General features: G+C 44.0%; 2 protein-coding genes and 3 long non-coding RNA genes across 26 annotated transcripts; 3 read left to right on the top strand and 2 right to left on the bottom strand.

The window, feature by feature from the left end:
• Window positions 1-24431: 24431 nt before the first annotated feature.
• Window positions 24432-36034, top strand: LOC136517007 (uncharacterized). 19 transcript variants are annotated; one of them, XR_010774173.1, is made up of 9 exons: window positions 24432-25278; window positions 25378-25479; window positions 25571-25660; window positions 26040-28489; window positions 28599-28635; window positions 28797-30911; window positions 31414-31712; window positions 31856-31911; window positions 32096-32440. It is a non-coding gene; the product is annotated as an uncharacterized lncRNA (long non-coding RNA). The 19 variants fall into 19 exon arrangements; XR_010774186.1 differs by having other exon boundaries at window positions 26040-28841; window positions 29365-29402; window positions 30846-30911; window positions 32096-32438; XR_010774160.1 differs by adding an exon at window positions 35374-36034 and having other exon boundaries at window positions 26040-30911; window positions 32096-33541.
• LOC136516990 (uncharacterized) lies at window positions 33425-36557 on the bottom strand. Of its 3 annotated transcripts, none has more exons than XM_066510508.1 (4): window positions 36419-36551; window positions 34373-34564; window positions 34215-34277; window positions 33425-33563 (listed from the first exon to the last, which is right to left on the bottom strand). In XM_066510508.1, exons 1-4 carry the CDS (start codon window positions 36477-36479, stop codon window positions 33466-33468), a joined length of 414 nt encoding a protein of 137 aa, XP_066366605.1. In that variant the 5' UTR covers window positions 36480-36551; the 3' UTR covers window positions 33425-33465. The 3 variants fall into 3 exon arrangements, 1 of the variants encoding a protein (XP_066366605.1); XR_010774159.1 differs by having other exon boundaries at window positions 33451-33563; window positions 34011-34277; window positions 36419-36557; XR_010774158.1 differs by having other exon boundaries at window positions 33535-33939; window positions 34011-34277; window positions 36419-36557.
• Window positions 36558-36711: 154 nt separating this feature from the next.
• LOC136517064 (uncharacterized) lies at window positions 36712-42089 on the top strand. Of its 2 annotated transcripts, XR_010774203.1 has the most exons (4): window positions 36849-36989; window positions 39072-39569; window positions 39637-39766; window positions 41824-42089. It is a non-coding gene; the product is annotated as an uncharacterized lncRNA (long non-coding RNA). The 2 variants fall into 2 exon arrangements; XR_010774202.1 differs by lacking the exon at window positions 41824-42089 and having other exon boundaries at window positions 36712-36989; window positions 39637-41263.
• A 6030-nt stretch (window positions 42090-48119) lies between these two features.
• On the bottom strand, window positions 48120-50789 carry LOC136537934 (ATP-citrate synthase alpha chain protein 3-like). The gene is made up of 4 exons (XM_066529911.1): window positions 50608-50789; window positions 49022-49198; window positions 48569-48893; window positions 48120-48452 (listed from the first exon to the last, which is right to left on the bottom strand). The coding sequence occupies exons 2-4, from the start codon at window positions 49139-49141 to the stop codon at window positions 48373-48375; spliced, it is 525 nt and encodes a 174-aa protein (XP_066386008.1). The 5' UTR covers window positions 49142-49198; window positions 50608-50789; the 3' UTR covers window positions 48120-48372.
• A 5735-nt stretch (window positions 50790-56524) lies between these two features.
• Window positions 56525-57227, top strand: LOC136537933 (uncharacterized). The gene is made up of 3 exons (XR_010779162.1): window positions 56525-56735; window positions 56808-57005; window positions 57085-57227. It is a non-coding gene; the product is annotated as an uncharacterized lncRNA (long non-coding RNA).
• Window positions 57228-57561: the final 334 nt, after the last annotated feature.

Genomic DNA, 57561 nt, shown 5'->3' with positions numbered 1-57561 from the left:
CAATTACTGCTAATTCTTTCTGAGAAAAATTAAAAAGTTTCAAAAGCCAACATCTGTTATTTGGATTTCAACAAGCAAAACATCAGAACAATAATCTATATATAGTACACCGGGCTCCACAACTCAGCTTTCCTCTGTCTAGATATACATACATCTCGTGTTGATCCTTTTTGGGTTGTAATATATATCACACATGTGCCTGATCAAAACTTCACATCTTACATGATAATATAAGAAAGTGCTGTATTTGGTCAAGGGAATTGCAGAACAATTTTGTAATGGAAGGCATCAGGATAACTTTCATAAGATAGGTGCGAGTGCCTTCCCACTCGGTGCCGGACGTGGAACAGGATCTGGCAGGCGGCCACCGATCCAGGCATCCAGCTTGGTGCGAGTGCCAGATGCGGACCAGGAAGGCGGCCACCGATCCAGCTCCAGCCCAGTCCCAGACGCGGCACAGTTTCAAGCGGGCGATCACCGTTCAGGCGACTACCATGTCAAGACGCAGAAGGGTGTGGCGGACTCCAGCCCGATGCCGAACGCGGTACAGTTTCAGGCTGGAGAGCATCATTCAGGCGACTCGTGTCGTGTTCTTCACATCAAGGTTCTCCTGTTAGTTTTTTATTTCTAATCTGCAGGTCGATCTTAGTTTGTAGGAGGATTTTCGTTGAACCACAGCGTGTACGGATCTTCCAACAACGTCTTCATTTCAGTTTCAGTTCGGCGAGGAGCTACAGTTTGGCTTGTCTGCCGAGAATTCTCCAAATTTCATCAAAGGAAGTCATCATGCATCTCTTGTTTACCCATCGCTTGGCCTTTCATCTGCAGTGTCAGATGGTGTACAGTTAACATCGTTTGAAGACACTGGTGGTGCAAGTCCGGCTGTTGAGACCGATCAACAGTTTGAGATTGAGCATCAGCAGTCCTCACCTTTTGTTTCTATGCCGAACGAAAATGTTTAGAGGAAAAGGCGTCTCGCTCTAGCTTTTAGGCCTTCTGATGATACTGCAAGTTTGGCACCTGAAAGGGCCAACTTGTGTCAAGGGTCTTGTAATAGACCGACAGAGGCCATCTTCTCAGGATCCACTTCGATGAGTGCTAATCAGGTCTCGTCTTCACCGATCAGTACAGGGAAAATTTCCTCAACCTCATTGAATGTTTATTGTGTTCTCCAATGTCTGAAAACCACTGCAAGTTGTTAGTGCTGTGATGCTTTGTTCTCCTAATTTGCGCTTGTAGCGCCTGGGATAGGTAGGGTTGAAACTTGGGTGGCTATATTTATTTAGTGCAGGCTTTTTACTGTGGTGAATTCAATATGTGCACGGTTGAATAACTCCCCACTAATTTCAGTCTGCTCTCCGCCTGGCCACATAAAACAGGCATTATTCTGGTGTTGCGGGTATTTTCTGTGTGTTTAATCTATGCCTATGTAAGGTTTTCAGGCCTGGTTTCCCTTATAAACTAGGTCAATTCTATTAATTGAAAGACAGAGCTCCTGTCATTACTTAAAAAAAAACAGGCATTCTTATTTCTCACCAATATCTCACCTACACGGAGTACCATCTTTCCCGTAGTCTGCATCCTTATATATGTTGGAGCACAAACATGAGGTTGAATCATTCTCTTCTTTTCTTCCCTTGAACTTTTCTTACACTGCTAGGCTCAAGATTGGCAGTTCTGCAAGATTGGCAATGAGGTACTCCTATTAACAATGGTTAAAAAGGAAATGTTATAGGTTGAGAATGGAGGGCATTGGGAGAACCAACCCTGTTGGGCATTGGGAAAACCAAACCCCATAGCCTGTAGGTAGGAGCACTACGTCCAGAGGTAGAGTCGCTGTTCTGGCTCACTGCGATTCACACCCGCCGTCAGCTGTTCAGCGACACAGAGGAGAAAGGTTGGTGCACACGAATTTTGGACAACAATCAGTGGCAGACAAGGCATGCCCGGGGCTCTCTTGACTGTAATTCTCTGAAAATGTAATTCTCTGAAAATGCTAGTTCGTCTGTCTCCCTTCCCTTTTTTCCCCACATCAGAATCTGCCCTGGTTCACGATGCCAATCCTGTACGAGATAAAACCGATGGTGTAAGCTACATCAGGCTATGTGTAATGTGGTACAAGAAGGCACAATTCTATGTCATTTTTACTGATTATGTTCTCTGGTGATGAAAAATGATCAGAAGTTACATGCACGCACGGAAACATTTTTTATGTCAGTTTTTGCAAGAAGACTACGCGCCATTTGAACAGTTATGTGGATGTACATCATTGTTTTTTTTTATAATGATGTAAATAATTGTTGATTCCTGTGATGTATGACTACAAGCAACTGCACTGATTTTTTATTGTCATTTTGCTCGCTCAATTTGGTCTATCATAAAGAGGGCCTCACGGATGTATGTTTCAACCTCACAGCATATCATACATGTTAGCATTTAGTTATGGGGAATGAAAAAAGACCTCAAACTGCTAGTCCTGTTAGCATTAGTTGTCACACCACCTTAGATTTCAACCGGTGCCTTCACTACAATTGCAACGATTTCTGTTTTTGTCCATAGATTAGATACCCTGCTTCACTATTTTTTCCCTTCTGGCCTGTAGTTTACTCTCGTATCGGCTTGAGTCGGCAACACACTTTGTAGTCTTGCACAATAAGAGCGATGGAAACGAAAGAAGCGAAGAGGACCAACACGTTTAGCAGGAGCACAACGGTGCATAATCAGCAATAGATACATAGTCGAGTTGCAAAAGGGAACGACAATGACAATGATCTGTTATTCTTGTGTTGAGCACGAAAAATCATATTAAAATCCCTAACAATTATGATGAAGTTTAGCCTTAATAGGATTCTGTGACTGATTGGCTCCGTAACCTCTCTGTTTTATTTCCTTCCTCGTGCTTTTGAAATAACAACCATCAAGGAGCATCCATGAACCCATGATCCAGCCACCTTTATTGCTCTCTGCAAGTTCAATCCTTTTCGTTAAGAAAGATGTGTTGTAGTGAGAATTCATGAAAATTGGTGGAGGTGCAGTAAATGGGCCCAGGAACACAAAAAACAAGATGTACATTCAGATCACAGTTACAACTCATTTTATTCATAAAATACTTTCAGCCATCCAGAAATTAACTCATGCATTCAGCAATGTTGTGAGTAATTTTCATATTAAGATCAAACCACATTTTGGAGTACCAAATACTCCGAGACACAAGTTCCCATGTACACCGAAAGATATTTATTTTAGGAGTTTGTTTGAGATCAATTACTGCTAAATGTTTCTGAGAAAGATTAAAAAAAATAAAAAGCCACCATTTGTTATTTGGATTTTGACAAGCAAAACATCAGAACAGTAAGTTCTTACAATTTATTTTTCTATATAACACAACAGACATGTAAATGAAATGAACTTTGGAAAAATTAACAACTAAATATGAGCAACACTGGGCTCCATTATTTATCATGTGTTCTTCGGAGTGACACAGGTCATCAACAAACACTGACTCCCACTCCCAACATACCTCTACAAAATGAACTGACCTGGACAAAACAATCTATATATAGTACACCGGTCTCCACAACTTCCTACAGACCGTAGTGCCTTGGTACTCTTCTTATTTTATAGTGTATCATTTAATAATGTACTCAGCTTTCCTTTGTCTATATATACATACATCTCGTCTTGCTCCTTTTTGGGTTGTAATATATGCCACAGTGCCACATATGCGCCAAACCAAAACTACACATCTTACATGATAAGGAAATGATGTGCTCAAGGGATATGCAAAACAATTTTGTAATGGAAGGCATCAGGATAACTTTCGTGAGATAGGTAATCTATGTATGCACCATGCAGTGACTAAATTCACACTACTTAGTGTGAACTTACAAAATCAGGTGGAGCCAACGACAATGGGGCTGAAGTGCAAAAGAAAAAAAGATTGTATGAGAAAAATTGATATGCAAAAATTGGAGTTGCATAGAAAAGCAAATGGGAGACACAATAGTATAGCACCAGTCTTCACGTGCTGCCACCGATTTGCATATGGGTCTAAACCCTAATTAGCATCTACATTTTGCAGGATCAGCATCATGGTTGCAGAACAACGGAGGGATGGACTTACTCTTTGAAGCCATGGTAAGGATCCTGTTCAGAACAGGGAATTCTAAGATGGTCTTGATCGGATAATGGCTCTCAAGGTGTGTCTGCGCTTCGTTTTGGTGAACACGGAAGCTGAAAAGCACTACCTGACGCTATGCATCAGATATGTCCAAGGACGACCCCAAGGCATTCTCAGCTTCCAGGTTCGTCATTAACATTTGAAGCCTACAAAACCTTCCAACCCATTAAGATCTTGTTGTCGGCAGCAGATTCCATAGTGGAAGGCTGTCCTTCTTAGCCAACGCACACAGCAAACAGTGGCAATGAAAGATATAAAATCTATGGTCATATTCGTTCTTACCACACGATCATCTTATATGTTTCTCATTGTGTCTAAACAAGCGTTCTAGTGTCCAAACTCTGGAGTCTTTGCCTTTTTCATCTATCATCTATGTACAACATAAACATTCCATCCCTCCCCACATGTGGACACGATCATAGTGTCATGGACGTGGAGAACTCGAAAAGGAGACGGTCCGTTGCTTCATCAGCCGTAGAACAGATTTCACATTTGGTGCTGTCGACACTCGACAATGGTTTTCTTCACCAAGTTTGCTATGCACTGTGGTGCACGATTTTTCGCAACCACATGTCACTGCACACATAGCTGAAAGGCAGTTTCCTCCCTGGCAAAAACTTAAGCAGATCGTTTTATGAAGATTTATGTCACAACCAACAGGCAACAGGTATATTGTATTTTTGATCAGATCGACAGCCCAGTGCATGACTCTCTGTATGCTTAACCACGGCGTTAGGCGGTGTTTGGTTCCCACCTCCTAAAGTTTAGTTCGCGTCACATCGGATGTTTGACATTAATTTGAAGTATTAAACATATACTAATTACAAAATTAATTGCACAGATTGAGACGAATCTATTAAGCCAATTAGTTCATGATTTGACAACGTGGTGCTACAGTAGACATGTGCTAATGGTGGATTAATTAGGCTTAATAGATTCGTCTCATGAATTAGTCATGACTTCTGTAATTAGTTTTATTATTAATATATGAACACTCAATGTGACATCTAACGTGACACCTCATAAACTTTAGTCCTTAGAGCAATGTGACGCACCCAGCACAGAATCAGGTGCATAATAAGTCATGGAATGTAACTCATTCGCGCATTAACTAGTAGTGCTCATAATTTTTCACGTAAAGCAGGGGAGTCACATGTTGTCCTTGCTTAATTCATTTGCTACTATTGCATCCCTGACTCTAGTCTAGACCTCTCCCCGTAGTTAACATAGAAACAGTTTCTCTGACCGCTATCAATGTGAATGATCCATCATGACTCAGTTACTCCTTTACTTGTTAGTAGCTCTTTTTTTTTAGCAGTTACTTGTTACTTTGCTAGCAGCTCGATAAGCTGGATTGGTGACGACTCTGTATCTATATATGCATGATCTCTTCTTGCTCCTTCTGATGTTCTATATTACACGTACGTACGGTAGTGCAGGCATGCGAGTGAGAGATGGGGAAAAGGATCAAGAAGAGATCAGCAGGGATTAATATCAGTGCAAGGGGGTGCTCATGTTCTGACACAGATGAAAAAGGCAAAGACACCAGGCATCTGGCAGACTGCTACTACTTGTCCTTGCGCAGCAGCCGGCGACTCCATAGGGTGCATCTACCGTGCACACCATTTGCATTCTTGGGAGTTGGGAGGGAAGGCCCCAAGGATTCGATGATGATATCGTTGTGGACTTGTGTTGCTTCCAAATGTTGCAGCAATAGGGGAGAATAAAACAGAAGTGTTATGCTAGGATCTTCCCTGGACAGGGATCGACGCAAGGGACACAACAGAGAAGCTGTTGAGTCGTCAATGCCAAAGAAGTTCAGAACGCGGCATGTTGTCTTGGTCAGCCAAAAAGCATAAAAAGCACATGAAATATGAATCAACCAAAAAGACCTCAAATATCTCAACTCAAGCTTCAAAAAAAAAATCTCAACTCTTTATGTCAATCATTCGTCAAACCTGTAAACAGGCGCCGAACGCGGCATGTTGTCTTGGTCAGCTACGGGGCAGGATGCTCTTAATCCTTCTCGTCAGTAAGTGTCACACATTGCAGGATCTCTTGAAGCTTGGTGTGTTCGTCCTGCGCTGCATGGCTTAGTTGTTTGGTTGTTTTATTGAACATTTATGTCACAACCAATAGCTACATTGTATTTTTCATCAAATTGAGAACCCAGCGCATTACCAGTCACCTCTATCTCTGTGAGCTTTGCCAACCACAACATTAGTTGGTTAGCAATGCGACATGACGCGCCCAGCACGGAGCCGATCAGGCGCGTGCGACAGCGACCTGAAGGGGGCACGGGCACGTGTACGGCTGACGCGCTAGGCAGGGCAGCCTGAGTCATGGAGTGGAACTCAACTCATTCATTCTCCCATTAAGTACCTCTCACTATTTTTCTTGTAAATTAGGGGATTCATGTCGTCCTTGCTTAATTTATTTGCTACTATTGCATTTCGTCCGTGACTCTAGCCCTCCACATACCCATAGTTAACACGGAACCAATTTTTTTGATGTAACATGCCTACATATATCAGTGTGAGAAATTCGTCGTGACTCAATGCTAGAACATTTGAATTCTCTGCTACTCCCTCTGTATTGGTATTTCAAATCGTTTTGAACAGCAACATGTTCTCCAAAGCATAACTTTGACTTTTTATTTTTATAAAAATATTTATTAGAAAAGTGATATATGTATATTTTTATGAAAGTACTTTTCAAGACAAATCTATTTATATGAGTTTCACATTTTCAAACTCAATAACTTAAAAGTTATTAATGATTTATATTCTTAATATTTGACCTAAACCTTATCCAAAATGACTTGAATTGAGGGAGTACTTGGTCATGAATGAAAAGGAGAGACGGGGAAAAGGAGAGGCCGGGCCAGAAATATGTTTTTTTTTTGTTATTGATGCAGACCTAATAAGTATAAAATTTATCAAAATTTGGTTAAATTTTAAAAATTCTCAGTAAAAATTATAATGACTTTGGGGGTGGGCTGGGGGTTTTATTTAGGCCCTCGTTGGCCCCCTCCCACAGCCCCGTGGAAAATGATCCACTACTACCATCAGTATTTGTAGGGGCGGTTTCCCCAGCCGCTCCTAAGCTGTCGTGTCTACAAATAATTGATTTGTAGGGGCGGTTCTCAAGCTGCCCCTATAAATTAATTTGTAGAGACAGCTTATGTCACCGGCCGTCTCTACAATTGTATTTGTAGGAGCGGTTGATAACACCAGCCGTCTCTACAAAAATAATTTGTAGGAGCGGTTGTAACATCAGCCGCTTCAATAATTCCCATTTGTAGGAGCGGTTCACTCTAGAACCACCCCTATGGTACATTTTCGTATCAAAAAGATTGAAATTTGAAAATTCAAATCTGACCAGAACATATATACATATATGTATATAATATATAATTCATAAGGACATTATATCAACAACTAATTGACAAGAAGATATATATATTACAAACCGATTCATTACAAACATATAATAATTTAAATTTGTTCATTACAAATCATAATGATTTAGATCAGTTCATTATTACAATGAACGATAATTTAATTTCGTAGAACTTCCCAACGTCGTACCACGTACTCGGAGAAGTGCCGATCATTCATTTTATATGCCAAAATATCAGTGATGTAGCGCAATGTATTTACTAGTGCACTCTCCCTTGCTTCACAAGACTGTTCACAAGGTCTACTGACAACGTTCAACATTGGTCGAGAACCTTCCCTCCTAGTCACAAGAATTTTTTTCCTAGATTTTCTCTGAAGTGAGAACAGGGCCATCATATTCCCATTTATAACGATCCAAGTGATACATGGCCTGGTTTAAAATAGCTTTAAAGCTACAACTTACGTATGTTACGTCATTCTCCTGAACCTGCAAGTGTTGAAAAAAATGTGGTTATCAGAACCATACATATATATAGACATAACAATTAATCTGGATATAAGTTATGAGGCTGACCACATCATTCATATTATCCTCAGCAAGCTGTGCACAAAACAGTCCAATATCTTGGTGGAGGCCCACATTCAAAGCAGCAATCCTCATGGAGGAGTATGCAGGAATATTGTACCTAATATTTTGAAGCACCCTTAAACATGCTTGCACAACATATTTTTGCGCACTAATATCATGAGGTTAACCGCTGCTCGTCCTATCGATGTATAAAACCATACCTTGGTGGTTACCCGTCTTAGCGAGAATAGAAAAACCAATTTGACATTTCTTGAGTCCATCATCTATAGGGAATGTACCAACATTGAGGAAATCAACCCCGAAATTTGAGAGTGTCTCTCTGAACCATGGTATAAGACGAATTGTCTATATTTAAGAATTATATATATCTGAACAAAATATCTATAGAGGTGGAGGGAAGCATCACTAATTTTTCAGAATATGGCTTTGTGTTGGTGCTTGTTCCTACTCAGATGATGCTAAGTAATGACTATGGGTTTTTTGTGATGATGTTCTTGGAGCGCTATGATTCTGACACACGAAGAGTGCACTACAAGACGGTAATCTCTTAACACTGTCTTGTACATCTAATTAACTTCTAATTCGTTATTTTAGGATCCATGTTTAATATTATGTTTTATGTATTTCTCTGAAAAATGCAGGAAAACAGTGATATTTTAAGGGCAAAGGTTCTGCATTATTTGATGTTTCACAAGATCAATCAAGCGAAAAGGCCATTCCCTGAAGTGATCGAGCAGCTACGCATCGGTGCTGAAGATGAAACACAGTAGATAATACTTTCTTGGAGGACAATGAGATCTTGTGATTAATTGTAGCATGAAGATGTACTCAAGCACCTTACTTATCCTTCTCGGTTATCCTTGGGTGCTTATCCTATGAAGTTATCCTTCAGATATATCCTTCTTTTTCAACCTACTTATCCTTCTTGGTTATCGTTGTAATTTATCCTTCTTCGTTATCGTTGTAATTTATCCTTCTTGGTTATCGTTGTAATTTATCCTTCTTGTCCTTGCCTGCATACTTATCCTTCTTGCTTAGCCTATGAATTTATCCTTCTCTCGTTTATCCTTCTTTGTCGACCAAATTATCCTTCTTGGTTATCGTTGTAATTTATTCTTCTTTTCTAGAGTCATCCTAATTATACTTTGGTTTATCCTTGCCTAGAGTTATCCTTCTTACGGGGGAGGGGGAGAAACTAGAGAAAAAAAAGTGGGCAAAAGGTCTAGGGGTGGGATTCGAACCCCATAACCACTAAGATAAGAAGATGTTGGTGTCTTAGTATGGATCGTGCTCTAGTTGAACCGTATTCAACCGGTGGTCTGACGTATTTAATCGAGACCTTTATCCTTCTTACTTCCTTTATCCTTGTTAGTTTATCCTTTCATGGAGTTATCCTTCCGATATCCCAAGTAATTATCCTTCTCACGATATTCATGGAATTATCCTTGTTAGTTTATCCTTTCCTGGAGTTATCCTTGTACGTTTATCCTTCTTAGTTATGCGAAAGAAAGAAATGAGGACCAGGGATTATAAATTTGCCGACATTGGAGTCAATGTAAGGATAAACCATGAAGGATAATTGGGTTAGCAAAAGAAGGATAAACCAGAGTAATCAAATAAGGATAACCCAGAAGGATAATTTAGGTGACAAAGAAGGATAAACGAGAGCAAACGGCGTACAAGGATAACCCAGAAGGATAATTAGCTGGGCAAAGAAGGATAAACTAGAATAAACATATAAGGATAACCAAGAAGGATAATCGAGACTAAAGACATATGGATAATCTAAAAGGATAAATAGGTTGATAAAAAGACATACGGATAACTCTGGTTTATCCTTCTTTTTACCAACCTAATTATCCTTCATGAATTGTAGGGAGGTGCCGGGGCTAAAAATTAGTCCTCTTCTCTTATTTTTCCTCCGTGCATGGGCTCCCTCTCGGCGTCTCCATCACCCATCTCACAAGGTGAGCTCGAGCAGCTGACCGCCATGGTGGAGCTGGACCTCTCACCCCCCTGCGCCGGTGGATCTTCTAGAGCTTTTAAATACAAAGACTTAGCGGCTCAAGGGAACGTGTGGTTAAGAGGTGGCCGGCCTGGCTCATGGAGTCACCGTCTTCCTCTCCCTTTCGGCTAGGTTGGCTTCCACGGTAAGCTCACAACTAATGACTAGCGAAACATCGACTAATCTACTCATCGTGGTCGCTGTCCATCTCCAACACGTTGCCATCCTCATCCTCATTCTCATCTTCCTCCATCTCTGGATGTTCTGCAGCCTCCATGTCATCATCAGCCACTATGACACCAGGCTCCATCTCAGCTACGCTAGGATGAACGAAAGGGTGGAGCTGATTGTGTAGTTGATGCACCTCCTCATGCAAGTTGTCATTGTACTCTTCGGCATTGGCCAACTGCTGCTCAAGCTCAACCTGTCAAGCTCTCAGAACGTCTTCCTCGGACCAGGCTTCATTCCTCTGGTGGAGAACATGGATCAGCATGTGCTCACTGTTCCTGTTGGCTATAGTCATCCTCTGAATCTCCTGCCTAGCCACCTCATCCCTATGGATGGTCTGATCCCTCTGCTCAGTCGCCTGTGCCAGCTCTGTCTGTAGCCTCTCCATCTCACTATCATGGTCATGCTGTAGCTGACGGCGGTCATCACGAGCCTGGCTAAGTGCACTAGACATGCATCTAAGGCTACGCTCCAATCCATCATAGGTCTTCATCACTACAAACATGGTACTCGTCGCCATGTTGTCACTGTTCTGGCACTCACCCGAACCTCTCTCTAGAGCTCTTCCCTCGGCCTGATCCCACACAGCAGTAGCAGGATCACCCCTCGAAAAGACTCCAGCAACTGCTGTAGCTAACTCCTGTGGAAACCTATCCATGATGTCCCTCGGTATAGCAAAAGCAGCTCTGCTAGCGGCTTCCTCAGGAGTCCTACCCCGAGACTCATAGAACCAACCTCCCCAGTTGGGGTCATCTCCTCTGGCGAGAACAACGGCCTCCACTGAGATCAACGTCTCATCACCCAATTGCTCATGGTTCCAATAGTAGCGAGGTTCCTTTCCTTCAGGGTACCCCATAGAATTCAGCACCCTCCACAACAATGTAGGCATGCCAAACCCTCCCAAAAACTTGCTCTTGCGGCGGGGCTCCCTGAGGGCTAACTGGTGGTGGGGAGCTCTACCTCTAGCGGACTTGCGAGCTGTCTGCTTCGTGCGTGCCATCTGTAGCAAGATTATTACTCTCGTGAAAACAGAGATTAAGTTGTAAGGTTTATCAAAATGAGATAATCAATTTATAAGGGGAGGAACCATGCAATGAAATGCTATGACATACAACATGATGCATGCATGTTCCATATGTCTCACAAACTTAGGAAAATAAATAACTTCTAGCGTTATAGACGATGGCATACAGACGGTCTCTCGTATTCGAAGCTAATGCGTACTACACGATTGCGCTGTTAAGTACCTGCAGAAAATTCATTTCAGCCCACATCCCACAAGATGAAAATGCATTGCAGGAATTTAAATCTACACACCCCCACATATGCATATTCCCAATATACATACATGTAGTGCATACTATCCGAATCATCATCCTATTGACGGCATTGCCTCAACGGACGGAACAACCCACACATGGGGCACTATCATATAAACATGTGTGTAACATGTAAATAATCAAGCACCATATAAGCACTTCCCTAGACCGGCTGTGTGTCTGGTCATGCTCTCACAACTCACACTTACCAAGGTATAGAGGTAAATTGATCCATCCATTACCATTCAAGCGAATGGCACCCATACAATAGAACGTTGTATGAGCAACGAAATAGGAATATGATGCAAGAATCCCCAAGTCAGTACTTAAATAAGCCACCTAGAGTCCTTAACTGGGCATAAAGGATATGACCACTGGCACACTATTAAGTTTTAAATCAGAGATTTAAACACCTGTATACAACTATAAGTTGGCAATTGCTTTTTGTAAACAAAAATCCTTTTGTTTGAAATACACTTGTGAACAATAACCTGCTAAACGTTGCTCCGATACCAGTTGTGGCAGAACCGACCAATTTATACGGGATTAAGTAAGAAAATCACCGGCCAGAGCAGATAAATTAACGTACTTGAGTCCATACAAACCCGGTAGTCCGTGAAATCCCAAAGGATTTCAAACCATCCAACATACATGCCAAGATCGTACAAGTTTAGCAGCCACAGTCACATATTACATAAAGTTCGCAACATCATTTTGAATACATTGGAGTTTAGAATATAAAGTTATTACAAACCAAGTTCTCAAATAAAGTAGCGGAAGCAATTAGTTTCGAAACCACACACACACTTAGTTCAGATATAGTGCCATATAATGATCAAGTCCCACAAAAGCAGTAGATGAGACATATGGAATGACCACGCCCTTGGTCCTAGTTGTCGTCCATCGCTGGGTAGAGACAGTTGATGCAGTAACCATAGTACATCTGACCATCTACAACAACAATGGGAACAAAGCCCTGAGTACGAGAATGTACTCAGCCAGACTTACCCGCCTTAAACAGAAATAAAGTGACACCAAGGAGCATGCAAAGCTTTCTTTTAGTGGACTAGCTGACTCATTTGCAAAAAGCATAAGTTATCATAAATAAACTATTTTAAGTACTTTTGCATCATCTTTATTATAACATGTTAATCTAGATAAGCACCTATGCTAAGCAATCACTTGATTAACCCTTAACATCAAAGTTACCATCTCAGGTTTAGCATTTCCAACGTAATCCACATAACCATCCTGTTGATGCGGGACCCACGGGATACCTTGCAAGGAAGAGAGAAGATCTAGTCTAACTAGGATTCCTCCCATATAATCCTAGTAGTAATACTACCCTATAATCCTACTAGGACTCTACATTATAAACCGACTAGGACTCTGGCCTCCTGACTATATAAAGGAGGGCAGGGTTCCTTAGATCGGGAGAAGAGAAGTCTAGGTCTAACAACAACAACCATTGGACATAGACCAATCAATCCAACGCAAAGGCTAACGCCGACTGGACGTAGGGTTGTTACTCGATCATGGTCGAAGGCCCAAACCAGTATTAATCGAATGTCTCTTGCGTTAACCGTTGACTCCAGCATACATCGAAGCCCGAACAACTGTCCTGGGTACCCTCGTGGTAGGCTATCGGTGGTAAAACATCAACAGCTGGCGCACCAGATAGGGGCTTTCGGTGGATTTGCACCCGAGAGCTCGATGGACCTCGACAACATGATATTCCCGATGGGATCAATCTTCATCTTCGGATCATGGATCTGTGAGGCAAACGACAACGGCAAGCTCCAAGGCCATCTCCTCGAAGATTCAGATCGCCATGAAGACTTTGCTATTTCAATGACTACAACAGACCAACTCGTCGGAAGACTCGCGTGACTCGTGACGTCTGATCCGACTCGGATTTCACGGCCAACCGCATCTGACTCAAACTCAGGCTCCGCATCTGAGATGGAGTCTTACCCGAGTTCTTTCCATGATGGTCCGAGTTCTTTTCCGTTATGACTCCACAACATGCCCTCGGTCTATCAAGAATTCAACTCGGAGTACATTCAGAGTTCTTTCAAGAAGTCGGGTCCTTTTTTGTTTGGACTCCACAATGTGGCAACATCTTATCAGGCATGGCTCGAAGGATCTACCAGTCTGGTGCATAGATTACCACTAAAAGGAGCCTAGGAAGGCCTCGTACTAACTATAACATCTCAAGACTGCATCGTCCACTGGCCAGACTTTGTTCCTGAGGATGACAGTACCCGCCTAGTCGACATGACAACGACAATGGTTCTACCATACCAAGAAGGAGACTCAATCTACGACCCTAAAGCCTCTACTAAAGTTCTTAATAACTCTAATAGCGTGGAAGCCGACGTCAATAACAGAACACTTCACGCACGAGAAGTATTCATGGTTCGTCATCCCCGATCTCCGTTGGCCCCTCCAGAAGCACCCGACATCAGGTCATCGGATGAATCTGAATCCAACATATCACCCTTTACCTAGAGGCACGATGGTTAAACTGAGAGCTAGAAACAAGCCAGAGAAAGAAGAAACAAATTGAAACAAGGACGCCAACGCCGTGCCAGTCAGCGCAAAGAAGCTTGGATCAGATATGAGTCAGATCTAGCCGAGTACAATAGAAGAAAATCAGAGCAAGAAGCCAAAGAAAGACGCGCGACAAATATACCCTACATAGGATCCGAGAAGCACTAGAAGAACTCGGAGCAATCTCACATCCCAATGAAAAACAAGAACAGCTCCGGGATATTCTCCGATCAATGGCCTTAAGAACACACGACGGAAGGACCCGCTCGAGGCTACCCGCCAGGTCAGTATCTCACAGATAAGAAAATCTAAGTCAAATAAAGTCCGCTTTCGAAAGACTAGGCCCAAGCGGAAGCCACAACAGAGGAGATAGAAGGGACCATAGTCAAAGCTACCGAGTTGAACAACCAAGGGAAATCAGAAGCAGAGTACCCATCCAGACAGCCCCACGGAACTACTCTCACCAGAACGATAGTTGGCTGGAAGGAGGGGCTGAATCAGAATATAAAGAAGCCAGAACGCATGATAGATTCCTCTGTTTTGCAAACCGACTTGCTTCGATATGACTACCTCACAAGTTCAAGCCGTCCAACCATTCTAAGTATGACGGCAAAACCAAACCGAGGCAGTGGCTCAGGATCTACTCGCAATAAATTGAACTAGCCAGAGGAAACGACAATATCAAGACCTTGTTCTTTCCCATGGCTGTAGAAACCATGCCCCTCCAATGGTTCGAGAAATTGAACTTGGGGTCAATCAGAGGCTGGGAGGACTTGCAAAGAGCTTTCTGTGAAAATTTCGTAGATATCATTACGCACCCAATCACCCACGTAGAATTAAAAAGACTCAAGCAAAAAGGGGGCGAAAGCAAAGCCTGAGAGATTACTATCGATGATTTGGCGAACTACGTCCTCAAGTACATGACATCACCGAACAAGAAGTAATCGAAGCTTTCTCTCACAGAATCATGGTCAGGTGGCAATTTCAGGACTTTTGCAAAGAAAACCCGAGAAACAATGAAGAATTCAGACGCCCAGTAAAGAAGTTGATCACTGCAGAGGAGAAAACACGAGAAAGGTTCCTAGATAGAAACAACCCGGACAGACAAAATCATCAAAACATCAGGCATCAGGAAAGAAAACGTGGACCCGACAACACCGTTGCGGTGGCTGACAAATCAAAGAAATCTTCCAAACCCGGAAGGCACGAAGACATTGAAAACATGCATTGCATCTGGCACCCTAAAGGAAATCACACCATCGAAGATTGCTACACCTTCATTAATCGATACACAAGAAAAGATAATAAGGGGAACAACAAATAAAACAATCAAAAAAAAGATGAAGAAAACCATGAAGATAAGGGATTCCAAAAATCCAAGGGGACAGTAGTAGTGATCTTTTTTGAGGTCCCGGGTTCTAGAAGCAAGCATCAAGACAAGCTAGCTCTACGGACCATCATGGCAGCAGAACTGGCTACTCCAAGATACCTCAATTGGTCGCAGTATCCAATCCAGTTTTCAAGGGAAGATCAATGGACTAGCGTAGGGAACACCGGCCACTACCCACTAGTTTTAGATCCAACTATCGCTAGTATGACTATCACAAAAGTGCTAATCGATAGGGGAGCCAGACTCAACATCATTTTTTCAGAAACGCTAAGGAAGATGGGACTACAAGTCATCGGGATGATTACTCCAACAAGTATCCCTTTCTATGGGATAGTACCCAGCAAGGCAGCCATGCCACTTGGACAAATCACTCTACCTGTTACTTTTGGGACTCCCTCAAGCTACCGTATAGAGTTTATCAAATTTGAAGTTGCAGACTTCGAATCATCATATCACGCCATCCTTGGGCACCCAGGCGCCCAGCACTAGCAAAGTTCATGGCGATACCACATTACCTGTACCTATTGCTTAAGATGCCAGGGCCCAATGGTGTTCTTTCTCTCTAAAGTGATCTGAAGCGTGCCTTCGACTGCGATGTTCAGGCAATCCAAATTGCGGCCAAGGCACAAGCCACCAGCGGAAGGGAAGAAATAGCCTCTACTGCTGTAGAAATGAACCTAGAAGAACTAGAGATCCCGGCTAAGAAGCCCAGCATCTTCGCACCACCAAAAGAAGCCAACGTCAAGCAAGTCGACATGGGCACCGGTGATCCCTCCAAGACGGCAACCATCAGTGCCCACCTCTCGGCAAAATAGGAACTCGAGCTCACCAACTTTCTTCAAGACAACAAAGATATCTTCGCTTGGAAGCCGACCAACATGCCAGGTGTCCCAAGAGAGTTGGCTGAGCACATAATTGATATCAATGAAGGCTCCAAGCCTATGAAGCAATGGCTATGACGATTCTCACTCGATAAGAAGACAGCAATTAAAAAAGAAATTACAAAGTTAATGGTAGTTGGATTCATAAGAGAAATCCTTCATCCATATTGGCTAGCCAACCCAGTCTTAGTACAGAAAAAGAACATGGATGAGTGGCGCATATGCGTCGACTACACAGATCTCAACAAGCATTGCCCGAAAGACCCATTTGGGCTACCTCACATCGATCAGATAGTTGATTCAACAGCAGGATCTACCCTATTATCATTTCTTGATTGCTATTCAGGATATCATCATATCGCATTAAAAGAAGAAGACCAAAGCAAGACATCTTTCATCACTCCATTCGGCGCCTACTGCTACAAAACCATGTCGTTTGGACTCAAGAACGCTGGTGCTACTTACCAAAGAGCTATCCAAACATGCCTTGGTGAGCAGATCGGCAAGAACGCGGAAGCATATGTGGATGACGTGATAGTAAAGACAAAGAACTCGGACACACTAATTGAAGACTTAAAGCAAATGTTCAAAAACTTGAAAAGGTGGAAGTGAAAATTAAACCCAAACAAGTGTGTATTCAGAGTTCCTTCAGGACAACTACTCGGATTCTTGGTCAGTCATCGTGGAATCGAAGCCAGCGCCAAGCAAATTCGAGCTATAACTAAGATGGGCCCTCCTCGATGTGTCAAAGATGTGTAGAAACTGACAGGCTGCATGGCGGCCCTCAGTTGTTTCATATCAAGACTCGGTGAAAAATGGTTACCTTTCTTCAAGCTACTAAAGAAGACAGGCAAGTTTGAATGGATAGAGGAAGCCAAGGAGGCTTTCGAAAGACTTAAGGAGTACCTCACCTCCTCACCCGTCCTCACACCTCCAAAGAAATACAAAGACATGTTACTGTATATTGCGGCAACTCCTACTATGATCAGTGCAGCGATAGTCGTAGAGAGAGAGAGAAGAAGGGCGTGTGTATAAAATACAATGCCCCGTATACTACATCAGCGAAGTACTATCAGAATCAAAGATCCGGTATCCGTATGTGCAAAAACTACTCTACGCCCTCCTAGTCACTTCCTGCAAGCTTCGCCACTATTTTGAAGGCCATAAGATTACTGTGGTGACAGATTTCCTACTCGGAGACATCCTACACAATAGAGACATGACGAGGCGCATATCTAAGTGGGCAGTTGAACTTGGTGCTCTCAATGTTGATTTCACACCACAGAAGGCAATCAAGTCTCAAGCCCTTGCCGATTTTGTTGCCGAGTGGATAGAAATTCAACAACCTATGCCAGAAACCATCCTCGACCATTGGAAGATGTACTTTGATGGATCACTCAAACTAGGCGGAGCTGGCATAGGCGTTCTCTTCATCTCTCCAGACAAAAAACAACTCAAATATGTCCTTCAGATATTATGGCAAGCTACAAACAATGAAGCAGAATACGAAGCCCTCATCCACGGGCTTCGAGTAGCAATCACCCTCTGGATCAAGCGACTACTCGTCTACGGCGATTCGGTAGTAGTCATCAACCAAGTCAACAAAGATTGAGACTGCACCAAAGACAACATGGGCGCTTACTGCGCTAAAATACGAAAACATGAAAAACATTTTCAAGGTTTAGAAATTCTACATATCCTACGTGATTCAAATATTGCAACAGACGTCCTCGCCAAGCTTGGATCGGACAAGGCGAAGGTCCCACCCGGCGTATTCGTAGAGGAGTTATTAGCTCCCTCTATCAAACAACCCGAGAATAAGTTGCCAGTAGACAAAGAAGAAGCTGCCCGAGTTGTTCACAGAAGCAAGAACTATGTCCTAGTAGGAGACAAACCCTACAAAAGAGCCACATCATCAGGAGTACTCCTAAAATATGTCTCATCAGAAAAAGACAAAGAGATCTTAGACGAAATCCACTCAGGTTGCTGTGGAAATCATGCCGCTTCAAGAATACTAGTCGGCAAAGTATTCTGCACCGGATCCTACTGGCCAACCGCTTTGAAAGACGTAGAAGAACTCATCAGAAAATGTAAAGGTTGTCAAATGTTCGCAAGACGAGCTCACGTCCCAGCTCACGATCTCATCTGCATCCCACCCGCTTGGCCTTTCTCCTACTGGGGGCTGGATCAAGTAGGACCTCTCAAGAAAGCAAAGGGCGGTTTCGAGTACATCTTTGTAGCAATTGACAAATTCACCAAGTGACTTGAATACAAACCACTCGTGAAATATAGCGCAGCCAAAGCAGTCGAGTTCATCCAAGACATTATGCACCGCTTCAGCATGCCCAACCGAATCATCACAGATTTAGGTTCTCCCTTCACAGCTACAGAATTCCAAAGTTGGGCACAGGATTGTGGCTTCAGCATAGATTACGCATCGGTCGCACATCTAGAAGCCAACGGACAAGTAGAGAGGGCTAATGGACTCATACTAGCCGGATTAAAACCCAGATTGTATGAAGAACTAGTGGACTATGAATCCAAATGGATTGAAGAATTGCCCAAATTAGTATGGGGGCTACGAACTCAAATAAGCAGAGCCACCGGATACTCTCCTTTTTTCTTAGTTTACGGATCAGAAGCTATACTACCTGCCGACCTGATCTAGACATCACCAAGGATAGAGCAATATGATGAAGGAGAAGCAGAACACACCCGAAGATTGGAACTCGACAATACAGAAGAAATTAGAGTAAACGCTACCCTTTAGTCAGCTCGATACCTCCAAGGTTTAAGACGCCACTACAACAAGAGTACTCAGACTCGATCACTCCAAATCAGAGACCTAGTACTACGAAGAATACAAAAAACTGATGGACGCCATAAATTACTCAGCCCGTGGGAAGGTCCTTTTATTGTCGCAAAAGTCACTAGACCAGGCACATACGAGTTGATGACTGAAGATGGAACAGAAGTCAAGAATACATGGCACATCAGCCAACTAAGAAGATTCTACGCGTGAAAACAACTTAAGGAAGAATTTATATACTAAAGAAGCCACATGAGATCAACGTTCATGATCAATAAAGACGGCGTTCCTCGACAACATTTGTCTTATTATGGCTTGCCCCGAGTTGTTTTCACAATAAAATAAGAGCAAAATGGCTGAAAATATGCCTGAGCCTACCAGACAAGAACAAAAAAGCTGAAAAGATGCTTGAGCCCGCCGATGAGAGTAAGAAAGCTGATAAGCTAACACTCGAACCGGTCCTAAGTTGTTTTCACAACCAGGGCAAGTGCCAGATACTGGCCACATCCCAAGTTGAGCAAAAAAGCTAAAAAGATGCTTGAGCTCACCGGATAAGAGCAAAATGGCTGAAATTATGCCTGAGCCTACCGGACGAGAGCAAAATAGCTGAAAAGATGCTTGAGCCCGCCGATGAGAGTAAGAAAGCTGATAAGCTAACACTCGAACCGGTCCTGAGTTGTTTTCACAACAAGGGCAAGTGCCAGATACTGGCCACATCCCGAGTTGAGCAAAAAAGCTGAAAAGATGCTTGAGCTCACCGGACAAGAGCAAAATGGCTAAAATTATGCCTGAGCCTACCGGACGAGAGCAAAATAGCTAAAAAGATGCTTGAGCCCGCCGATGAGAGTAAGAAAGCTGATAAGCTAACACTCGAACCGGTCCTGAGTTGTTTTCACAACCAGGGCAAGTGCCAGATACTGGCCACATCCTGAGTTGAGCAAAAAAAGCTAAAAAGATGCTTGAGCTCACCGGACAAGAGCAAAATGGCTGAAATTATGCCTGAGCCTACCGGACGAGAGCAAAATAGCTGAAAAGATGCTTGAGCCCGCTGATGAGAGTAAGAAAGCTGATAAGCTAACACTCGAACCGGTCCTGAGTTGTTTTCACAACTAGGGCAAGTGCCAGATACTAGCCACATCCCGAGTTGAGCAAAAAAGCTGAAAAGATGCTTGAGCTCACCGGACAAGAGCAAAATGGCTGAAATTATGCCTGAGCCTACCGGATGAGAGCAAAATAGCTAAAAAGATGCTTGAGCCCACCGATGAGAGTAAGAAAGCTGATAAGCTAACACTCGAACTGGTCCTGAGTTGTTTTCACAACCAGGGCAAGTGCCAGATGCTGGCCACATCCCGAGTTGAGCAAAAAAGCTGAAAAGATGCTTGAGCTCACCAGACAAGAGCAAAAAAGCTGAAGATGCTTGAGCTCACCGGATGAGAGCGAAATAGCTGAAAAGATGCTTGAGCCTGCTGGTCCTAAGTCTTTTCAGTACTGATGAGACTAAGAAGGCTGTCAAGACAACGATCGACACCAAGGGACTCTGTCAAGCCAACGACCGACATACCCGAGTTGTTTACACGGCGTAGATAAGAGCCAGACAAGCACTCGACCTATCAAGAAACTTTGTCAAGCCAATGAAGCGCTTGACCTATCAAGGAGTTATCCTACAATGGATGAAAGAACACGACCACTCTAAGCTGCGGATGCGTGCCACGCCCAAGAAGATACTACTCGGAAAAAATTCTAATCGCTTGGACAACTCGCCTAAAGAATAAAAAGGCAAAGACATCCATATAAAAGATCAATACATTTCATACAGGCAACGAAAGGTGTTATCTTTACAAAAGACACCCAGAAAGAAAGTTCTTTACACAAAAATAAAAAAAACATCATCTGAAGGAGGGAGTTTTATATCCAACTGCTTAGAAATAAGTCCAGCCAAGGCATCAACTTCAGGCTCCGCCCTCTCGACACCCTCCAGGTACTCTTGACTTTCGGCCTCTTCAGCAAGCTTCTCCAGAGGAGTTGACGGCGCAAGTACCCAGACATGGGCCAGGACGTTCTTGATACAGACGTGGGCAGCCCTTTTAACGAAGCCTTGAAGACAAATAGGGATCAAAGGGATAAATTGACCCCATGTTTGCCCGTTATCTTCTTAAGTCCGAAGGAGATTGGCCACCGTCCAAAAAGACTGCCACAAGCTGGCCCAGTTCTTTTCAGCCGTGGACAGTTTAGCAGTCAAGTCTTCTATGGATTTCTTAGCCTGCACAAGATCTTGGTCAGCCCCATGCCTAATCAACTTGGCAGAAGCAAGCTCTCCCTCAGCACGTTCAATTACCTCTTCAGCTCTGTTGTGCTCAGACCGAACTGTCACCTTCATGACCTCAATGTCATCCAGAAGCTGCCTGTTACTCCTTCGAAGACCTGACCACATAAGATGCACGAGTCCAAAAATTGGAAAGGCAAATAAATAAGGAGAAAAGATGAAAAATGAAAAGATCTCGAATACCTTCACAGTCCTTCTTGAAGCCCTCAAACTTCTCGGATGCCTCCTGCAAAGCAGCCAGGGCGTCATTCTTCCTCCGCTCCGATTCACCAATTTGGGCGCGGAGAGCTCCTTCGGTGACTTGGCGCCCCTGATGCTCCGCCTCAAGCTCGGCCTGCCTACTAGCCAACTTGGCCTTCAAGAGATTCACCTCGGAGGCCAATTTCTTTTCAGCTTCGCCAGAGCCAGAGAAGCTTGAGTAATTTCGAGAGAAGGCCTTAGACGAAGAAAGGAGAAGATAAGAAGAAGGCAAAAGAAGTGAACATCAAACCAAAAAGAAAGAGACAACAAAAGACAAAGACTACTCACATGTAACTTCTCTCCAAAAGAGGACGCCCCCTCCATCAAACTAACCCATGAAGAAGACAACTCGAAAAGATGGAAGGCAGGGTCGAACCCCCTCAACACCTCATCCTCCAGACGTTGATCACCCACAAAGCAAACGGCATCAAGAGAAGATGGCAAGGGAGCCGACGCCACGACCAGGGTCGTGCCATAAACAGCAGCAACTCTAGCCTCGGATGCAACCGGGTTCTGCGCCACGGTCACATCCTCCTCAACCCGGGCGGACTTCGCTTGATCGACGGAATGCTGCTCGACCGTGGTGGTCACCTCCTCCGCCACAACAACACCGAGAGTACGCCCTGAGTCCCAGGACGCAGCAGGCAGAGAAGAGGCAACCATCGGCACAGCTTCAACTCGGATAGAGGAGGAAGTTGACTGAGAGCCGGAAGGCGACGAAAGAGAAGCAAAATGAAATCAATGATAAGCTCACCTAAGAGCATGCTACCTGTGATCTGCGCACCCAAGGAACGAAGCCTCTTTGGAGTAGACGCACCAATAGAAGAACTATCCATCAGCGCCCTCTTCACTGCGGTTCAGGCAGCATGGGGCACAAGTCCGGGAACATAGTCCATGTACAGCAAACCGGGTTCAGCCAAAGAAGCCCCCGGCAAGCTGACCGGACCAGCATCCGAATGCACAACAACCGGGCTGTCCTCCAGAGGCAATGGGGGCATGTCATCAAAATTCCGCCCAAACTCCTGCAACAAGTAGACTCACATCAAGATACTATGCAAAGAAGATGGAAAAGCGATGAATTTAAAGAGGAGAACACTTACAGCAGGAGGCGGACTGGTGGCAGAGTACTCATCAACCCTATGCGGGACGACGCTTACACCCTTCAGAATCTTTTGAAGGCGCTCCAAGACTTCAGCCTCCGTTAGCTCCCTCATCGGAACCATCCGGGACAGGTCCTCGGCCCCGGCATACTCAAAGCCGTAGGTCTCCCTCGCCTTCAAAGGCTGAACTCGGCGGCGAAGGTAGCTAGCCATGATTCCGAACCAAGTCAAGCCTTGTTGTTTCAAGGTCTTGATTCTATCAAGGAACGGCTTGATTTTCTGATGCTCTTCAGTCGTCAATGGAGTTTTCTCCCACCGGTCATTAATGACTGGACCAGCATCCGAATGCACAGCAAGGGGAGGATCCATATTTCTGACGTAAAACCACTCGGTCCTCCAGTCCTTCACCGAATCAACTAATCCTCACTCAACAATCGATGAGTTATCCTTCGCTGAGTTACCCTTCACTGAGTTACCCGTCACTGGATAACCAATGCTGTGAATTCCCTTGCATTAAATGGTCAATGATCGAAATTCTTTTAGTGAAACTTGTTCATACTGTCTGTTCCCATCTTCTAGGTGAACTATTTCCATTCTATCAAAGTTTGTTATTACTATGCAAATGATTATTGCAGATCCAATTGTGGATTCCATATGCTGATGTACATGGAAGGATTTGATAGAATGAAAATAGATGACATCGATGAGGTTAGTGTAACGCCTTTTATTCAACTATTCAACTAACAGTTTTGGCTACTTTTAAAAGTCCTAGGCAATTCATAACTCAATGTTTGTTCTTTTTTATGCCTAAAAAATGCAGAATGATGTAAACATGTATCGCAAAAAACTTGTGAAGGACCTCTATGAGAACCCAGACAACAATCCCCAGGATCTAAGTGACGAGGTCATAGCTTCAGGTGAATATGACACTCTGAACATTGACAACAGTGTCCTCATAAGACATGACCATGAGTCTGAGGTCAAAATTTCTTCTTTCTGCCTATGATGCAAAACAAAAAGAGTTGAGGCAAGGTTAGGGTAGAAAACATGACTCAAATGCCTATTCTTGTTTTTCGCTTAAGATAACCCCTGGGGACAAAACATAATTACAGAAGGATAATTAGCTGGGCAAAGAAGGATAAACTAGAGTTTACCTATACAAGCCCGCGGTGGTTTCCCGAAGGAACCACCGTCCACGTCGCTCCAAATGTTCCTGGCCGTCCGATCTTCAGTCCAACGTCCCAGATTGCTCGAAGTGGATTCTCGACGACAACCGACGACAACCGATTCTCGTGCTTCTTGTTGGCTTCTCTCGCTTCTGCTCTTCTTCTCTCGCTTCTCATCTGAATCTGAACAGTCAAATATATACAACAGCTTCAGCTTCTCCTTCCCGATTCTTCTTCTCATTCCGTCCTCTCTCTCTCTCTCTCCTCGCTCTCTCTCCCGGCCTCTTCCTCCAGACGCGGAAACGGCCGCGAGCGTCGCACGGCGGCGCCGGCCGCCCTCCTCCTCCTCCGTCTCCTCCTCGTGCTTTTACAAAGGGGGATGGAGGGCTGGAGGCCATAGCCCGCGACGCCGGCAGTCGCCCCGCCTCGTCCTTTTCCACCGCCGCCGGCAATCATCAGGATCTGGTGGGTTCATCAACGAGATCTCCCTTTCCCCGATCCATCTACCAGGCTCTTCTGTCGACCTCTCCGTCAATCCCAGCCAACTTCGTTCCTCGCACCGCCGGGTAAGCCTGTTCGTTCCATTCCGCCTTCGCCGTGAATCGTCGCCTTCTAGGGTACACCTGGCTGTTCCTTTCCTTCGTCCGCCGGCGCATCTGCTCGCTTTAGCTGCTCTGTGTTCCTGTTGGGTTCTCAGTTCGGTTGATTTTACGGCGCCAGTACACTAGATGGTCCGTGCTCTATGCTGCCGGGTTACGCTGGATTGCTTTATTCTGCAGTGGGGTTTGCCTATTCGCTCTTTATACTTAAGCAAGAACGCTGGACGCTCTATGTAGTGTTCTTGCTTTTTTTTTGGGTTTGGATTTTTTTATTGTCGTTCCTTTCATCGTGGACCTAAAGGGTTTGCTGGCCGTGGAAATACTGATGACTGACCTGTGGATTTGTTGTGTCCAGTTGCCAATAAGGATTGTGCTTCTTTCCATTTTTATTTCGCGTTCTCTGATGTTTCATTCCCCCCTTTTGTGCATGTTGTGCGAATGTGCGTGCCACCTATGGTGGGGAATATGTTGGACCTGGAACTGAGGTGTCTTCTGGTTCGGCTCTCGGCGCTATGATACCTGTGTTTGTTTTCTAAGTGTCACTTTCTGGGTTCTATTAACATTTGTTTCCATTATCCTGGCTGCTCTTTTCAGGTTCTTCCGGATACTAGATTATATGGTTCCAGCTCTAGAAACATTTAGTGGTTCTTGAGCATGTGGAAAATGTCAGAACTGATGCAAATCACAGGAAAGCTGGTCAGTTTATTTGTAGTGTTTTCTTTTGGAAAAAGTGTTATGCATTTCGTATCTCATCCAGTAATATGTTTCTTCTCGCATGTGTTGACAGAACAGTTATTTCACATGTGTTCTTGGACCGGCCAGACATGCAGAAATAGATGTTGCTACAGCTCATGTCGATCCTAAATCTCTCTCACAGGTAGTTCTCAACTTCTCATTAAAGGAAATAGTCCTGTGTCGCATCTTCGAGTCTAAACGTCATTGTAGTACCGCTGTTGGTATGGCTGCACACAGCAGCATGGGGAAACAAATGCAGCTATTGTATCTGTCTTCAATAGCCCCAATTGCCTTTCAAATAGAGCCTTATTGAGAATCAATTTCTCTTAATACGAAGCTACAGCACATGATGTTCTGTACTATGAAATTTTCAGTGATATGTCGTATCAGCTTAAGCTTCTATAGTTATTCTCATGTATATTCAGTTTCTTGCACTATCAGCTAAATATGTTTTTATTTTTTATTTACCACAATACAACTCTGCTACATATTGGTGTCCTGACAGACTGCTGCTATTGCAGGTTACAAGGCTTCACCCCTTAGCACAAAGCTACATAATGTATTATAATCTATATCCTTCTAATGTGTTACACTTCGTTCTATACTACATGGTAGATCTTAAAAATGTTAACTCTTTTGCTCAGTTTACTTCTCATCAGTGTTATACGTCCTTCTGTTCTCTATATACGTATTTCATTGGTTGCTTTGATGATTGATTGGTTGGTTCTATGCTACAACCATGTTTCTATGCTCAGCTCTCATCCCTATTTTACTTTGCAAAAGAACTCTATATTCTTTGTTCATTTGTTCTACAGTAAGTCATCCTTACCTCTAGCTAGGTCTCCTTAAGTACTGTTTGTGAATTATGAGTCCAAATTTTGATGCAACCTACAATAGGACTGTTACAGCTCAAACAAATTCCAACATCCTATTTCCTATTCAAACATGTAATTCTAGACCATATACTATTTTGCATTGGCCAAGTTATCCAGATCTTTTTCCTTCAAAAGGAAGAAGCAACTGAATAAGTCACCATGCTGAAATGCAGATCCCATTCTATCGCTCTAATCTTCTACATAAATTGATATAGGATGAATATAGGTAGCATGTTTGGCTACAAAAAAAAGGATTACACGATGAATTTTGCCTACTACAGAGAACAATTCCTATTTCTGTACTTAGTATCATTTATCGACCGGAGTTCTTTATTGATAAGTTTAGTACAGTTTGGTGTAGTGGTTTTATTTGGTTTGTTCGCAGCATTTTTTCCTGCCATGACACTTGCCCGAAAAACACACGAACCTTCCTGGAACCGGGGTCGACTGTACATATTTCTTCTCCTTGCCTTTCCATGTTTAGTCTATTTTACCTTTAATTTAACTGCTGGCCTTATTCAAGCTATTTCTTTAATTAACCTCCAACATTGCCTCATTAGTCATTAGGTATTCTGTAGTGTGTCACTTTAGGTGTACATTGTATTTTACAATAGAGGATTCACAATTTCTATTGCAGCCTGAATATTGAGATTCATATTCAGTATTGCTTTACTTCTGAAGCCAGTAGTGCCTTATAGGTTACCATTTAGTTATATGCTCATGTTTTCACAGCAGAAGACTACATATGCCTTTTGTGGATAATAAATGTGTACTTAGGCTGAGAGATGATATCCCTAAATGTTAATATAAATGGTATCTTATGTCACTGCAGCGTTACAAAGCGATGCTGCACAAGAAACTAACTTTTGTGTTCATATATGCAGAGGTCTCCTACCATCAGATAAGTGAAAAACAGTAGAGATTACTCCAACCTGAATTGTTTAGCATCGTGCAGAGTGTTGAGTTCTTTTCATCCCATGTTATCTCCTTACCAATCTACCCTTTTTAGGATATAATGTGCTACCTGATTAGGCGATTCACAATGTCTATATGGAGAACCTCTTTGTTCAAGATAGCTATTTCACTGTATAGGATCTTATTACTGTACACTTGATATGCTCCTTGCACCAGATGAGGAAAGCATTTTACTGGCTACACCTAATAGGATTCCCTTTAGTTTTCATGTATCAACTAATGGCTGCCTCTGAGTGGTTAGAGAAGAAAGGGTTGTTAAAAGTTTTTCATTTTTAGTTTAAAAATAGTCATCCGTATGTAATGACCGTTTTCTTCTTTCCTATGGCCGGGTTAGAAATTCATTTAGATCTGCATCACATTTTCAATGCTGTCCCATGGTAACATATTTCTATGGATGCATTTGCCAAGTTATGTTACATGTTGCTCTCTTCTCATAAGCTCTACCATGCATCGTTTAGTTTGCTTCCAAAAATGTTTTGAGTTAGTTTCAACCTCATTGGTCACTGCAATGAGTACAGTTGTCTTGCTCTGAAGTTTTGAATTCAGGTCAAGGCGGTGTCATATGTATTACGTATATATGCTGCAAAATGGTATAAAGGTAGTACCAATTAGTCAATTAATCAATCTAACACTTCAATATAGAGCCACGGCAAAAACAAACAGCACACAAGCCACTAAGTGCTTTGAACAGCACACATCGGTGCCATCCAATCCACCATAGTTTTAACATTTCTAATCACCGCTTCTTCACCGCAATCACAGGCTGCGAACCAGAGCAGGCGCAATGGTCATGGAAACATTTTCTTACTGTAGTACTCACCTTCAGGCATTATTTACTGGGACAGTGGTCATGGAAATATTTTAAATGAGTGCCAGATTTCGGTCCACTTCCAATGTGACCTGACATGCAACAACATGGAAGCTATTTCCTTACCTTTATATGATGACATTTTGATGTCCTTATTGCTCGACATCTATATGCAATTATTCTATGAGCACATTTTGTTAGCTTGCCATTGTGTACTATGATTTGGAAAATGCAGATTATTTCTGTCCGGGCGGTAAATCAAACGTACAACAGCTCCACCAGATGAAAAAATGAATACTTCCAACAGTCCAGAGTAAGTTATTTAGTGCTCCCTGACCTATGGATTGCAAGCTACTTGAGTCACTAAGCGGTTCCATATGTAATATACGTCTATTCCGGCAATAGTTAATGTACATTTTCAGATTAAGAGGATGGTTCTCTCCTTCCTTTCTGCTCTAGGTAATAGCTCCGAAACCTGTTTCCTTTGCCCAGGTTGTTGGGGTCAGTGTACACATGTTTTTTCTTTTCTTCTATTGCCCTCTGCTTTCCCAAATTGAACTGCAAATCTTTGCCCTGCACATTTGTGAGCTAATAATGATTTCTACAAATTCATCGAACAGGTGTGGTCCAGTTGCAGCCTGCAGTGTGCCTGCTGGGGGTTCAATGTACGCATTCTTTTGACTTCTCTGTTCTTTTGTGCTCTTATGAGGTTTTGAGATTAAGAGGATACCCTTCCACGTGTCGATGTTTCACAGCTCCGACTGGACATCTATATGTATCTAGAGTTCTTTGATATTCAATCAGTACAAATTACTTCTGTGGTATATTTTGCTTCCTTATCTTATACTGCCATTTTTGCATGCCTTTGTTATGTTAAATAAAAAGAATGGCTACTCTTTTTTTGCATACTCCCATGCCATTTTTTCATACTCCCATGTTCTTTCCAATTCAGGTGGTCAACACCTCTCACATCTCTGTTCTTTGCTACTCTTTTATATAAGACCATGGGAGCTGCAAGACCGTAGTTTGTCGATTTATGAGGCAGCAACTATGCATGCTCAATTATTTCTCATGTTCAATTACTACCTGCGATCACATAGACATCGCTTTGAAAATAATGGAACACTATTTATTCCTATTTTCTATGGTATTCTTGCCCCGCGCAATGCGATGTGAGATTTTGAGCAGGCTAATCGTGGTGAAAGGAGGCAAAAGAACAAGGCAAGGTCAGTTTCACCCTAGATCTATTGTTGCCCCCTTTTCTCTTACCCATCTACATGGTCACTATAATTTTTTTCGGGTGTGGCCTGCTTAGTGTGGCTTGATCTTCACAACAGCCAATTATTGTGCCCTTTCATCTAGCAGACATGTAAATGTAGTCCACAATAGCTTCACAGTTACTTCTCACGTCATTTTTTTCGTCATAGATTACTCCATGAGGTACCTGTAGTGTTGTATTGCAAATCTAGATGGGTTAATTTGTGTTTGTCTATTTTTAGATAAAAATTGTTGCAGGTCTCTTCCATCTAGCAGACATCTAAGATGTAGTCCAGAATAGCTTCACAGTTATTGCTTACATGATTTTTTTGTGGTCAGAGATTCGTCCATGAACTGCCTCGAATGTTGTATTGCAAATCTAGATGAGTTAATTTGTGTTTGGCGATTTTTAAATAAAAATGATTCTAGGTTTATACCAGAAAACTGGATAGCTCATTTATATTTGCGCACCCAAAGTGATTTGATGTTTAGCGAAATGAAATTTGGGGGTGGTTGCTGGAGGTTCGGCTCGCACTTTTTTTTTTGCCTATTGGCTATACCATCTGCTACATGCAGGCCTTCTTTTTCAAAAGTCCCATTTCCAACCTTATTTCTATATGGTCAGGTCTGTGCTCTTTTATAATCATTTGCTTATTTTTGGATGATAAACCATAATTTATGCATTCGAAATAAAGCATAAAACGGTAACTGTTTCCCTATTGATTGGTGCCAATTTCAACATAATCTCAATTTCAACAATGTTTTAGGCTTCTAAAAGAGGTCATATCTGTGGATTGATTTATATCTTTCCCCATTATCCTTTTATGTTTGGCCATTATCTGTCAATTGAAGGGATTTCTGGTGTCATTGGTTACAGCAGCGTTGAGGGTGAGGCATGGCAATGGAGGCATGCTCATGATGCTAAACTAATTTTATGGTTCCCCATAACTGTCCTTATTTTTTTGCAATTTGCGTCTAGGGATTCCAGCGTTTAGCTACTAACGAGTGTTTCTTCGATTGTACGTCTTTTATGACCAGTAGGGTGACATGGGGATATATTTTAGTCCCTTTGAACCGACAAAAGTTCTGTTTATAAATTAAAGGTAAATGTTTTGGGTTCCCTGTTTCCTTTTTTGCATTTCCTACTCTTTGCAATAATGGAAAATTGTAGTAATATATTTGCTTATGCACATAATATGCTCCTGGCATGTACCCCTACTATTAATTGGTTCTTATTTGGAAAGCACTTCACATATTTTTCTCTTCTGCCACGGATCAGATATTCCATCTCTTGTGCAATGGCTGGCCCTTTATGTGACTTCCTTCCCTGTGCTTTGCAAGCATTAGATGTCATTTCGCTATATTTTTTTTTTAAAGATCCATGCTCATTTTGATCCTACCCTTATATGCAGCAACGTATTATGATACATTTTTATTTCCATACAAAGATGTGTGAGATCAAGACTGAGTATGTTCAGGTACGCCGTCTTTGTCATTATAGTCTGACACTGCCTGCAATTCTGAAATTATTTTTCCCGGGTTCAATCTGCTATAGTACAGGCATTTGTAAACCTCATTTGCCTTCCTGATTATTTAGTGGATGTGTTTGGTTTTTTTCCCAGCCTGTATAATATGGAAATCACTATGGTAATACACTTGGTAAACTGCGTTGTTATGATCTATCCTTTTCCTTCAGCTCAGTACAGGGACGTATTTGGTTTCCCTTCTGATTTTTTTTGTTCTCATTGCCATTGTGATTCGCCCGTTTATACATGGAATTATTCAGTTCAAGGGACATGGTTGCTTCAATCCTCGCCTCATTCCGGTTTACATAAAGCCTTAACTATACCTATAGTAATATCTGTAATTTTGTCTTCTCATATTATGTGCGCTTCCTCATTCATTAGACCTCCACCTGGTAACTTATGCATGGTTGTCTCAGTGACCATAGAAATTTATACATTATTTTGCCTTATGCAGGTGACAGGTGTTTCGTTGCAGCGAGTAGGGGCAAGTAAGCCGGGCCAATGGCGCGAGCGGCGCTAAACTTTCAAAGGTAAATAAGAAAAAAAGATTGGTCCTAGCATTAAATTTCCAGTGTGTACCTTCATGACGGCTCAGCAACAGGCTTACCATGACAATTGTGTTACCTTTGGGTCGATGCAAGTGCCAACTGTCTGATTGCAGCAAGTAGGGACAAGGCAGCCAGGGCAATGGGGCAAGCGGTACTGCCTGCAGTGGTCTGCAGAGTGGTAAAGCCGTTTGGGCTTCCTAGCAAGGTAATTTATTACTTGATAGCACTGCAAAATGAGGGTATTTCTATTTTTTTCTTTAGATTTCTGAACTGAAGCTATGCAAGGTAATTTTAAAAGGTTTCCTTTTCTGCTCTTCTTTTCCTATGATCTGGGTCCTTCTAATCAAGTTGGCGCTGCCTAAATCTGTGTTGGGTTTGCTAACTCCGCAAGGGGCTCTTCAAAAGTAAGTTACTAACTGTTTTATACTATTTGTTTTCCTCACTTCACCTTTGAATCAGTTTGGCGTCGCCTACATCTGTATTGGGTTCTTTCTCTAGGGAATATTGAGCCTCCAGTTTTTATTATGAATTTTTGTCATCTAATTTTGCAGACATATGCTTGCGTCCTTATACTATGATTTTATACAGGTATGGATTCACAGAACCAAACAACTGAGTCCACCTCGACATGTCAAACCTATGCATCTATATATAACGCCGCCTCGAGGACAGAAAATGACAACATGTTTATGGACTTTTACAACTTCTTTGTACTGTGTATACTACATGCTTATCTGCGCGCTTCCAAATACTGCTCAAATCCTGCCTATTTTCTCTTTTTATCAGAAAATTAAGTACAGATCTTTCCACTCAAATATTGCTTCAATCCGTTGTGCTCTGTGTTACTATTTATCGTGTAATGGCGATGATAACCATGACCTCAAAACATACAGGACCACCTTACTTCGCCTCGTTTACATTCGGTCGCAATTCCAAAAACAGATACAGTAGTACCTTCTTTCTGTGTAGTTATTACACACTGTAATTCTGAATGGAAATTAGACCATGCTACTTATGGAAACCTACAGCTGTTTATTACAGTCTATATACTCCATATTCTAGATCTTCTCTACGCCTGTCTACGCGCGCAATGGCGCGCGCCTTCCACTAGTAAACATATAAGGATAACCAAGAAGGATAAACCACGAAGGACCACGAAGGATAATTAGGTTGGCAAAGAAGGATAAATCAGAGTAATCAAATAAGGATAACCCAGAAGGATATTTAGCTGGGCAAAGAAGGATAAACGAGACTAAAGACATACCGATAACGTAGAAGGATAATTAGGTTGGCAAAAGAAGGATAAACCATGAAGGATAATTAGCTTTGCAAAAGAAGGATAAACGAGACTAAACATTTAAGGATAATTTAGGTGACAAAGAAGGATAAACGAGAGCAAACGACGTAAAGGATAACCCAGAAGGATAATTAGCTGGGCAAAGAAGGATAAACCAGAGGAAACATATAAGGATAACCAAGAAGGATAATTAATCTGGTGAAGAAGGATACGAGACTAAAGACATACGGATAACCTAAAAGGATAAATAGGTTGATAAAAAGACATACGGATAACTCTGGCTTATCCTTCTTTTTATCAATTTAATTATCCTTCGTGAATTATAGAGAAAATTCTTGTTTTCCTAGAAGGATTCTTGTTTTTCGCTTAAGATAACCCCCGGGGACAAAACATAATTACAAGTCATTTCAGAAAAAGAAAGATCATGACAAATGAAAGTCACAGGGAGCACTAAACATCAGTACAGTCTTAAGCTCACAACACAAGCAGTCTTAAGCTCACAACACAAGCTAAGCACAACATATTAAATTCACAACTTAGACTTTACGGGAAATCTCCAAATCAACGGTCCCTTGATACACATCAGCAGGAAGAGCAGGAAGATGCACCAGCAGGAAGACATCACTGCTCCCCTGGAGACAACAAGCTCCCTTGATACACATCAGCAGGAAGAGCAGGAAGACATCACTGCAACCCTGGAGGTGCGTTCCCCAATGCAGGTGCTTTCACCAATGCAGGTGCGCTCACCATTCCTTTTTCCTACAAAGATGAGAAAATATTCATATCAAGGGAAATTATAGGCTCCATAAATACTATATTTCCCAAACAGCCATTTTTTGCTTTCCCACAACTCAGTGAGGTATCTTTTCCTTTCTTCATAGCTCCGCAAAGCACAAAACCCAACCAGAACAGTTTTGTCCACTAGTGCAGCTGTATATTTATAATAATCAACCCAGCTGCAACCATGTTCTTTCATATACTTAAGTGCAGTTTCTACGTCTATGGGTTTCGTGAATGTCTTTTTCTTTTCCTGCTTCGACACACTCAGTGCACCACTCACTGGACCTGAACTTGTGGCTTTACTATCACTGAATAAGTCTTCATGACCAGAGAGAGGGGCGCCCGAGGATGTAAACTGGGATGCAAAATTTAAGTTCAAGTTAACAAACAAAACAAACAGTGAACGAGCAGGAGTGGGGCAAATACCATCTCTGTAGCTGAAGAGCCTTGTGCTAACCATGATTTTTTATATTGTTGAATTTTTTACTTAACCTTGAAGGCAGTCAAAGTAACATATTGGAAATTTAGCGGTTTCCAATTTGAATTCATCATTTCTGCAAGACGACTATAGAAGTGGCTTTTGTTGGTCTGAAACGATTGAAACTTAGAAATTTCGACAGCTATTTTCACCAGATACTGTTCTTCCTCTGGGGACCATATATGAATGCTTCCCTCCATATTTGCTAGACGACTCTATATATCAAAACCAGAGTCAATATTAGAGGCAATGCATACAGTTTGTTTTCTTTTTGGCAGAAAAAACAGTAAAGTTGAAAAAAGGAACAAACCTCGCAGTTCTTCCTCAGCTGACCGGGGCCACTGGAAGAACAGGATGCGCTGCCGCTCAAATTCCTTTGCTGAAACCTGGTCCTGGGTTCGAGTCGCGGTCTCCTCGCATTGCACAGGCGAGGGTAAGGCTTGCCACTGACACCCTTCCCCAGACCCCGCACAGAGCGGGAGCTCTCTGCACTGGGTACGCCCTTTAATAAAAAAAGTTAGTGATCCAAGCATGATTGATTGGGCAAAGGCCAAGTGTGCACTAAAGAACTTAAGGACAAAGCAAGTATGCTAATGACAAAGCAAATTTAACCGTTTCTTCCCCATGCTCCTACAGGGAGACAACATATTATATGAATTACAAAAATGAAGTGATGTGATTAGCATACTTGCTGACTTGCTTGTTTTCATGGACAAAGCTTGAATTAGAAATTTGCTGGCTTGCCATATATGAACTATGTGCAACTAATGCAATAAGGACTTGTGTCCAGGCTTGTGCAGTGTAGGCTCTTATGCAAGCTTGGACAGTGCTCACTGCTCAAAGCTGGACCAATGCAGCATTAGCTAGTATACTAGATTTGGTCGTGTTAGGCAAGCTGATGGGCCACACAAAAGTGAAATATTCTCACCTCCTCCACCCCTACTAGAACATAAGACCTCAATTAGAATATGGACGTGACTACATACTACCAAACACAATCTTACCAAATGCAACCTGCTTATGCAAGACAAAACAAACACCAAGACATTGCATACATTTATACTGGCTTGGGTTATGATGCATAAAATCTAATGTAGGCTAAGACTAATTCAAGCAACCAATCACACCCTAATTGACTTAGTTCATACGGATGAGTCTTCAGCATTTATATCTCAGTATATGAAATCATGAAGGGTTATAACTGCTGTTAGACAATTTGAGAAACTATATCTTTGTACATCTCATTAATGAAACAATGTGTGGCATGATATGGAAGGAGCTGATTTCAATGGAAATTGTTTTTGTATGCAGCTGGAAAGATTGAAAATGAGAATTTGTCTCCGCTTCTTCCCCTAGACGTTAATCTAACTGACCCATCACTCAGTGGTTTGGAAAGGACATTATCACAACTTGATATGGTATGAGTCCTATCTGTATAGTAAACGTGAACCTGTACTATGATACAAGCAAAGAAGAAAACAGACATCGTTTTCCTGAGGTAACTAGTACATTCATTGAACACTGTTATTTCTTTTCATGCCTGATAATCTATTGAAGCCAGTGTTTTTTCCTTACCTAGAGAACTTTATAAATGATGAACATTGAGCCATCGCGGTATGAGCGTAAATAATGTTTTTGCCATTTAACTAGTACATTCATTGAACACTGTTATTTCTTTTCATGCCTGATAATCTATTGAAGCCAGTGTTTTTTTTCCTTACCTAGAGAACTTTATAAATGATGAACATTGAGCCATCGCGGTATGAGCGTAAATAATGCTTTTGCCATTCTGAATCTATATCAATTTCTTTGAAGAAATACTAGAGTTGCTTCTGCAATGAAACTAACTAGAACAAATGTAGCACCCACAAATTTAGATTTGTAGACTATAGCTAACTCCCATACCAATAAGTTTGGCATTCAAATTAACAAAATAGAATCTGGGGACGGCTGACACATTCAGCTGCTAAGTTTCTGAAGCTAACAGTTGCAGCAGTCCCACCCCCCCCCCCCCCCCCCCCCCCCCCAACCCCCAACACCCACCCAGGAAAACTGCATTTCATTTCATTAAATTGAGAAGGAAAAAAAACAGAGCAGCTAGCCCCTCTCCCTCACGTCGCACCGCCGGCGGCGCTAATCCTAGGCGGCGGCGGCAAGCACAGGGGCAGCCGCCGAGCAAGGCAGCACCGCCACCGCAGTCCGCACTCCGCACCCCGCAGCCAGCCAACGCGGCAGCAGCAGAGCAGCTAGCGGCCAGGGCTCCGCCGCTCCGGGCGGTTCATGCACATCTGCTACATGTCTAGTGCCCAGCACAATCCCGAACCACTGATGTATGCTCGGAAAGATTGAAACAAACCTGTTGCTTGATCCCGGATTTCGAAGCGAGCCTGCCGCTCCGGTTGCTTCTGAGTCTTCATTTGCGAGAAGGTAGTAGTATTACAATATAACTCGGGCGAGTAGCAGCAATGGCGATTTGACAAGCACCGGGAGCCGCTGACTGAGAGAGGAGAAGCAGAGCGCCGGCGCCGGCGGGTGGTTGGAGTTCAATTACTGCGAGCCGGCCACAGTTGGAACCCTCACCGCTTGGATGTAGAAAGACAGTTGTACCCTCACCGCTTGGATGTAGCCATGTAGGCCACGCGGCGGACAGAAGGAGCGGGTCCCGGCGGTCAGCCAAACAGAGAGAGGAGAGAGGCTCCACGCGTGGGCTTCCAAGCTGGGCTCGGCCTGCCGCAGTGGGCCGCGAGTCTCTGTAGGGTTCACGCCGAGTGAAGGCAGTGCCCTCGGGGCCGGAGCGTGCGTCGCCGTCACCCGTGCGCCCCCGACGCCGCCGCCGGCCACTCGCCTCCCCTCCCCGCCGGGCGATTGGTCGCGGTTCCCCTGCTCCCACTGGCCGATCCCCTCCTGCCGAGCAGGTGCTCCTGCAGGTAAGCACTTGGATCTGTCCTCTCCTGCCCTCCTCTGCTCGCTGCTCCTTTGCTCACTGCCTCCTCCCTCCCTGGAATCTCCTGCTGGCTGCTGTATTAATGTATTAGCTCGGCTGCTGTATTAGCCTGCCTCCTCTGCTCACTGAAATCTGAGATTCGAATGTCTGCTGAATGCTGATTGCCTGCTTAGCTGATTGCCTGAATGCCTGCTGTAATGGTAATATTGCTGTCACTTGGTATATGGTCGTCAACATGGTCAACATGTATAAGAGACCAAATGTGTTGGTATATGTTTTTTAGGATCAATATGTCATGCATCATATGCAAACTACCTAAATTTACATTTTCCGATGAAAAATCTTTTTTTTTTGTAATTCTAAATGTGAAGCAAGTCTCCGTATCTTATTGGTGAAACTGAATACTTGAAATTCAAAAGAACCCCTGTTTTCTTGTTTTTCTTCTTTAACCTGCAGTCCTCTCCATCCTGTCCTATTTAACTCACCTGATCGACAATGCTCATTTACATATACAGCTTTCATCTAGTCATCGGCCCAGCTCCTCTTACGCATGTGACTATACCATTGTAGTCCACAAACCCAGATTGGTGATTTGAGAATGGAGGGCACCAGGATAAACTTTGACATGCACAGCCAGTTTACTCGTTATAACCGAGCGAGTATTATGAATGTTTTGTTAACCTGCGCAGAAGAGACCTCCTCAGTTATATGCACTTGTCATTTCGGCTGTTTGGGATGAGGTTTGGTTCACAGAGACAACGCTTTGCTGGTTCGGGATCCAGCACGGACGGTGAACGGCATGCAGGATAAAAGATTGGCCATTGCCAGTTTCATTTGTGTACCAGCAGCATGTGTGTGAGGAGGTTTCAGGCGTGCAAGCTGAAGGCTGGTAATAAGAGCCGACGTCTAATGGGTTCCCTTATTCGAGGTGATTTAGCCATGCCCGAGAATTGGCTCCTGCAAATGTTCAGTTAGCATTCAAAAATTTCAGATATGTTTAGAGTTAACATTCAGAAACTTCAGAGGAGTTGAAACACTTTGATGTATCTTCAAACTAATCTATCTATATCTATACTATAAAGGAGCGAAGGAATTAGAAATCCATTGAATTAGAAATCCATTGTTACCGTGAAAATTTCCTACCCACCGTAGATTGACTCTTAGACCCACAGGAGAAGGACGGCAGGAACATACGAAACACTTGCTTGTTTCACGTTGGGACTAACTGTTCCTTCGTGTTTTTTTATCCTTACCCGCCCGCCGTACCCGCATCCCCGTAGCCTTTTCCTTCCTTGCGCTGCCCCTCCCTCCAACCGTTCCGTCCCGGCCGAACAGTCGTCAATCTATCCCAATCCGCGCCGCCGCCCCGACCCAGGCCCCCGCGACAAAAGGTATCACGCGCTGGCGCCGGTGTTGGCAACAGCGTTGGTGAATGGTGACCCGACGCCGCCCCGGTCGCGGGCCGCTTCTCCTTCGGGCTCGGCAGGTGACCTCGCCCCCGTGTCATCGGCGGCGCGCGCTGGTGACGAGCGTGGCGTTGGGCGCGTGGGAGATGGCGACCGTGGAGAACTGCCGCGACGCCGAACACATGTCGACGACGATCAGGAGGACGAGGAGGTATAGAAGCCTCGTGCTCGTGATTGTTCTCTTCAGGAGGAAAAGATGGTGCCTGCGAGAAAGGCGTCGAAGCATGCAGGCGAGGCGCTATGCGCGTTGGCTTTTTCCGACCCTATCTCCACCGCCTCCGCCTCCCTACATGCTCCGTACGCCCGTACAACGTCTTGTAAAAGATGGCATATTCCCTGCTTGTGCTGCGGCTGGGATTAAGTAAAGAAGAGACCGGGCGATCTCCTCCCACTCGAGCAGGTGAAGTGATCACATCATAGCGAAGTGGTTTCAGTTTAGTTTTTGTCCTCCCGTGCTTGGCCTGATGGCCTACCTACGAATTTGCATGTCATGTGTTTGACGAAATACGAGTTGTATTACAAATTATTGGCTCTTTTGGTCTTAATGGAGCAAATGCAGGTGTTGCCTCTAATGCATCTATTTCTCTCACGCATTGCAGGCTGACCCCGAGGGGGCAGAGCAGGCAAGTTTCCTGAAAGTAAGCCTTCAAGAAGATGTCAGAACAGCAGGGTTCTACACTGTATCATTTAGCTTCCCCTATTAAGGCTATCCGCACTCGTCCACCTCTATTTCCATCTCTTAAAAAGAATATTCTATCCTAGTCATCGAGATTCTCTACTCTATACCTATTTCTCCTGCACCCGTGTTATCTCTATCGCATACTCTATATCCACTATTCTATATTTTATTCCCCTTCCTCCCCCTTTCTCTCTCTCCCCAACTCTCTCTCTCTCCCCCCTGGGATGCACAGTCGCGGGTAGCGCACGGCACGCAGCTCCTCCAGGAATAGCGGTCCATCGACCGGCCGGTACCGTAGCGCACGCTTTGCAGGCGAGCGGTGCGGCCGGTACCGTAGCGCACGCTTTGCAGGTCCGCGGTGCGGACAGCCTAAGGATGGCATGAGTTACAGAGACATTTGCAGCAGTCTATTCTGCAGGTAAAGAGTACTCTATATGTAATAATCTCAATGCAAGCAGTTCCTCATTTCCTGTGTATATTTGCAGACCTCTCCAACAGCTACCTGAGTCGGTTCCCAAAAGCTAATCAAGGACGGGACACCTAGGATACATCTTTTGTCGTCTGTATTTCCTCACTGTTAATCTGTTATGATGTCAGCTAAGGAAGAGGAACAAGGTAGCATCCTGCTCAACAACTAACTTTGATAGTAGAAGCTCTTGCACAATCAAAAAACTATATTTTGCTTTGCATCAAAACTAGGATATAAGCTATATATTTGGCTGCATATATTGCTTATCTCGTAACTTGAATCTTTGCCTTTACAATACCAAATCTTTGATTCTCATATTGATATAAGGTAACTTAAACCATACAATACTGCTTTGCTGTTTCTGAAAACTTGCACGGTCATATTTGAGAGCAATGGATTTGATCCAATCCACCCCGCCGACCATACATAAGTGCCAAATCTTATTAAAAGCATCAATAATACAGTAATGGACTACTAACTATATTTGCAAAGCACAAATCACAAAAATTACATGTCCTGCTCTACGGATGGCCTATTGGCATGTTGTGTGCAGCAAAGCCATGGTTCTCAAGGAGAACATAAATGTGATTTGGTGTGCATGTCAGCAAATACCTTTGTTCTTAATTTTTTGTGTTGAGCAATCTTTGACTCCATTGAAACATGATGATTACCCAAAGTTCCTTAGGGCATGATTGGTTGCCCCGCTCACGCCGTCGAAGGGCCATCCGGTATCACTCGGTGCACTTGCTCCATGTTTGGTTCCATCCCCTGCTCGTACCTTTCGCCTGCTTCCTCTCATTCATCTGCCCTCCCCCATCCCGCACGGTTCCGTCTTCTCAATTTCCACTTCGCTCTCGATGCAAGACGGTTTGATTCACGCATGGTGTAGGGGCCCATGTGTCAGACATCAAAACTTTGGTGCATGCATTTAACCAAACACGACCTCGTCTCATACTAGACCAACAATAAAGACAACCAAACATGACCGTCTGCACGAGCTCAACTTAGCTCCTTCGGTCTTGCACAGCCTGACCATCCTGGCAGTGCTGGGTTTGGCAGAGCTAAAGTTCAAATAAAGTAAAAAAGCCAAGTAAGAGCCAAAGCTACGAGTCCTAATAAAGTACTAGAAGTCTCTCGAAAGAAGTCTCTGTTTAATATTAGGTATGTGCGGTACCGCATGTGCCATTAAAAAAGATGATTCGACAAACTTTACTGATATTTATTTATGAATATATTTTTTTCAACAATATCATGATCAGCCTTTGTTGATCATTAGCTTGAATACATCCACTGTTTACATGCAGACCATTATAGTTTTGATGGCTTATTAGCCGTGAAGAAAACCATGACAAGATCATTTATAATTACTAGACATTTCAATAGAGATAAACAAGTTATAAGAGACTAAGAGCCATTAGACTTTCTGATTTAAAATGAGTCTCAAAATTTTCTTTTTAATTCTGTACTGTAAAAGAGATTTTTTTTTTTTTTTTGCTATAGACACGTGCGTGCCGCACGTGAGTATGAACCACAATATGGATTTTGCTCCTTTGGTCATGGTCCCTGTAGTAGTCAATAATGAAAGGAAAACTCTACTAGAAGCATTAAAGTATTTATATATGTGTAATCTTGAGTAAATGTATGTTTTTTGTGTTTGTAAAATGTATTAGTCATGAACTCAGCAATTCTCCTATCAAAGAGAACTTTTTTTTAGACACGTGCATGTAGCACATGCATTTCCACTAGTAAAACGAAAAAAGATCGAAACGATAATAGTGTAAGGACCCGATCGGATGAAATACTGGAGATCAACTACATGTTGGCAATGGGGATGGACTATTATTTCTTAGCAATGGAGCGGGTCTAAATTACAGAAGACGATGGGCGATGGACTACTAGTATGTTAATAACAACATAGAAATGAACCAGTACCGAAGTTGATGAGGATCATCTACCAAAGGACGATGATGGGATAGACTGTGAACCCGAAGGATCCACTAGAGAAGACTACTTACTCATCGTGCAATTCATCTGTAGCCTCCCCCGGCTCACCAACTCTTGTCTCGTGCAGCATTTAATTTGGCCCTGCCTGCATGCCTTTGTATCTACACACTTTACCTGGTCTCATTTTGCACCATCGTCATTTGTTTTTTTTTTATGAAACCCATCGTCATTTGTTTGAGTCGCCACTGCTTGACGGCAGGCTATATAGCTAGCATATATAGAGGGGTCGCTTGAAATGCTGAGAGACAGACTGTGCGCGTGCGTGTGTTCTGGGATCGGAAGGAAGAATGGTGTATGCATGCCTAGTCACACTTGCCATGGTTGGTTGAGGCACTGAGAGACAACGGGTGCGGGATGCAGGCTGGCGCAGCCCCACTCATGATCGTCATCTCTCAGCTGAGGCAAGTGTTCACTCTCCCCGACATAGGCAGCAGACCTCGATCACGTATCTCGAGTAGAAATGTGTATTTGGCGTTGGCCTCGTTTAGATTAAGGTTATGAATCAGTATTTGACATTGTAGCACTTTCGTTTGTATTTGACAATTATTGTCCAATTATGGTCTAACTAGGCTCAAAAGATTTGTCTCGTAATTTACAATCAAACTGTGTAATTAGTTATTTTTTTATCTACATTTAATACTCCATGCATGTGTCCAAAGATTTCATATGATGGAGAGAGAGTGAAAAAAACTTGCAATCTAAACAAGGCCCTTGTTTAGATTGGGGTTAGGAATCAGTATTTAGCACTGTAGCACTTTCGTTTGTATTTGACAATTATTATCCAATCATGGCCTAACTAGGCTCAAAAGATTCGTCTCATAATTTACAATTAAACTGTGTAATTAGTTATTTTTTTATCTATATTTAATACTCCATACATGTGTCTAAAGATTTGATGTGATGAAGAGAGAGTAAAAAAACTTACAATCTAAACAAGGCCTTTGTTACCAGAACTGCTCCAATACTCCCTTTTCTAAAAATAGTGCCGATCTCAGCAGACATGCTAGATAATTATTTTTTATTAGTTATTATATTTCTCTTGGGTCCTGCTTGGGCCTGCCTGTCCAAGCCTGTAGCCCATCATCTCTTCTAGACCCCTTTGTTGCTAGAGTTTTGTTTCGTCGTCGACTAAGACGAGCGTGGACACTGCCATTGTGGGAGTCTAGATGCTGTCTGGTCGTGATGCGTTCCAACGATGCAAAGCAAGACCACAGGAGTGGCACCTCGCGGCAGCGTTACACTAGTTTGACAAGAGGACCGGGATTAGATTGAGAATTACTACTTTAGGTTTCTCTCTCGATCGTACTCACATCCTGAGTCCTTGCTTCGATCCACTGAAGGGGATGGTTCGTGGTCGCCGACTAGTGACTCTGCTGCCCCAGGACCTGGTGATGGTTATATTGCAGTATACAATGAAGAGAGGGTTGTTGCCAAGCCTATGGCCTGAGCATCTGCGATCGAATGTAATCAGCCCAGGCCTGTTCGCTTGAAGTTATCAGCCGGCTTATCAGCTAGAATCTACAGTATTTACCTCTCACAACAAAACAGCTTCAGCCGGCTTTAATACCAGCCGAACAGAGAAAAATCAGAGAATTACTCCAATAGACACATAGCTAACATAGTACATATTCATTTGCTACCACTTGCTACGAGCATCAAGCAACCGCAGCCTACTCGATCCTGCCCTATTTAACTCACCTGATCAACAATGCTCGTTTACTTATACAGCTTTCATCCACTCATCACCCCAGCTCCTCTTATATATGCTACTATACCACATTGTAGTCCACAAACTCGGATTGGCGATTTGAGAATTAATGGAGGGCACCAGGATAAGTCCTAACACGCACAACCAAAGTAAGTTGCTACATTCGATCGAGTATTATGAAAGTATTGTTGACCTTTGCACAAGAGGTTTGGTTCAAAGAGAATTCACGCTTTGCTGGTAGCACGGGCACTTGATGGTAGCACGGGCGGTGAATGGCGTGTAGGACCAGTACCAGACTACCAGCTGCAGCATGTGTGCAGACATTTGAGGTGTGCGAGATAAACAGCTATCAAGAGCGGACGCCCAACGGGGTTCTCTTACTCGGTAGACACCTCTTTTCAGTGGTATGGCCTCGTGTGCGTTCAAGGGACAAGCAAGTATGCGTCCATTAGAGGTCTAGACATCCCCATCGCGTAAACATGAAGGGATTCAATAAGCTGTAAAGCACATCAGCGATCCTTAAAGTTATTTATGATATCAGATAGGTCTATATTAGCATATATGAGGAGAGAGCGAATCTCAAAGAAAATAGTGTTATGATCGCCTGAAATTCTTGGTGAAATGTATGCAGCTTTTGGTGCCAATTGGAAGGTCGACAATAATAGGACGGTGTATAATCAAATGCAAGTTAATAGTTTCTGGGGGATAATGATATCTCCAAATAAGTGCATTTAATTCTTTAATGTGCTTGTCCATCTAGTCCAGTAGTCTCGAAAACATGTATACATGTGTGTTCATTTATTAAAACAATTGGCAACACAACCCCTCCTCAAATTATAGTTTGCTTTGGTTTTTCCTGAAGTCAAACTTCTTGTAACTTTGATCAAGTTCAAAAAAATATACTAACATATAAATCTTTAGATTAGTTGCATTTTAAAGTTTTCATAAAATATATTTTGATAGTGCATTTATATATCTAAACTCATAGATGCTAGTATACTTTTTTTGTACAAACGACTAAAAGTAGAGAAGTTTGATTTACAAAAAGAATCAAAGTGGACTATATTTTGGAATGCTGGAGTACTTAGTTTGCCTGTTCATGCTTGTGTGTGGATATCACTTCCTCCAGTTCTCAGCCTAGCAACTCTTGTGACTGTTTTGGGGAAAAAAAGGTAGTGTTACAAAAATAAGTAAATTCTTTGAATGCCATTGGAAATAGTCTTGATCCTTTCGAGCTAAGTATATTTGAATGGTACTGTCAACATAATTTGACATTTGAAATTCAAAACAAAGGGGAAAACCGGCATCGATCTCACAGCCAAGAACAAGTGCGTATTTTATATATATGGTACTACCAAGAATTACCAAGACGGCGGAACTACTCAACAGACACATAGCTAACATAGTACATATTCATTTGTTAGCACTAATTACTAGCTGCTGGAATTCTGTGCAGCCCCCCTACTTAACTAGCCTGATCGACCATACTACTCGTTTACATATACACAACTTCCGTCCACTCATGAGCACATCAGCGCTGCAGTTCCTCTTATGCATGTGACAATACCACAACCACAACTGCTGCAGCCAGCCTGCAGTCGACCTATAGCTAGCGGCTGGAATAGTGAGGCGATTTGAGAATGGAGGGCACCGGGACAAATTCTGACACCCAGGACGACCCAAGTACATCGGTTGTATAACCTGTCGTTCCGGCTGTTGCAGAGGAGGTTTGGTTCACCGAGACCGCACTGGTTCAGGACGAACCAGCACCAGGAGCTCGATGAAAGCAGCACGGCCCGTGGAGGAGGAAGGCTAGCCGACGCGCACGGCGAACAATTCCCAACAAATGGCGAGATTCAACCGAAATGTGGCCGAGCACTGCTTGCAGGATGCGGTCCAGGGCTTTAACAGCAGATCGAGACATCGCGCGGCTGCTATATACGGTCTTTCCGTGCGTAGCCTGATGCGAGGGCTCCACGCGGTGGGGTGGATAGGCTGAAGGGACTGAGAGTCCAAAGCCTCTCCGTATACGATGCCTGACTGGGACCGATCGGTCCCAATCTGCTGCTTTCTATGCTGCATGTCTCCTATCCTATCGTACGAACATTTTCAAAAAAAAATTATGAAAAATCAAAGAAGTTGTGGTGCCAGCTGTGATAGGCCAAGGCCTAGACGCCGAACCGCCTGGACCCATATGCAGGACTATGATGATGATCAGAGCAGGCAGGCAGCAGGCCCAACACAAATTAAAAAGAGCCCAACTAACCCAGTGCAGCCACTTCAGAAAAAAGAAGGGTAGTGGGCGAGAAGTGAGAAAGGAAAGCGCAAACGATAATGCTAAGATGCGGGCGTCCGTCCGTCGAGATGCTCCGCGTCGCCAGCCCAATAACCTCCCGCTCCTTCGTTTCTCAAAAAAAAAACTACCCATCCACTCATTCCTATCAACTCGTTCTATCGCTCCTATCCGCTCGTCTGCCGCCTCCGAGCGCATCGCACTGCTCATCCACTCATTCCTATCCACTCGTTCTATCGCTCCTATCCGCTCGTCTGCTACCTCCGAGCGCATCGCACTGCTCATCCACTCCATTCGTTTCCTTGCCCCTAATTTCTCTCTCCCCAATCTGCTCTCTTGTGCACATCCAACACAGAGTAGCGAGCACCGATGGTTTGCGGCATGTCGGTGAGTCGCAACGTGGCGGTGCGGAGGCAAGAAAGCCCCAGCGGCATGCGGTAAGCGCAGAGGCAAGCTCGTGTCGACGCGGAGGCTGGCGAGCCCCGGTGGCAGTCGCTCGTGCACGATGAGGCAAGGCCAGCAAGCCACGCGACGCGACGGCGTGGAGGCAGGAGAGCTCCGAGGGCACGCGTTCCGCACAGAGACGAGCTCGCGGCGGCACAGAGGCAGGTGAGCCCCGACGGCAACCACTCGTGAGCGACGACGCTAGGCCAGCGAGCCGCTTCCAAGGCGCAGCGCTCGACCTACGAGGCACGACGCGCTCGGCAAGTAAATGTTGCGCTATGCTGAAAGCGTATGTTTTAATTGTTTCAAATGTTTCGTACTGGTGGATCCGCCCCTTAGCCATGTCAGCAGCAGCGCACGGTGGCGGGAGCGGCAGCTCCCAGCTCCAGCGCGTCCGCGTGGCGCGCCTCTCTCGTCTCCGGCAATGAGCTGCGTGGCAGTGAAGAGGCTACGGCTCCCGCCGCGGCGCTGAGGCCCGGGCCCCGGTCATGGCGTGGAGGCCTAGAGGGATGCCCCCAGCGCGGGCCATGGCGAATCGGTCCAGGCCCCCGGCGAGGCGTCCCCGGCGAGGCCTCCGAGAGGAAGCAGGCACGGGCGAGCGCGAGGTTCTTCTTCGGCGTGGGCGACGGACTGCTATTTTTTTTTCATAAAAAGTTTCGGAGTTTTGATGTGCGCGAGGATTGGAGTTGGAGATCGATACATAATCTGACCTTCGACGGGGGAGGGAACCGGAGGGAGCACGCGCAAGAGGGAGGGAAGGAACCGGAGGAGCGCGCACACGAAGAGGAGGTTGGACGAAAGCCTTTGATATTCAGAAATGCTATACAACACTCTTGATATTTCCTCCACGTAGTTGGATCGGAGAGGCAGAGCGAAGGGGGCGACGCGCGAAGTCTGCCGGTAGAGTCTCCGTTAGAGATTTTCTAGGTGTAGATAGAGATATCAGCTTCAGTACAGGGTTCGATCGCATATATATAGCAAATCCCAATTATATAGAATCATATGCACAATTATACACTCAAAACTCGCTAGACCAATAAGCTAGCACATGTATACGAGTATATTCTCCTGGCTACGAAGATAGTTTATTAGACATGATAACTAGCGACACCCTTTCTTTCCACGTACGACATAGGCATTTCAATGCAGGGATGCTACTATGCTAGGGAGCTAGATTATATAGCTAGGAGACAGCAGCAGGATCGATCGGAGCTATCAGCTTGCTAATTAATCAGATGCAAAAGTTGCAACTGCCGGCATTGCTTGCGCTTGCGCGATGCATGCATGGAGCTCGGATCGATAGATATCCCAAATGAGCTCAACCTCAACTGACATTGCTGCTCGACTGTTGTGAGTATGTGCTTTTTCCTTTGATGAATAACACAAACAAAGGCAGGAGCTTGCATTGCAAGAGCATCCAGCTACATCTGCATCTGCATATATATATATACACTACTGGAATCGCAGGATTTGCCTAGTGCCGCAGGCACTAGGCAAAGGCCCAGAAACACTAGGCAAACAGTTTGCCTAGTATCACACTAGGCAAACAAGGGTCGGCAGAGGCGGACTAGGTAAAGAGCACTTTGCCGAGTGTCAAACCTCGGACACTCGGCAAAGTGTTTGCCTAGTGTCAAGGACACCACTCGGCAAAAGTATTCCACTGACGGTGGAAATCGTAACGGACGTTTTGCCTAATGTCGGAGGTCTGACACTCGGCAAAGTATGCAAGGTTTGCCTAGTGCCAGGCGTCCGACACTAGGCAAATATGTCAAGCTTTGCCTAGTGTCAGGCCGCCTACACTAGGCAAATATGCCAAGGTTTGCCTAGTGTCAGGCCTTCGACACTAGGCAAACTGCCTACTTTGCCTAGTGTCAGTTTCCTGACACTAGGCAAAGCCTGTTCCCGGGTGCGCCATGTGTGGCCCCTTTGCCTAGTGTCAGACCCCTGACACTAGGCAAAGTAACCAGAAGCTGAATTTTTTTTTTGATTATTCCATTTGCGACACAAATATAAATCATATTCAAACACCACAAATATATCACATGAATCATAAATAAGAACCACATGTTCACATATATCACATGTTCATACCAAAAGTCCAAATGTGCCACAAGTTCACAAGTTCATAAGTGCACAACCAAATTTCTTAACAAAGTTCACAACAAGCTGATCACGACGATTGTCAAGGGTGAAGAGGCCCGTGGTTTGATGCTCCAGGCGACCCTTCCACTTGATTCGGCTCAAGCTGTGGTGCCGGCGACGCTCCAATCTGTGAAGCCGGCGACCCTTCCACTTGATTCGGCTCAAGCTGTGGTGCCGGCGACGCTCCAATCTGTGAAGCCGGTGACCCTCCAATTTGATTCGATGCCACGCCCGATTGATGCTGAAAAAAATGAAAAGGATACCGTCAATAAAAAATTTCGGCAGAACCTCTCCTGCACGGAGAGGTTTCCAAACCCTGCAAGAAAACAAACGGCACGATGACCGTCAAGAACATACATATCAATACACCGCCACCAACACCACCACCACCCGAACACCACAACTGCCACCACCACACCACAACAACAACCGCCGTCACCACCAATGGCAGGGTGGCGATCAATGGAGCACATGCGTCAGGTGTCATTTGCTTCTCTGTGGGAAGAAAGATAGTCTTAACCTTGTCCCAGTTCTCCTCGATCTCAATACCTCCACACTCTGAGAAACTAATGGTGCTGCCAAGCCTTTCTGATCCAATCGAAAGGTAATACTCTTGGTCATGCGGCACAAATGGCTCAACTATGAAGGTTGTAATTGGAGCTTTGCAGCCACCCATCTCGACCTAGATACATGAGCAAATTCAGTCATACAGATTATAAATAGCTTTAACGATCAGGTTTGTTCTGGTAAAAGCATATGGCAAGATGACCTTCAAAAAAAAGCATGGCAAGATGCTAGTCATGACAGTACCTCAACTCCCAACCGCTCCTTGACAAATTGGCGAACTTGGGCAAGATCTAGGTTGAGGGCCACAAGTCCACTCTTCCCACGTTTCCCAAAGAGCATGTCAGGTTTCACAACCAACTTCATAGATGAGAGCCATGGCTCCTGGTTTGCAAGCTCAGTGAAATCCGTTGACTGTGTGACCTGTGATTAAGCATTCTGAAAATTCAATCAACTGGTCTTGAGGAATATGTAAAAAACAGGGATGCTATAGTGAATGAAAGAAGATAACTAATATAGAACATCAGAACCTGAAGAACCTCCCTTGAGAGTAATCAAACTCGATCTGTGTAACTGTATTTCTACAACCAATAAACCCAGCTAATGCAAAACACTAAGCAAGTGCACCTTCAAAGAGAACCCAAGTAAAATGAACCAGTTGTTTCCTATCTGGTGAATGGCAACTAAAAACGAAGACAATCTGTTGGTGTTACCTAGATGATCTACTGGTTTTTGACACAGACCCAGTTTATCAGAGTAAAATTCCCCTAAACCAAACTATATAACTGCTACTTGAAAATTCTGGTTTCTATGGAGGTTGAGATTTCAATGACCACAGCCATAGACCTTGCAAATCCATTCTATGGAGCGAGCTAACTCCGGCAGACCGGCACCCGATCCTGTTCCTACGGTGACCGCGCGCAAGATGGTGGGTGCTGATTATGATTATCCAAGACATGGAGATTCATTTGGATAGAACAGGAAAAGCAGGAGCCGTCACTACCAACCTAATAAAATCAGGACTCGTCACTCTGATCCAGCATTTCAATTTGTGCAGCTTGTGCTTTTGAAAAAGCTTACCCCAAATAACACTAAATAAATCCACATGATGCTCTTTTCACAAAGTCACAGCCAGCCAGCCGACAAACAACTATAGCGTCAATACGAAACTAGCTTAGCTCTGTCCTAGCTTGCGCCATTTGAGCTTCAAGTACTCTACATGTATCAGGTATACCAATAAATCATACTGCAAGAGCAAGCAAAGCGACAAGGTACAAGCATACTAAATTCCCCCTCCAACATTGCATCTCGACTCAACACACAAGGTAGAACTAATCAATCTGAACTATCTTAGAAAACTAAGTACAGTCAGTTCAATTCCCCCCTTTTCATCATCCATGTTTCTGATCTAAAAAATACAATAAAATCATTTCATGTATTTTATGATTTTATCATGGCTGATAGGAACTGAAAAACAAAAATAAGAATTTGGTACTGCACCGAAGGTAGGAGAACTAAGGCTCCTTGTTCAGCACAAACAGATATGCTGCTGGATGGTAAAGCTAGCCCTGACCTGACGACGCTATGCAGTAATGAACTTTTGATTTGACAGTCAAAATTAGCAGGGCCATATGCATCAGCAATTCAACATGCTATTTTAATTCGTTTCGATCCAATCAGCTGATATATGCATCAAACTAACTACATTTTATGCTATCAAAGAACCGCATTAATAAGCAATGCCCTGGTGTTGATATTTATGGTACTAGCTAGCAATCCAACAGGCATTGGAACTCTATAGGGTCCGAGTCCTCAAGCAGAAGGCCACTCACCTTGATGGAGGCGGATGATCCGAAGCTGAAGGCGCTCGCTGCCGTCTTGTAGCCCAGCTCCACGGTCTTGCGTGCTCGCGGTGGAGTCTCGCCGAGTGCTCGAGTCGCCGTCTGCCCGTCTCAGTGGCTTGGCCTCTCTGCTCCTGCCTCCTGCTCCGTCCTGCTGGCTGCTGCTTGCTGCGTTGCGGTGAATGAACTGGCCGCTGGCACGGGCGCGCGGGCGGCGCTGGCGCGGTGGGGCGGGCGGCGCGGCCTGCGGGCGCGGGCGCGGGCGAGCTGGCGCGCGGGTAGCGGCGGCGCTGGCGCGGGCGGCCGGGCGGCGTGGGCGCGGCGCGGGGGCGGGGGCGGGGGCGGGCCGGCGTGGGCGCGGTGGCTGTCTGCGGCTGTCTGCTTGACTGCCCGGCTGGCCGAAAGCGTTTAAGTCCCAACCGCTCCTTTGCCGAGTGCCGGATCGCACTCGGCAAAGATTTGATTTTTTTTTAAAAAAAATTCTTTGCTGAGTGTTCCAGATTTGGCACTCGGCAAAGATTTAAATTTTTTTTAAAAAAAATCTTTGTCGAGTGTCTCAGATCTGGCACTCGACAAAGAAATTTTTTTAAAAAAAATACTTTGCCGAGTGCCCCTGGCACGGCACTCGTCAAAGATTTATTTTTTTTTATAATTTCTTTGCCGAGTGCTCCTGTGGATGTACTCGGTAAAGAGGAAATTTTTAAAAAAAATTTAAAACCATCTTTGCCGAGTGCTTTATGCTTGGCACTCGGTAAAGACAGCCTTTGCCGAGTGCCATGTCCCGGCACTCGGTAAAGTTTTTTTGTTTTTTTTTTGTTTTTGGCCTCTAATTTTTTTGTGCAGCCCTTTTAAAGCACGAGGAACTTCTAGTTACAGTTTGGGGATTTTTTGTGGCTTTTTGATATATTTAGTTACTTTATTTCGTTTACTTGAATTTTTTCGAAAAATAGAAATTTGAACTGCACGTGGTACGAATAATAGAATTTAATGATTCAAAAATTGATAGTCATGTTAGTAAGTGTTGTGAGAGGCCGTATCCAGGAACGGACCGAAAATTTCGGACATCTTGTTCACGAAACATGTCCGCGAAATTGCGTGTGAAGTATTTTTAAATTCTATAAAAAGCAAACGAAGTCCGAAAATCATGAAACTTGTTGAGATGTCGTGATATCATATGTGGAGGCTATGATAAAATTTTTAGAAGATTTCGTGCACGTTGTCACGTACGATGCTTACAAACCAGGACATCTCTGCATATGATCACATGTGGAGATGTTAGGGTTTCTAAGCATCATACGTGACGATGTGCTCGAAATCTTTTTAAATTTTTATCATGGCACCCGCATGCGATATCTTGACTTATCAATAAGTTTCATGAATTTCAGACTCCGTTTTCATTTAATAGAATTTAAAAACTATTTGCTCGCAAGTTCGTGGTCATGTCTCGACGTGAAGATGTGTGAAATTTTTGGTCTGTTTCTGGATACGGCCTCAACTAACACTTACTAACATGAATATCATTTTTACATTCATGAATTGCCATTATTCGTCACACTTGCAGTTCAAATTTGCATTTGTCAAAAAAATTCAAAGAAATTAAATAAACTAAAGAAATATAGCAAAATTTCATAAAATTATGCCAACTTTCAACATGTTGGTCAAGGTATAGTAGGAAAGCTACAGAAAAAAATTGGAAGCTAAAATCAAAAAAGAAAAAATATTTTGCCTAGTGTCTCTGTAAGACACTAGGCAAACTGACCAGTTTGCCTAGTGTCGTCCGGAGACACTAGGCAAAGTTCTAATTTTGCCGAGTGTTAACGGAAGACACTCGGCAAAATGGTAACGGCGGTTGCCCTCCGGCAGTCTTTGTCGAGTGTGATGGTATGCCTAGTATTGACACTAGGCAAAATGGTCATTTACCGAGTGGATTTCTTTGCCTAGTGTCGACACTCGGCAAATCGTTATTTTGCCTAGTGCCTTTATTTTGCCGAGTGCTCCGGGGTCTAATACTCGGCAAACAAGCTCTTTGCCTAGTGTCCGACGATTGGCACTAGGCAAACCATTAAACACTAGGCAAATCTCGGTTTTTCAGTAGTGATATATACGTACGTAATTCATGCAAACACAAACTAACAACGACCATTTCAAGAATAAACAAACACACTAAAAACTAATGTACACCTTAAACTCAAATAAATAATGTTTTGAGCTCTGAAGTTCTTGATCATCAAATGAACGACAATAATTATAAGTATATTAATCAAACGGAGAGAGAGAGAGATGTGGTGGTCATGCTTGGCTCCTCGCACGCCATCCGCAGTAGAGCCAACGTATGAGTCGGCAGCTATGCGAGTGGCATACAGGGAGCCAGGCATATCCCGCCCGCCTTTTTCACCCTACCTCTTTATTTCAGACGACCGACCTGCGCCATAGGCCCATAGCAGCTACTGCCGATGCTGCTGCTGCTGCTTCTTCTTCCTCCAACCGCACGGATCGACGTACGTACACCTACTATCCGTCTCCAAACATCGACGACCACACCGCAATGCCATGCATGCTCTTCGATCATTCCCTGAACTTGCAGTTGCAGGGTTCATATATGCAAGCACAGCTAGCTGGAACAAGCAGGTAGCTACCTACACTACCGGAGACTGTTTAGTTACCGAGTGCCCCGACAATTACCGAGTGTCAAAAGTCGGGGCACTCGGAACATATTATTTACCGAGTGCCAACACTAGGAAAATAAAAACACCCGGTAGTCGACAGCTTTACCGAGTATACACACTCGGTAACTTAAGACACTCGATAAAACTACAAGTTTACCGAAGGGGCGCACTCGGTAAAAACAGCCACTCGGTATTGAGGTGCCACGTCACCTACGATAGCAACCGTGCGCCAAACGGCGTCACGGCATGACATGTTTACCGAGTGTTATGAGCATACACTCGGCAAACATCACGGTAACAGCTCCGCCCGTAAAGCACCCATAGCAAATAAAAAAGACCGAAAAATGACATGTTTACCGAGTGTTATGAGCATACACTCGGCAAACATCACGCTCGGTAGAAGTATTTGCACTCGGTAATAATAAAGTTTTACCGAGTGTAAGTGCACAACACTCGGTAAACACTATCTTTTACCGAGTGTATTGGCGCAACACTCGGTAAAATTCAACCAAATTTCTTGTTTTTTCCCTTCATTCTTTTTCCTCTATCCACATATGATATTTAGTACTCCATTCCAAAATATGGTGTTTATTTCGATTTATTTACTATATTTCACAAAATTTTCATTCTTTATGAAAATTAGGTACATATCGTGTAAATTTAATTGTAATAATTAAAATCGAACTCGATAAATCACGAGATTGGAAGAATTAACATTGAAGCATACATCTATGTTATAGAAAAAATTTCATACCGTTTTGGAAGTATTTTTACATTCGTCGTTGCCGAACCGGTACATCTCCCCAAGAGACGCTAAACATTCACAATGACGAGTAGGATTTCTATTAAGAGTGAAATTCAACAATATGATTTGAACTTGGAATTTTTAGATAGTAAATAGATGACATGAAATAGTTCATGTGAAAGTTTGGTGAATTTTAGGATTAAATTAGCATTTTTTCTTTTTTGTTTTGCATGAAATAATGGATACTTTTACCGAGTGTGACCTGAAACACTCGGTAAAGGTTAGCCACGGCCCACCTCTGCCACAGTGGGCTGCCATGCTTCTGTTTACCGAGTGCCGTAGATCTGGGCACTCGGTAAACATGTACCAGGCTTATGTTTACCGAGTGCCGTAGATCTGGGCACTCGGTAAACATGTACCCCACATGTCATTGGGCTGCGGTACTTGAGTTTACCGAGTGCCGTACATCTAGGCACTCGGTAAACAGAAGCATTCAACACAGCCGTTTCTCCCTCAAATCGTGCACAGACGCACACACACACACCGCACACGCCTCCCCACCGCCGCGGCCGCCTCCTTCCTCCACCACCGCCGCCACCGGGCGGTCCCCCACAGCTGCCGCCACCGGAGAGACGGAGAGAGAGAGAGACGGAGAGAGAGACAGCGGCACCGGCGCACCGGACGACGATCCCCTCCGCCGACGCCGCCCCGTGCTCCCTCCTTCGCTCCCGTTCCCGCGAGGTGGGGTGGGGTGGGCCCCAGCAGCAACGGCGACGGCGAGCACTCTCTCCCCTCCACCACCGCCGCCACCGGGGGAGGGCGGTCATCCGCCGCCACCGCGGGACTGCCGCCGCCGCGGCCGCCTCCTCCCCTCCAAGCTCCGGACCTGCTCATCTGCTGACTGAATTAGGTAACACACCACTGCTCCCATGCATCCACTTGGCATTACAAAACTAGACAGCACAGCTTCATCACATCAAAGGGCTTATTATTATTAGTTCCATCAGAACTTGTCAATTAGTTACTCCAAGATTAGTCACCAGTTTGGTCGATGTGTGAATTTGGTTACCAGTTGCTCGATCTCATCAGTAGTCATCACAGCAGTGGAACAGAAGAAGAGAAACGAAAGAACATTGAGACCTATTGCTTGCTATATGGTACACAGAGAGAGAGAGGCGCCTTAGTAAGGCCTACGTCCCTGGAAGGACGGGGATGGTGGCAGCAGGCCAAGGCAAGGCGAGGTGGCTGACGGCAAGCCTGCTAAGCTTCCAGCATCAGGGAGACAACACGGGACTGCAAGTTCCGTGGCTGAGGGCAAGCCTGCTAAACTTCCAGCTTCAGGGATACAACGCGGGACTGCCGGTTTCGCTTGGCCACCCGCACGAACACAACAGAAAGGCATGATGGCGCCCACCATGGCCTGCGGACTTCCTGCTCTCCTTTCAGGCAGGCAACTGGCGAGAAATAGGACTAGGAGTTAGATGAAACATTCAAGCATGTATTTTAGTTTACACTGTGCAAGTGCAAGACAGAAAATACTATAAAATTATCACCAGATTGCAGGAGAGCCAAATAAATGCTCAGTTGTTTCAGGTTCCAGGAGGAACATATTTGACAAAGATAAGCAAGCATGCAATCCGACTGATAACACTTATCATACTTTTACAGACTAAAACAGATAACTAGCTTCCATGATATCTCCCTTTTTCCTTGGACCCATGATTTTATTTCTCAAAGAAAATGATTTGGTGACTGAATTTTCCATTTTTTACTTCATATACTAGTCTGGGTTACTGTTGGACTGTGCTAAATGTACTGGCCTCAAGCTGCACTCTGAAGATTGGAGCTCTAGAAAATCAAGATAGACCTGTGGGCTGTGGCTGTGGCACTGTAACCGTGCTGCTGAAGTCATAACCGTACAGTGAAATGTCATGGTCATAGGTCATCTTAGATTTCAGGTGATTGGGTCATGCCTAATCAAATCATCTGTGCATGTGCAGGTGCTTGACAAGGAAACCACGTTACCTACTGACATCATTGAGAACAATAGTAAACATTATATAACTAAACCATAAAGTTTGCCAAAGAATAAAAGAAAATGTGTGCCTTGTATTTCTACAATAAAGTGACATTTATATTTATATACTAATTAAGCATTAGTTAAAACGTCACCCAAACCATAACCTGAATTTTCTTTTTGCTAAGTTACCAACATGAGGTCCCAAGTTCTGTAAAAGGAGCTAGTCACTAAGAGCACATAATTCAAGAACACTATAAGCCAGAAAATTAAGCTGCTGCCGGTTGCATTCCAAAAAAAAAAAATTAAGCTGCTAGAACTTTACAGTATTTCATTTGTTAAGATAGGGAAGTATTGCTAGGGGAAAGAACATTTTTCTTCACTGTTTCACACATGTCAAAAGCTATGCAAACTCAAAAGAAAACTGAAGAAAAAAATCTCAAACTCTAATGGGCATCATATAATCGAAATATGCAGGGATTGGGAAATGGTGATCCCAGGGAGTCACTCTCGCCGAGTAAACGGGATCCTGGGTCTTCTGTGCAGGGCAAACTACCCTGGGATGGTGAGGATCGATGGTGTTGTGCAGCCCGCCATGAAGTGGTCCCACTGGCACGCCGCCAGCGATCAGACTGATCGAGCTGGCAGGTGTTATAACAGCAAGGCCGACCGGGTGATGAAAGAGCTGTGGGTACGTGTTCATCGCACTATGCTGATAATAACATCACATTAATTGTATATTACTGACTGTATTTACTTGTAGGATTACTACACCTTGGCGGAGGGAGTACGTAGGGAGGACGCGGATGACGTGGTGAACAGAGTCTGTGTTCACCGAGTGCAGGACCTCTTCTACGAGACAAAGCTCATGTGCAGAAGAATTTACCATGCCCGCAGAGGACACAGAGTCACCAGAGCGCAGGCAGTGCACCTGCCCCTGACTAAGGAGCAATACTTGACGGTAAACATGAGATTACATCGTCTGCGATTAATTGCACTGAAATTGATTTATGATTTGTCATGTGCTCGTGTACGTGCAGGTGCCTCCTGCTTGGTGTGCGGGGATGGACAACTGCTGGGAGGCCATTGTGGACAAGTGGTTGAGTGAGGAGTACGAGCAATATCACGTCGTACGCTCACGTTGCCGTGCGATGATGCAGGGTTCCTCGCACAAACAAGGCCCCACTACCATCAAGGAATATGCAGCCAGATATGTACGCGGATTTCATTTCGTTGTTGCTATGCTAACTTCTGAATGCATAATATCTTATTGTTGTGCTTCTTCCTGCAGACGCGGTTCCACCCCGGCCAGGAGTGCGCCTTATTCAAGGCATATGCCTTGGCACACAAGGGCAAGGCAAAGGACCCCGACCTCGTCTACAACGCGGAGGACCCGCCCGAGGCATACAGCAACCCGAGCGTGCACAGGCGCCTCAGCGAGTACACGGCGATGGCGAGAGAGATCCATGGGTCAGAATTTGATCCGAGCACCTCTGACCTCGAGGGTGACATCGTCA

This window comes from Miscanthus floridulus, chromosome 2 (assembly GCF_019320115.1).
Source record: "Miscanthus floridulus cultivar M001 chromosome 2, ASM1932011v1, whole genome shotgun sequence".
NCBI classification, from domain to species: domain Eukaryota; kingdom Viridiplantae; phylum Streptophyta; class Magnoliopsida; order Poales; family Poaceae; genus Miscanthus; species Miscanthus floridulus.
Note: the sequence above shows the minus strand (reverse complement) of the source record. Positions and strands in the feature narration are given on the sequence as shown.

What these genes read in the sequence shown, in the direction of transcription:
- LOC136516990 (XM_066510508.1), bottom strand. Translation starts at nt 36,479, where the DNA reads ATGAAGACTCAGAAGCAACCGGAGCGGCAGGCTCGCTTCGAAATCCGG. An exon ending in AATCCGGGATCAAGCAACAG is followed by an intron (nt 34,565 to 36,418) that starts GTTTGTTTCAAT and finishes TTTTTATTAAAG; the next exon opens with GGCGTACCCAGTGCAGAGAG. An exon ending in AGCTGAGGAAGAACTGCGAG is followed by an intron (nt 34,278 to 34,372) that starts GTTTGTTCCTTT and finishes TTTGATATATAG; the next exon opens with AGTCGTCTAGCAAATATGGA.
- LOC136537934 (XM_066529911.1), bottom strand. Translation starts at nt 49,141, where the DNA reads ATGAAGTTGGTTGTGAAACCTGACATGCTCTTTGGGAAACGTGGGAAG. An exon ending in AGGAGCGGTTGGGAGTTGAG is followed by an intron (nt 48,894 to 49,021) that starts GTACTGTCATGA and finishes TCATGTATCTAG; the next exon opens with GTCGAGATGGGTGGCTGCAA. An exon ending in TGGTGGCGGTGTATTGATAT is followed by an intron (nt 48,453 to 48,568) that starts GTATGTTCTTGA and finishes CATTTTTTTCAG; the next exon opens with CATCAATCGGGCGTGGCATC.